This window comes from Salmo salar, chromosome 10 (assembly GCF_965601325.2).
Source record: "Salmo salar chromosome 10, fSalSal1, whole genome shotgun sequence".
Taxonomy (NCBI): Eukaryota; Metazoa; Chordata; class Actinopteri; order Salmoniformes; family Salmonidae; genus Salmo; species Salmo salar.
This window is the reverse complement of record NC_138300.1, coordinates 6,337,195-6,409,283: the sequence shown is the minus strand read 5'-3', so window position 1 is coordinate 6,409,283 and position 72,089 is coordinate 6,337,195. Positions and strand designations below refer to the sequence as shown.

Genomic DNA, 72,089 nt, shown 5'->3' with positions numbered 1-72,089 from the left:
CTGGCCCTTGGATGTACACAGAGAGTTAATATTATTCACATGCATGTCAATCTCTCCTGGTTCATAGTGGAGGAGAGATTGACTTCATCACTACTTGTATTTGTGAGAGGTATTGACATGTTGAATGCACGAGCTGTCTGTTTGAACTACTGGTGCACAGCTCGGACACCCATGCATACCCCACAAGACATGCCACAAAAGGTCTCTTCACAGTCCCCAGAACAGACTATGGGAGGTGCACAGTACCACATAATGCCATGACTACATGGAATTCTATACCACATCAAGTAACTGATACAAGCAGTAAAATTTGATTTAAAAAGCAGATAAAAAAACACCTTATGGAACAGCAGGGACTGTGAAGCAACACTAACATAGACACAGACACATGCATACACACACACGATAACAAATGCAGTGTACATAGACGTACACATAGATTATGTACTGTAGATAAGTGGTAGTAGTGAAGTAGGGGCCTGAAGGCACACTGTGTGTTGTGAAATCAGTAAATGTATTGTCATGTTTTAAAAATTGTATAAACTGCCTTAATTTTGCTGGACCACAAGAGGAGTAGCTGCTGCCTTGGCAAAAATACAAATACAAAACTAGCTAGCTAGCTAGCCCTATGGCTGCTGGCCAAATGTATTAACGTTCTTTATTCTAGTTGCTAAAATAAATGAAAAATCTCAAATTAGCTACTCATTTTAGCGTTAACTTCTTTGAGTTATTTTCTGAACATCTTCTCACTTCTTTGTTTCTCCAGTTGTCAGTTGTCGACCACACACCGTTTACACGCTCATTTGTGGCGCCCAAATTCTAAAATGACACAATTCTTGTTGTTAGGCTACCAGTTACAGTGCTTTTAGGGCGCCTTTGTGCAGAGGGACAGTTATAGCTAGTGTCTGAAAGAATGATATGGATTTAATACTGTATATTTCAAATTATTGAGCATGTCCTCAATACTCAAATAAGCATCTCACGATATCTAATGAGTCAATATCCGGCCATACTATGTATGATATCCTGAGGGAATCCAAAAATGATTTGTGCATGAAAGAAAAATATGGATTTCATATTTGTTAAATTATTGACCATGTGCTAAAAACTCATATCCAAATATGAACCTCAGCCAAGAAAACCTTCATATCTTGAATGTGCTGAGAAAACACAGATATGCGACTTATGCAGTGAGTATTTGTCAACATGAAGAGATAAAAAAATATATAGATGTCACATATCTCTGGATATTGAATAACTCCATATCCGGCCATAGTGTGTGTGATATGTGTGATATGTGGAGTAATCCCAATATCATATATGTCTAAAAGACACCTCTGCATTCAGAATTTGTATGGTGGTGCATTTCCACAAATATGGTGCATAGCCACAAAACAAAACATTTGGATTGGAAATGGTCTGAATTCTCTAGAATATCAAAAGCGTTTAATGTAAAGATATCCCTTAATATGGACCTTTTTCGCCCAGTGTGTCATAAGGGCAAAAGATTTGGTCATGTGGCAAATATATGCAAACGGGAATATTATCAAAAGCCAGTGGAGGTTATACGTACAGTGGCAAGAAAAAGTATGTGAACCCTTTGGAAATACCTGGATTTCTGCATAAATTGGTCATAAAATTTGGTCTGAACTTCATCTAGGTCACAACAATAGACATAGTCTGCTTAAACTAATAACACACAAACAACTATACTTTTTCATGTCTTTATTGAACACACCGTGTAAACATTCACAGTGCAGGGTGGGAAAAGTATGTAAACCCTTGGATTTTACTATTTGACCCTCTTTTGGCAGCATAACCTCAACCAAACGTTTTCTGTAGTTACGGATCAGACCTCCACAATGGTCAGGAGGGATTTTGGACCATTCCTCTTTGCAAAACTGGTTCAGTTCAGCAATATTCTTGGGATGTCTGGTGTGAACCGCTCTTGAGGTCATGCCACAGCATCTCAAACGGGTTGAAGTCAGGACTCTGACTGGGCCACTCCATAAGGCATATTTTCTTCTGTTTAAGCCATTCTGTTGTTGATTTACTTCTGTGTTTTGGGTCGTTCTCCTGTTGCATCACCCAACTTCTGTTGAGCTTCAATTTGTGGACAGATAGCCTGACATTCTCATGCAAAATGTCTTGATAAACTTTGGAATTCATTTTTCCATCGACGATAGCAAGGCAGCAAAGCAGCCCCAAACCATGGTGTTCCCTCCACCATTCTTAACAGTTTGGATGAGGTTGTCATGTTGGTGTGCTGTGCCTTTTTTTCTTCACACATAGTGTTGTGTGTTCCTTCCAAACAACTCAACTGTAGTTTCATCTGTCTGCAGAATATTTTGCCAGTAGCGCTGTGGAACATCCAGGTGCACTTGCAAACTTCAGACATGCAGCAATGTTTTTTTTTTTTGGAAAGCAGTGGTTTCTTTCGTGGTGTCCTCCCATGAACACCATTCTTGCTTAGTGTTTTACGTATCGTAGACTCGTCAACATAGATGTTAGCATGTACCAGAGATTTCTGTAAGTCTTTAGCTGACACTCTAGGATTCTTCTTGACTTCATTGAGCATTCTGCGCTGTGCTATTGCAGTCATCTTTGCAGGACGGCCACTCCTATGGAGAGTAGCAACAGTGCTGAACTTTCTCCATGTATAGACAATTTGTCTTACCGTGGACTGATGAACATCAAGGCTTTTAGAGATACTTTTGTTAACCTTTCCAGCTTTATGCAAGTCAACAATTCTTAATCTTGGGTCTTCTGAGATCTCTGTTGTTCGAGGCACGGTTCACATCAGGCAATGCTTCTTGTGAATAGCAAACTCAAATTTTGTGAGTGTTTTTTATAGGGCAAGGCAGCTCTAAACAACATCTCCAATCTCATCTCATTGATTGGGCTCCAGGTTAGCTGACTCCTAACTCCAATTAGCTTTTGGAGAAGTCATTAGCATAGGGGTTCACATCATTTTTCCAACCTACACTGTGAATGTTTAAATGATGTTTTCAATATAGACAAGAAAAATACAATCATTTGTGTGTTATTAGTTGAAGCACACTATGTTCGTCTATTATTGTGACTTGTGTTAGGGTTGAACTGGCTATTTATATGCATAACCTTTATAATATACTGGGGAAGCTATGCTAAGTACATAAACTACGAGTAAATCATCTGTTGAAGACAAGAACTACAACCGGCAACAGGAAGTGCGTCACGACGCTGGGATCAGCCAACACGCCGACGACAGGAGGAGCAAGTTTAAACCACGCTCCTCCTCCCTCGGACAGGTCGGCATTGAGCGGGAAATATCTCTCAGTATAAAAGAGAGAACAATAGAATGTGACGCCCTCTTCTCTGTTTTGCCCTGCAAGGTAAAACAGCGAGACCGTATATATACGAACCACACACATACCACACACGTGTTTGCATTAATTAAAGTATAGCTAAATCAGAAGTTACTATGTGATGACTATTTTGTTCTTTTACCAGAAACGAACTGTCGCAACATTAACACTTGGATGAAGATCAGATAACATTTTATGACCAATTTATGCAGAAATCCAGGTAATTCCAATTCTTGCCACTGTATGTTGCAATTGTGGTGGCGAACATGCACCTGAAATCCCGGATTGCCTTGTTGGTGAAGGATACAGAGGTGGCAAGAGTAATGGCTGGCCAGCAAGTCTCCTATCCGAAGGCGATGAGAAGCGTCAAAGGACTGAGCTGCGTTGAAGATGCAATGGTAGTAGAGCCTGCACCAGTGAATGTTTCTCGGCAACCAATGAATCATGATATAATGCATGTTAAAAATGTGGACTTTGTATCATTTATTGCAATTGTGAGAGTTCAGTTATCAGCCGGAGGATGACGATACAACAGCACCCTCCTCAGGGGATAGGTACTCAGTGTAAAATCAATTAGTACACAGCTGGGCCCACTAATTGCTTTGTGTCTTCCTCTATATAGGTGTGCCAGGAGAGGAGCTGGGGGAGGATTGGGAGTAGAGACGGGGACCTGTAAGGACGTCGGTTTTGCCTACCTCAGAGAAAGTGTCTGTGACTGGGCACCTTGTCTCTCTGTTAACCTAGGCAGGCTTTAGGCAGAGAGAAGTGTTCCTCCTGTTACTGTTATGGGTAGATGATTGTCTAAGACAGGAGTAGCCTTTGTTGTTTTGCTTTCCATTTCTGGCCATGGCCTTTAGGTCAACGGCTTAGTTTTGGTTTATTTGTTTTGTTACGCTGGTGTTTCAGCATTGGCTGTTCCCTGGACTGGAGTTATTTGTCTGCTGAAAGAAGACCCATTTAGTAAACGATACAAAAGAAAAGGAACCACAACCACTGCCTCTGGTCTGTTCATGTTAGGGTGTTTAAACTGAGATTTTTGGATATAAATATGAACTTTATTGAACAAAACATGCATGTATTGTGTAACATGAAGTCCTATGAGTGCCATTGTGAGTGGAAGAGTCAGTGGGGCAGGGGAAGGGTTGGGGGAGGGGGGGGTGATGAATGTTGTCTCGAAGTGTTGGGGGCTGCTTGTTGTGTGAGCTCCTGCTGGCTTTGGCTGGAAAATGGCTGTATGTTTTTTTGTGACTAGGCGCTGTCCTCAGATAATCGCAATGTATGCTTTCGCCGTAAAGCCTTTTTGAAATCGGACACTGTTTTGGATTAACAAGAAGTTTACCTTTAATGGTGTATAATACTTGTATGTTTGAGTAATTATAATTATGAGATTTCTGTTGTTTTGAATTTGGCGCCCTGCAATTTCACTGGCTGTTGTCGAGGTGGGACGCTAGCGTCCCACATATCCCAGAGAAGTTAAATTCAAAACAGAAATCTCATAATTAAAATTGGGCTTTTTCTTTATACATTTTTATTTGTGTATGAACATGTTCAATTGTAATCAGTGTAGTAAAATAATGTCAAACTTAGATATTTCAATGGTTGTTTGCATCTTGTTGCCAAGATATCTTCACATCAGTCCAGAACACATCACTATGTAAACAACTACAAAATAAGTGTTCAATAGATCCCATTTAGTTAAGATGCAATGCAGAAGGGAAAAAAATGCTTGCTCTGAAGACATCTACATGTATATCGTCCACTAATACAGGACTAGTAAAGTCCCAGTGAACTACTTTTGTGTATTTGTATTTCAGTGTGTACCAGCATTTGTAATTTGAGCCTGATAATTATCTATATAAAACACTTAATCTGAATAATAAAAATTATCTAGATTTAAATACTTGATTGATATGTTTTCCAGTTTATTGAAATACTTTGCAGATGCAACTTATATCTGTGTGGAAACTGAAATGGTCTATTCATTCCTTTCACATTTTAGTAGACACCCTTATCCAGAGCAACTTGCATTACTGTCTGCATACATTTTCAAACGTCTTTGTATTTGTCCCCCGTGGGAATCAAACCCACAACCCTAGTGTTGTAAGCGCCATTCTCTACCAAATGAGCGACATCGTCACATCACAAACCACTTGATGTCTCAATGTACTCAGTTACTGTATTGTCATTGTTTTTCATCATGGTGATGGAAAGTCTACAGGTACAAACCTAGATGACCAGCCTATGTACAATACAGTAATATACATTACATTAAGTGGTTTTTAAGGATAGTAAATTAATACTTCACAAAAAGTGGTTGTTTTCTGTCTTATTTGATCAAGAAAAATATTTAATTTGATGTGGATGTTTTGGGTCTTTGCCCGTAACTGCACCTTTTGATGTAAATGTTTGAGGACAGGGTATTGTTCTTTCTGGATTCCATTAGAATGATGATCGCAGAGAAAGGGACAGGGCAACAACTCTTACAATTCCCACTATTGAACCCTGCAAGATACTGTTCCTAATTATACAACTACCTTTTTTGCCAAAGCTGAGATGCTGAAAAAAATGTTGCCTGCGCTACAGACGTCGATAACGGTCTGCTAATACAGGACTGATAAAGGCCCAATCCACTACTTTTGTGCAAAACAAATCTTTTTATATATTTGTATTTCAGGGGGTGCAGCAACTCTCAGCACCCCTACTTACATGGCTATGCCTGTTGGTGATAACGTCTCTTTTTTATCTTATGTGGCTTGTTTTTCCATATGAAGTCGAAGGTAGGGCAAGTGGATTTGGGAATGTCAATAGATGAAAAAAATTGGATGTATGAGAGAGCCCCTCAGACTTGTTTAAAAGCACCATCCATTGAAGACTTAAATCCCTCCGTAACCATGAGGATAATTCATTTTTGATAGAATCAGTTAAAGGATTACAAACTACAAATACAATGGTGCCGTTTACGGGCTCCTAACCAACTGTGATATTTTGTGTTTTTCACATTGTATCTTATTTTGTACATAATGTTGCTGCTATGGTCTCTTATGACCGGAAAAAGCTTCTGGATATCAGATCAGCGATTACCTTCCTCGAACTGGACAAAGATTTTTTTCTTTAATGAATCCAATGAGAAGGATATACTGCTTCTCCGAGACCAAATCCCTGTCATTTACGTGAAGAAAAGACGAAAATGCAGTGGGAGGCGATCGGGTGCCTTTTAGAATTTGTCGGCGATTGGTTAACTCACCTCTACCATCTGTTCTATTGGCCAACCTGCAATCCCTGGAAAATAAACTGGATGATCTCCGTTCGAGACTATCCTACCAACGGGACATTAAAAACTGTAATATCTTATGTTTCACCGAGTCGTGGCTGAAAGACGACACGGATAATATACATTTGGCTGGGTTTTCCGTGCATCGGCAGGACAGAACAGCTACGTCTGGTAAGACGAGGAGTGGAGGTGTGGGTCTATTTGTCAATAACAGCTGGTGCACGATGTCTAATATTAAGGAAGTCTTGAGGTATTGCTCACCTGTGGTAGAGTACCTCATGATAAACTGTACCAAGAGTTTATCTATAGCCATCTATTTACAACACAAACCGATGCTGGCACTAAGACCGCACTCAATGAGCTGTATAAAACCATAAGGAAACAAGAAAATGCTCATGTAGAAGCAGCGCTCCTAGTGGCCGGGGACTTTAATGCAGGCAAACTTAAATCGGTTTTACCTCATTTCTACCAGCACTCTAGACCACCTTTACTCCACACACAGAGACTCATACAAAGCTCTCGCTCGCCCTCCATTTGGCAAATCTGACCATAATTATATCCTCCTGATTCCTGCTTAAAAGCAAAACTAAAGCAGGAAGTACCAGGGACTCGCTTTAATACGGAAGTGGTCAGATGACGCAGATGCAAAACAGAGGACTGTTTTGCTAACACAAACTGGAATGTTCCGGGATTCATCCAATGGCATTTAAACATTTGTATTTAACCTTTAACTAGGCAAGTCAGTTAAGAACAAATTGTTATTTTCAATGACGGCCTACCGGGGAACAGTGGGTTAACTTCCTTGTTCAGGGGCAGAACGGCAGATTTTTATCTTGTCAGCTCAGGGATTCATTTCCAGCAACCTTTCGGTTACTGGCCCAATGCTCTAACCACTAAGCTACCTGCCGCAGCATTGAGGAGTATACCACCACAGTCACCGGCTTCATCAATAAGTGCATCGACAACTTCGTCTCCACAGTGACCATACGTACATATCCCAACCAGAAGCCATGGAATACAGGCAACATCCGCACCAAGCTAAAGGCAAGGGCTGGAAAACTTTTAAGGAGCGGGACACTAATCCGGATGCTTATAAGAAATCCCACTATGCCCTCAGATGAACCATCGAACAAGCAAAGCATCAATACAGGACTAAGATTCCTACTACACCGGCTCTGATGCTTGTTGGATGTGGCAGAGCTTACAAACTTTTACGGACTACAAAAGGGAAACCCAGCCGCGAGCTGCCCAGTGACACGAGCCTACCATACAAGTCAAATGCCTTTTATGCTCGCTTTGAGGCATGCAACACTGAAGCATGCATGAGAGCACCAGCTGTTCTGTACGACTGTGTGATCACGCTCTCCGTAGCCGATATGAGCAAGACCTTTGAACAGGTTAGCATTCACAAGGCCGCGGGGCCAGACGGATTACCAGGACGTGTACTCCGAGCATGCGCAGACCAACTGGCAAGTGTCTTCACTGACATTTCCAACCTCTCCCTGACTGACCGTCTAATACCTACATGTTTCATGTAAACCATGCAAGAGCTTGTTAGCCACTCCCGATGCTTTGGGGCTATGCTTTGCCTCTTGAGTGTTCTGACTACTGTAAAATGGTTTACAATTTTATCGTCACTAGAACTCACTACTGTCAATGTGGGTTGAATAAGCTAGCTAGCTAACCAAGAACAACTGGAATGCCACACCCAGCTTTCAAGTGCCTTTAGCAGCACTGCAGTCAAGCAAACATACTCACAAATTGCTTCCTGATGTCTACAATAGGTGGACAAGAGGGCATTGAACCGATCATTGCTCTATTGACTACTATTACATACAAAACTAAAGACTATAGCTATTATTACTATCATGACACAAGGTGAGACCCAGATGCAGATGGTTGGAGTTTTACAATGTTTATTAATCCAAAGGGGTAGGCAAGAGAATGGTCGTGGACAGGCAAAGGGTAAAAACTAGATCAGAGTCCAGGAGGTACAGAGTGGCAGACAGATTCGTGGTCAAGGCTAACCGAATGGTCAGGCAGGTGGGTACAGAGTCCAGAAACAGGCAAGGGTCAAAACCGGGAGGACTAGAAAAAGGAGAATAGCAAAAAGCAGGAGAACGGGGAAAACCGCTGGTTGACTTGGAAAAACATACAAGATGAACTGGCAGAGAGAGACCGGAAACACGGGGATAAATACACTGGGGAAAATCAGTGACACCTGGAGGGGGTGGAGACAATCATAAGGACAGGTGAAACACATCAGGTGTGACAATTACAGACAAAACAAAAGACTAGAGCTCTGATCAGAATGACAATTTATTATGGGTGTATAGTTTATGGAACAGCGGCGACGACTTGGCATCAGAGGCTGGACAGAATCCGGTATAGAGCTTTAAGGATATGTATTGGTGCATTTAAATCAACACCTGTAAGTAGAGACCGGAAATAAAATTGTTGTTAGCCTGAATGGCTGTGAGGTTGGTCATCTCACTGCTGCTATTCTAGATGACTGTTGCGAATACAGTGGCAAGAAAAAGTATGTGAACCCTTTAGGATTACCTGGACTTCTGCATAAATTGGTCATACAATTGTATCTGATCTTCATCTATGTCACAATAATAGACAAACACAGTGTGATTAAACTAATAACACACAAATGATTGTATTTTTCTTGTCTATATTGAATACATAATTTAAACATTCACAATGTAGGTTGGAAAAATGATGTGAACCCCTAGGCTAATGACTTCTCCAAAAGCTAATTGGAGTTAGGAGTCAGCTAACCTGGAGCCCAATCAATGAGATGAGATTGGAGATGTTGGTTAGAGCTGCCTTGCCCTATAAAAAACACTCAGAAAATTTGAGTTTGCTATTCACAAGAAGCATTGCCTGATGTGAACCGTGCCTCGAACAAAAGAGATCTCAGAAGTCCCAAGATTAAGAATTGTTGACTTGCATAAAGCTGGAAAGGTTAACAAAATTATCTCTAAAAGCCTTGATGTTCATCAGTCCATGGTAAAACAAATTGTCTATAAGTTGATAGACAATTTGAGTGGCCGTCCTGCAAAGATGACTGCAAGAGCACAGCTTAATGAGGTTAAGAAGAAACCTAGACTGTCAGCTAAATATTCAGGTCCTCAGTGTCAACATTTCGTGACATAGAGAACAGTATGAGCTTGGTTTTACTTGTATTTAACACTAATTTAAGATCTGAAGTTAATACAACAGGTGTGTTAGGGGCTTACTTACAAGCCCCTAACCAACAATACAGTCTAAAAAATACGAATAAGAAATAAAAAGAACAAGTAATTAAAGAGCAGCAGTAAAATAACAATAGCGAGACTATATACAGGGGTTACCGGTACAGAGTCAATGTGCGGGGGCACCGGTTAGTCCGCTTGCCGTGTGGTAGCAGAAAGAACAGTCTATGACATGGGTGGCTGGAGTATTTGACAATTTTTAGGGCCTTCCTCTGAAACCGCCTGGTATAGAGGTCCTCAGTGATGTACTGGGCCGTACGGATAACCCTGAGCACGCACCCCTGAGGGGCCTCTGTGTTGAGGATCAGCATGGCAGATGTGTTGTTACCTACCCTTACCGCCTGGGGGCAGCCCGTCAGGAAGTCCAGGATCCAGTTGCAGAGGGAGGTGTTTAGTCCCAGGGTCCTTAGCTTATTGATGAGTTTTGAGGGCACTATGGTGTCGAACGCTGAGCTGTAGTCAATGAATAGCATTCTCACATAGGTGTTCCTTTTGTCTAGGTTGGAAAGGGCAGTGTGGAGTGCAATAGAGATTGCGTCATCTGTGGATCTGTTAGGGTGGTATGCAAATTGGAGTGGGTCTAGGGTTTCTGGGATAATGGTGTTGATGTGAGCCATGACCAGCGTTTCAAAGCACTTCATGGCTACAGATGTGAGTGCTACGGGTCGGTAGTCATTTAGGCAGGTTACCTTCGTGTTCTTGGGCACAGGGACAATGGTGGTCTACTTAAAACATGTTTGTAGTCCAGACTCAGACAGGGAGAGGTTGAAAATGTCAGTGAAGACACTTGCCAGTTGGTCAGCGCATGCTTGCCGTACACGTCCTGGTAATCCGTCTGGCCTTGTGAATGTTGACCTGTTTAGAGGTCTTACTCACATCGGAAGCAGAGAGTGTGATCACAGAGTCATCTGGAACAGCTGGTGCTCTCATGCATGTTTCAGTGTTATTTGCCTCGAAGCGAGCATAGAAGTAGTTTAGCTCATCTGGTAAGCTCGTGTCACTGGGCAGCTCTTGGGTGTGCTTCACTTTGTAGTCTGTAATGGTTTGCAAGCCCTGCCACATCCGATGAGCCTTGGATGTTAGAGTCCCACACCCCTGAAAGCGGCAGCTCCAGCCTTTAGCTCAGTGCGGATGTTGCCTGTAATCCATGGCTTCTGGTGGAGTATGATGGTCACTGTGGGGACGATGTCATCGACGCACTTATTGATGAACCTGTGACTGATGTGGTGTACTCCTCAATGCCATCGGAAGAATCCCAGAACATATTCCAGTCTGTGCTAGCAAAACAATCCTGTAGCTTAGCATCTGCTTCATCTGGCCACTTTTTTATTGACTGAGTCACTGGTGCATCCTGGTTTAATTTTTGCTTATAAGCAGGAGTCAGGAGGATAGAATTATGGTCAGATTTGCCAAATGGGGGGCGAGGGAGAGCTTTGTATACGTCTTTGTGTGTGGAGTAAAGGTGGTCTAGAGTTTTTTTCACTCTGGTTGCACATTTAACATGCTGATAGAAATTTGGTAAAACGGATTTAAGTTTCCCTGCATTAACATCCCCAGCCACTAGGAGCTCTGGATGAGCGTTTTCCTATTTGCTTATGGCGGAATACAGCTCATTGAGTGCGGTCTTAGTGCCAGCATCGGTCTGTGGTGATATGTAGACAGCTACAAAAAAATACAGATGAAAACTCTCTAGGTAGATAGTGTGGTCTACAGCTTATCATGAGATACTCTACCTCAGGTGAGCAAAACCTTGAGACTTCCTGAGATATCGTGCACCAGCTGTTGTTTACAAATATACATAGTCCCTCACCCCTTGTCTTACCAGACGCCGCTGTTCTATCCTGCCGACACAGCGTATAACCAGCCAGCTGTATGTTGATAATGTCATAGTTCAGCCACGACTCCGTGAAGCATAAGATATTACCGTTTTTAATGTCCTGTTGGTCATTTAATCTTCCTCGTAGGTCATCGATTTTATTTTCCAATGATTGCACATTAGCTAGTAGAACGGAAGGCAGTGGTTGGTTAATTCGATTGCCTAGGAATTCTCAGAAGGCATCCCAACTTCCACCCTCTTTTTCTCCTTATTCTCTTCACGCAAATGACGGGGATTTGGGCCTGTTCCCAGGAAAGCAGTATGTCCTTCACACCGGGCTCGTCGAACTTATTAATGGAAAAAAAGCTCCCGCCAGTTCGGGGCGAGTAATCGCTGTTCTGATGTCCAGAAGTTATTTTCATAAGAGATGGTAGCAGCAACATTATGTACAAAATAAGTTAAAAAAAAAAAAAGTTACAAAAAACGCAAAAAACCCCCCCAAAAAAACAGTTGGTTAGGAGCACGTAAAACGTCAGCCATCTTCTCCGGCGCCAATTATCTGTCGCTAAGATAATTCTGAAACCATAAACAGGCTGTATATTCCAGGCCTACTCTTGATAATTTCTTCAGCAAAACAGAATGATCAACAGTGTCAAACACCTTTGACAGGTCAATGAACAAGGCAGCACAGCTCTTTTTAGCATACATGGCATTGACAAGATCATTAACAACTAGCGTGGTTGCTGTGGTAGTACATGCCCAGGCCTAACCCCTGATTGGTTTATATTAAGAATACAATTATCAGATAGAAAGGAACAAATTCGTACATTAACCAAGGATTCAAGAATCTTAGCTAAACAAGGTAGTCTTGAAATGGGGCGATAGTTTTCAAGATCATTTCTATCCCCACCCTGATGGAGAGGCAGCACATATGCAGATTTTCATGCTTTTCGAATACTTCCTGATAACAATGTTAAATAAAAAATGTGGGCTACCGAGCCAGCAATAAGGGGTGCTGCACACTTAAGCAGACAGGATCCAAATTATCAGCCCCTGTGGATTTTTTTGGTCTAATGTTAACAAAGCATCCAGGACTAGTTTATCAGTGAATTTCCGAAAAGAAAACTCCCGACCTGCATTTTCAGTATCATTCAATAGATTTTCATCATTTACATCTAAACTACTCTTTTCAAGAGCTGGCTTTGAAATTCATTCAAATATAAAGCCAGCAGGGATAAAATGGTGATTAAATGCATTAATGATATACATTTTGTCAGTAATGGGGCCAGAATCTAAATTCATTTATTGGGGGAGAGAAGAGGAGACACAACCCTTCAGTGATTTAACAGCTTTCCAAAATGTAGTTGGGTTCCCTGTACATTCAGGTAATGTATTGTCATGTCTCTGACTGATTTAAATTATATGACATGCTATTTTATCAAATCGATTACCTAACGTTTAATTGATTACGTGATTGAATTAAACCATGCAACAATTAAACCATTAATAACCTGGGGCACCACGGAAGCATTCATTTATATAGAGCGGTTATCTCCCGAATCCACTCTCTTAAAGATCTGAAGCTCTTTTATATCAATAGCAGTCAATTATTAATCGTCACCTCGATCGGTCTCATTCTGATTGTCGTAAGTACTTGTTTATCTGCACGAACCCTAGCTAATAAGTTGAATCAGCAATACACAAATTGAAGTTTACATACATTTAGGTTGGAGTCATTAAAACTCGTTTTTCAACCACTCTACAAATTTCTTGTTAACAAACTATAGTTTTGGCAAGTCGGTTAGGACATCTATTTTGTGCATGACACAAGTAATTTTTCCAACAATTGTTTACAGACAGATGATTTTACTTATAATTCAATGTATCACAATTCCAGTGGGTCAGACGTTTACATACACTAAGTTGACTGTGCCTTTAAATTGCTTGGAAAAGTCCAGAAAATGATTTCATGGCTTTAGAAGCTTCTGATAGGCTAATTGACATCATTTGAGTCAATTGGAGGTGTACCTGTGGATGTATTTCAAGGCCTACCTTCAAACTCACTGCCCCTTTGCTTGACATCATGGGAAAATCAAAAGAAATAAGCCAAGACCTCAGAAAAGAAATTGTAGACCTCCACAAGTCTGGTTCCTCCTTGGAAGCAATTTCCAAATGTCTGAAGGTACTACGTTCATCTGTATAAACAATAGAATGCTATTGTAAACACCATGGGACCACGCAGCCGTTATACCACTCAGGAAGGAGACGCGTTCTGTCTCCTAGAGATGAACGTACTTTGGTGTGAAAAGTGCAAATCAATCCCAGAACAACAGTACAGGACCTTGTGAAGATGCTGGAGGAAACAGGTACAAAAGTATCTATATCCACAGTAAAACGAGTCCTTTGTCGACATAACCTGAAAGGCCGCTCAGCAAGAAAGAAGCCACTGTTCCAAAACTGCCATAAAAAAGCCAGGCTACGGTTTGCAACTCACATGTGGACAAAGATCGTACTTTTTGTAGAAATGTCCTCTGGTCTGATAAAACAAAAATAGAACTGTTTGGCCATAATGACCATTATGTTTGGAGGAAAAAGGAGGAGGCTTGCAAGCCGAAGAACACCATCTCAACCGTGAAGCACGGGGGTGGCCATCACAAAGCCCTGACTTCAATCCTATAGAAAATGTGTGGGCAGAACTGAAAAAGCATGTGCAAGCAAGGAGGCCTACAAACCTGACTCAGTTACACCAGCTCTGCCAGGAGGAATGGGACAAAATTCACCCAACTTATTGTGGGAAGCTTGTGGAAGGCTACCCAAAACATTTGACCAAAGTTAAATAATTTAAAGGCAATGCTACCAAATAATAGAGTGTATGTAAACTTCTGACCCACTGGGAATGTGATGAAAGAATAAAAGCTGAAATAAATCATTCTCCTTACTATTATTCTGACATTTTACATTCTTAAAATAAAGTGGTTATCTTAACTGACCTAAAACAGGGATTTTTTTTCTAGGATTAAATGTCAGGAATTATGAAAAACTGAGTTTAAATGTATTTGGCTAAGGTGTATGTAAACTTCCGACTTCAACTGTATATTTACTCTGAGCTGCGCTTTGATAGATGGGTCGAAGATGGAAGACTGGTTTACCCAGCAGAGATCGCCATTGTCCTTTGAAGAATCTTTCTGGGGTAGAGTGGATACGTTAAAGTACCCTGTTGTTCTTCTGAAATTGTCTGTCCTTTCCTAGGCCACATACGTTTACAGCTGCAGCTGATAACTCAACGTCTAGGAGGTATCACTTCTTCTTTAGTGAATAATCATTCAAAGTTCATACCAAGTTGCCATAATCAGCTTTCGCTGTATTCTAGCTGGTCTATTCGAAATTCATCATTCCACTTTGATGTTTGGACGAGTGGGCTTTGTGATCAGCTGGGTCAAATTTAGATTAGTACAAAAATCATTTAAATAGTCAGCATCCTGCGTTCCCCATGCAAGATTAAAATCTCCGGTGATCAACACCTCTGGGGTAGTAAAAATGGCAATTAAATCGGTGAGTTTGTTTAGTACACACTTCTTGGCGGAGGGTGGATGACAGATTCCTATAACTGTTATTTTTGAGTTTCAACCCAACTGAAGATTAAAAGCCAACAATTCAAATTGTTTAGGACTGGAGGTAGCATTTAACAGAGACACAGAAAGAATATTCCTTGTGTAAATAGCAACACTAACTTTGCCTTTCCTATCCGCCCTAAACACATTGTAACCATCCATAGAATCCTCAGAGTCCAGTGTTTTATCATTTAACCATGTCTCAAAATCAATAAAAATATAAGGGTAGCCTGAGAGGCCCAGATCTTGACATGATCCATTTCAGGTAATAAACTACACATTTTTTAAAGTAAAAATGGCAAACCTTTTCTGCATTTAAAATCATATGGAGTTTCAATACAAGTCAGATTACTTTGAGATTTCAGAACAACAGGAAAGATTGGATTATACCTATTAGGAAAATAAAACAAAGTAGGAATAACAATTACATTTCTCCAGTTAGCACCATTTGCCATGTCACCACTTTCAGATACAACATGTGGAACTCTCATAGAGACCAAAGAGGAGATGGTAAAAACTGACTTACATGTAATGCTAATATTGTCCTCGCATCAATTTAGTTGACCAACAGCCTTTCCAATGTTTGATGACATCAGCCGGGAGCCATTTTCACCCAGGTGAATTCCGTCTTCCACAAAGTAGCCAGGCCTATTCCAGAAGGAGTCAAAATTGTCGACGTAGGAATTGTAGTATGCTCAGATTCTGTATTGAATAGTTTGTCATCTGGCAAATGTAATAGACGTGACCTACTATTGGAGGCAGTATTGTTATTATGGAGAATCGAGAGACAGGGTGTAGTGCATTCGGGTGTGGGCCAAATGAGCTTTAAAAAGATATACAATTTATATTCGTACTCCACTGGGTAGAAGTGAAGCCAAATGTAAGATTAGAGCCATTATGATAGCTGTATGGCAAAAGAGGTAGGACTCAGAGCCCAAGGGTGGCATTTTTATGCCCTCCAAAGAAAGGTTGGTGGACTTAGATTCAAGGGTCAGATTAGGAAGGAAGAGGTAGTGTTTGCTCGGAAATTGTACATTGAATGTATTATATCCTTATATCTGGTTGGCGAGCATGCAAATGGTTTATGTATGGTTGATGAAACAGTAAAGCATGTGTTGATGTATTGTTGTAAGTACCGGTATGTAGAAGAGAGGGAAAGATTGATGTGTAGGGATTTGGGGGGTGAGGTAGGGTTTGAAGTTAGTAGGGCTCTTTTTTTATTTTGTTGGTAGTACAGGATTAGATAGTAGGGTGTAGTTTCTCAATGTTTCTTTATTCATTTAGTCTAAACTGTGATTAACTACACACTCCAGTACAGTAGGTGGCGGCATTCACCTCTAACGTTTGTTTGCGGGCCGTCATAATATTATAGAAGAAGATTAAGTTTTCGTAATTTCCGGTGTTAGCAAAAATATATTTCTATTTTTTTTTTTGCGCTGGTGGAACGACAGGCTGAGGTGAAAAGCCTGACTATGTCTTTGTCAGTGACATAGAGGTGTTACACTAATTTGCATCTAACGATAAAGTAAACTGCAAAAAAAGGTAAAAGGGGTTGGCAGAGTCCCATTCGGTAGTGCAACTAACGGAGTAAATGTTAGTTAGCCATCCAGCTACAGTAACGTTGGCTAATAAGCAGAACATTAAGTATCTGTCTGAAGACTAATAGCTTGTTAGCTACGGACCCATCAACACCACCATCGTTTCAAATATATCGCCGTGTCTTCATTTTAGTACGATGGGAAATGCTGCTACAGCTAAGAAAGGCAACGAACAAGAGAGCGGTAAGTGATTATTGCTATCTTGCCTGCAAAGCTAGCTAACTAATGATGTTCGTTATTTCAATAACCAAGTTGATAAAGGATTGCAGTCTAACGTTTGGGGACGAACTGGCTTAGTTAAGTAACGTAACAGACGTTAGCAACAGTGCGTTAACGAGCTAACTAGCTAACTACCACTGACAGTTGGGTAGATGATGCTGCGGTTGTACTACCAGCGGTGCAACAGGGTGGGGGAGGGAGGGAGGGTATACTAATTCATTTGTGTTTGAGTAACGTTAGTTAGCTAAACATTTTTGCAAAGTGTCAGACAAATAACAATTTACATTTTTAATGTTGATATTCACGAAGACACTGGCGGTCCAGTTACTGTAGTTGGCTAACCAGCTACCTAATTTAGTAGCGACGTAAGTAAAGTAATTTAACGTTACTATAGCTAGGTAACTTTAACTCTTCGCTAACGTTTTTATTTTATTTCAGATAACAGCTGACATTAAAGTGGAACTGGCAGCGTTTTAACTACTTTGCAGATATGAAACAGACAATCATCATTTCATAGTTTCAGTAAAAAATATAACATTCCCAGTTTATAATACAAAACCAACTTTGAAGTTTTAAAAATAGGTTATTTAATTCAACATTCCATGATGTAAGTTACTGCTACACTAAGGCATTAGTCTAGTGGCAGAATAAATGGATGCAGTTCAGTGCATGATTCATATTCACCAATACATTTTCAGGGTGTAAATCACAGCTGGCCTGGTGTGTTGTTTAATGCCTCCATTCGGGATGCACTGTTAAAGTTTCAATGACTTAATAACATGGACAAAGGTAACTAAGGCAGGGAATGTCAATGTATCAAACTAGCAAGGGCAATGATCCCAAGTCAGTCATAACTAATATGCTAATATATATTTATGTAGCAAGCTAAAAACAGAGCCTAATGTTAGCTATCTAGCTAGCTGCTAGCAGGGTGTAATGTCATTGGAGGAGTGGATGACTGACTGGCTTTTTCCTCCTTGTATCGTTTTTCAGTAGCTACACAGCTAGAGATGCACGTGTCATTTTGTTAACTAGCATGAAATGTGAATAACTTTGCTCGCAAGCTATACTGAACGACTGTTGTCCAGTTAGCATATCGCTTGTGTTCGCAAATTCACTCTGGCAAGCTATGTACTCCGATTTCAGAGCACTCTTGTCTGAAGGTGCCAGAGCGCAGAATAAGAAGACTTACCTTGCCATGGTTGTTTGATCTATAGGCAATTTGGCAATTTGACTGTAAAGTTCCCAAATAGAAGAGGACTCCCACCCAGGTTGTTGACATATGTGACCGACTGCCTCGATTTGGTCTTATGTCGCAACACTTGAAATTGTTATAAAAGTAGAGACTCATAGCTAGAAAATGGTTTATCATACATTGCATGCTTTGAAAGTTGATAAACTTGTAACCCCACTTTTGAGAAAATGGCGCTTGAATGTTTTGGTACACCAACTGGAGAGCTCTTCTTTGTCTACACCAGTGGTTCCCAAACTTGTTATAGTCTCGTACCACTTCAAACATTCAACCTCCAGTTGCGTACCCCCTCTAGCACCAGGGTCAGCGCACTCTCAAATTTAGTTATGTGCTGTCATTGTAAGCCAGCCACACACACTATACAATATATTTATTTAACATAAGAATGAGAGAGTTTTTATCACAACCCGGCTCTTGGGAAGTGACAAAGAGCTCTTATAGGACCAGGGCACAAATAATAATCAATAATGTTGCTCTTTATTTAGCCATCTTACATATAAAACTTTATTTGTTCATAAATTGTGAATAACTCACCACGGGTTAATGAGAAGGGTATGCTTGAAAGGATGCAAATAACTCTGCAATGTTGGGTTGTATTGGAGAGTCTGTCTTAAATAATTTTCCACACAGTCTGTGCCTGTATTTAGTTTTCATGCTAGTGAGGGCCGAGAATCCACTCACATAGGTACGTGGTTGAAAAGGGCATCAGTGTCTTAATAGCGTGATTTGCCAAGGCAAGAAGCTCTGAGCGCAGCCCTGTCCAGAAATCTGGCAGTGGCTTCTGATTTAAATTCAATTTTCACAGAACTGCTTGTTGCAATTTGATGAGGCTTTTTTGTTCAGATATCGGTAAGTGGACTGAATCCAGTTGTTTGTGTCGTCCGTTTCGGCAAAGTACCTGCGTAATTGCGCACCCAGCTCACTCAGGTGCTTCGCTATGTCACATTTGACATTGTCCATAAGCTTGAGTTAATTTGCACATAGAAAATCATACAATGATGGAAAGACCTGTGTGTTGTCCTTGTTAATACAGACACAAAAGAGCTCCAATTTCTTAATCATAGCCTCAATTTTGTCCCGCACATTGAATATAGTTGTGACGCGTCCCTGTAATCCTAGATTCAGATCATTCAGGCGAGAAAAAACATCACCCAGATAGGCCAGTCATGTGAGAAACTCGTTATCATGCAAGCGGTCAGACAAGTGAACATTATGGTCAGTAAAGAAAACTTTAAGCTTGTCTCTCAATTAAAAAAAAAAACGTGTCAATACTTTGCCCCTTGATAACCAGTGCACTTCTGTATGTTGTGAAAGTGTTACATGGTCACTGTCCATATCATTGCATAGTGCAGAAAATACACGAGAGTTCAGGGGCCTTGCTTTAACAGTTAACCATTTTCATTGTAGTGTCCAAAATGTCTTTCAAGCTGTCAGGCATTCCCTTTGCAGCAAGAGCCTCTCGGTGGATGCTGCAGTGTACCCAAGTGGCGTCGGGAGCAACTGCTTGCACGCGTGTTACCACTCCACTATGTCTCCCTGTCATGGCTTTTACGCCATCAGCACAGATGCCAACATGAGCAGCAGCTATGTTTGGCTACATACAGACCTTTAGTGGAATACCTGCGAGAAAGTAATGAGTAATGTGATTGGGTTTCAATTATTTGACTAGGCTACCTGTATTTGTCACTCTGTTATTTAGCTTAACCTCTCTAGGCTAGGCGGGACGAATTCGTCCCACCTACGTAACAGCCACGGCTATCCTGTGGCGCGATTTTCAAAACCTTAAAAATCCTATTACTTCAATTTCTCAAACATATGACTATTTTACAGCCATTTAAAGATAAGACTCTCGTTAATCTAACCACACTGTCCGATTTCAAAAAGGCTTTACAACGAAAGCAAAACATTCGATTATGTCAGCAGAGTACCAAGCCAGAAATAATCAGACACCCATTTTTCAAGCTAGCATATAATGTCACAAAAACCCAGAAGACAGCTAAATGCAGCACTCACCTTTGATGATCTTCATCAGATGACAACCCTAGGACATTATGTTATACAATACATGCATGTTTTGTTCAATCAAGTTCATATTTATATCAAAAACCAGCTTTTTACATTAGCATGTGACGTTCAGAACTAGCATACCCCCCGCAAACTTCCGGGGAATTCGCTAACATTTTACTAAATTACTCACGATAAACGTTCACAAAAAGCATAACAATTATTTTAAGAATTATAGATACAGACCTCCTCTATGCACTCGATATGTCCGATTTTAAAATAGCTTTTTGGTGAAAGCACATTTTGCAATATTCTAAGTACATAGCCCAGGCATCACGGGCTCGCTATTTAGACACCCGGCAAGTTTAGCACTCAACATAATCATATTTACTATTATAAAAATGTCATTACCTTTTGTTGTCTTCGTCAGAATGCACACCCAGGACAGCTACTTCAATAACAAATGTTGGTTTGGTCCAAAATAATCCATCGTTATATCCGAATAGCGGCGTTTTGTTCGTGCGTTCCAGACACTATCCGAAATAGTAAAGAAGTGTCACGCGCTTGGCGCAATTCCTGACAATAAAATTCAAAGTATTCCATTACCGTACGTCGAAGCATGTCAACCGCTGTTTAAAATCAATTTTTACGTCATTTTTCTCGTAGAAAAGCGATAATATTCCGACAGGGAATCTCCTTTTCGGCAAACAGAGGAAAAAATCCCAAAGGCGGGGGCGGTCGGGGTCACGCGCATAAGCTAGTGTCTCTTGATGGGCCACTTGAGAAAGGCGATAATGTGTTTCAGCCTGGGGCTGGAATGACGACATTCTGTTTTTTCCCGGGCTCTGAGAGCCTATGGAAGACGTGGGAAGTGTCACGTTAGAGCAGAGATCCTTAGTAAATGATAGAGATGGAAAAGAAGTTCAACAAATGGTCAGACAGGCCACTTCCTGTAAAGGAATCTCTCAGGTTTTGACCTGCCATTTGAGTTCTGTTATACTCACAGACACCATTCAAACAGTTTTAGAAAATTTAGGGTGTTTTCTATCCATATGTAATAAGTATATGCATATTCTAGTTACTGAGTAGGAGTGGTAACCAGATTAAATCGGGTATGTTTTTTATCCAGCCGTGTCAATGCTGCCCCCTAGCCCTAACAGGTTAACCTCTATGGGCTAGGCGGGACGAATTCGTCCCACCTACGTAACAGCCACTTGAAGCCTGTGGCGCGATTGTCAAAACCTTAAAAATCCTATTACTTCAATTTCTCAAACATATGACTATTTTACAGCTATTTAAAGACAAGACTCTCGTTAATCTAACCACACTGTCTGATTTCAAAAAGGCTTTACAACGAAAGCAAAACATTAGATTATGTCAGCAGAGTACCAAGCCAGAAATAATCAGACACCCATTTTTCAAGCTAGCATATAATGTCACAAAAACCCAGAAGACAGCTAAATGCAACACTAACCTTTGATGATCTTCATCAGATGACAACCCTAGGACATTATGTTATACAATACATGCATGTTTTGTTCAATCAAGTTCATATTTATATCAAAAACCAGCTTTTTACATTAGCATGTGACGTTCAGAACTAGCATACCCCCCGCAAACTTCCGGGGAATTCGCTAACATTTTACTAAATTACTCACGATAAACGTTCACAAAAAGCATAACAATTATTGTACGAATTATAGATACAGACCTCTATGCACTCGATATGTCCGATTTTAAAATAGCTTTTTGGTGAAAGCACATTTTGCAATATTCTAAGTACATAGCCCAGGCATCACGGGCTAGCTATTTAGACACCCGGCAAGTTTAGCACTCACCATAATCATATTTACTATTATAAAAGTTTGATTACCTTTTGTTGTCTTCGTCAGAATGCACTCCCAGGACTGCTACTTCAATAACAAATGTTGGTTTGGTCCCAAATAATCCATTGTTATATCCAAATAGCGGCATTTTGTTCGTGCGTTCAAGACACTATCCGAAAGGGTAAATAAGGGTGACGAGCATGGCGCATTTCGTGACAAATGTCTAAATATTCCATTACCGTACTTCGAAGCATGTCAACCGCTGTTTAAAATCAATTTTTATGCCATTTTTCTCGTAAAAAAGCGATAATATTCCGACCGGGAAATCGTTTTTTATTACAAAGAGAGTGAAAGTAAAAGCATGCTATCCCCTCATGCACGAGCCTCAGTCTAATGGCCCTCTGATAGAGCACTTGCCAAACGCGCTAATGTGTTTCAGCCTGGGGATGGAATTACATCGTTCAGCTTTTTCCCGCCTTCTGAGAGCCCATGGGAGCCGTAGGAAGTGTCACGTCATGCCAGAGATCCCCTGTATTTGTTAGAGATGATCAAGGAGGGCAAGAAATGGTCAGACAGGCCACTTCCTGTAAGGAATCTTCTCAGGTTTTGGCCTGCCAAATGAGTTCTGTTATACTCACAGACACCATTCAAACAGTTTTAGAAACTTTACGGTGTTTTCTATCCAAAGCCAATAATTATATGCATATTCTAGTTACTGGGCAGGAGTAGTAACCAGATTAAATCGGGTACGTTTTTTTATCCGGCCGTGCAAATACGGCCCCCTAGCCCCAACAGGTTAATTCATTCAGGTGTCTTTTGTGGCTTTCGCAAATGCGTTCTAATGATCTAAAGTTGCGCTGTTGCAACTGCCTATAAACACACAGTCCAGTTCAAAATGAATGATGGCATGCCTGTGGCAATGACTTGTTTGCAAAAATAACTACTATAGCTCTGATTGGCTATGGTGCACCGGTCTGCGTAGACGCCGGTCTTGTACGTGACGGATGTTTAATTTACTGCAGTGTCTATTCTGGCGCAGGCGACCCACCTCTACAACATCCGGTGAAATTGCAGAGCGCGAAATTCAAATTATAGAAAATACAATTGTCATACATCAAAATAAAGCTTAACTTCTTGTTAATCCAGCGGCTGTGTCAGATTTCAAAAAGGCTTTAAGGCGAAAGCACACCATGCGATTATCTGAGGACAGTGCCCCGCAAACAAAAGCATGAAAAACGTTTTTCAACCAGGCAGGTGCACCACGAAAGTCAGAAATAGCAATGTAATAAATGCCTTACCTTTGAAGATCTTCTGTTGGCACTCCGAAAGGTCCCAGCTACATCACAAATGGTCCTTTTGTTCGATAAATTCCTCCTTTATATCCCCCAAAACTCAGTTTAGCTGGCGCGCTTCATTCAATAATCCACCGGTTCCCCTCCTTCAAAATGCATACAAAATGAATCCCAAACGTTACCAATAAACTTCTCCAAAAAAGGTTTATAATCAAACCTCAGGTACCCTAATATGTAAATAAACAATAAAATTTAAGATGGAGAATTGTTGTCTTTACTGGAGATAAACAACAAAGAACGCGCACTCATCCACGCATGATAACACTACGGCCAAAATGGGAGCCACTTAGAAAAACTACAAATTCTAGCTCATTTTTCCATAAACAAGCCTGAAACTCTTTCTAAAGACTGTTGACATCTAGTGGAAGCCCTAAGAACTGCAATCTGGGAGGATTTCGCGCTATTAGAAACAGTGATTGGCTGAAAATATATATTTTTTTGGTTGGTTTGTCCTCGGGGTTTCGGCTGCCATATCAGTTCTGTTATACTCACAGACATTATTTTAACAGTTTTTGAAATTTAGACAGTTTTCTTTATCCAAATCTACCAATTATATGCATATCCTAGCTTCTGGGCCTGAGTAACAGGCTTTGGGCATGCTTTTCATCCGGACGTCAAAATACTGCCCCTTTGCCCAAAGAGGTTTTAATTCAATCATATCACCTCCACCTTACCTGCCACCCTAGACCCAATTCAATTTGCTTACCGCCCCAATAGATCCACAGACGATGCAATCGCCTGCACACTGCCCTGTCCATCTGGACAAGAGGCATACCTATGTAAGAATGCTGTTCATTGACTATAGCTCAGCATTCAACACCATAGTACCCCCAACTCATTAAGCTTGAGGCCCTGGTCTGAACCCCACCCTGTGAAACTGGGTCCTGGACTTCCTGAGGGGGTCGCCCCCAGGTGGTGAAGGTAGGAAACACCTCTTCGCTGATCCTCAACACTGGGGCCTCACAAGGGTGTGTGCTCAGCCCCCTCCGATACTCCCTGTTCACCCATGACTGCATGGCCAACCACGCCTCTAACTCAATCATCAAGTTTGCAGATGACATAACAGTAGTAGGCTTGATTACCAACAACAATGAGACAGCTGACAGGGAGGAGGTGAGGCCTCTGGGAGTGTGGTGCCAGGAAAACAACCTCTCATGCAACGCCAACGAAACTAAGGAGATGATCGTGGACTTCAGGAAACAGCCGTGGGACCGCAGTGAAGGTTCCTTGGTGTACACATCACTGACAAACTGAAATGGTCCACCCACAAAGACAGTGTGGTGAAGGAGGCACAACAGCGCCCCTTCAACCTCAGGAGGCTAAAGGAATTTGGCTTAACACCTAAAATGCTCACAAACTTTTACAGATGGACAATTGAGAGCATCCTGTCAGGCTGTATCACAGCCTGGTACGGCAACTGCACTGCCCACAACCGCAAAGCTCTCCAGAGGGTGGTGCAGTCTGCCCAACGCATTACCGGGGGCAAACTTCTCTCCCTCCTGGACACCTACAGCACCCAATGCCATAGGAAGGCCAAAAAGATCATCCATGACGTCAACCACCGGAGCCACTGCCTGTTAACACCGCTATCATCCAGAAGGCGAGGTCAGTACAGGTGTGTCAAAGCTGGGACTACGAGACTGAAAAACAGTTCCTGTCTCAAGGCCATCAGACTGCTAAACAGCCATCATTAGCACTTCAGAGGCGGCTGCATATAGACATCGATTAGGAATCACTGGCCACTTTTAGAAATGGATCACTAGCCACTTTAATGTTTCCGTGTCTAGCATTACTCATCTCATATGTATAAACTGCACTTCAGACTATTTTACTGTATCGTAGTCACTTTAATTGTGTGTAAATATTGCATCACCCATATATGTATATACTGTATTGTATTCTATGCCACTGTATCTTAGTCTAATGCCGCTCTGGTGCGTGTGTGTGTACTTAATTCATTCCTTCCTTAGATTTCTGTGTATTTTGGGATATGTTGTGAAACTGTTAGATATTACTTGTTAGATATTACTGCACTGTTGGAGCTAGAAGCACAAGCATTTCGCTACACTAGCAATAACACCTGCTAAACACGTGTATGTGACCAATAAAATGTATTTTGAAATGCTCGGCCGCTTTTCCACTCTATATTGCTATAGAATTTATCCAAATGCCTTAGAATGTTTGGGAATTACATATACTAAGAATTTATGAAAATGTGAAAATGACCATATGTAAGTGATCACTTTTCAGAAAATGATTTAGAGAATATTACAAATCTGGGTGTGTATTTGAACAGATTTTAATTTGATTTCATAGTGCTAAAATGTTATCAGTTCCACTTTAACTGGTAGACAAGCCAGTAACAGCAAGCTAACCTAGCAGTTGTCCACTAGCTGCTAATGTCAGAGATGGGAACAGTGTTTATTTAGCTAATGTTAGCTAGCTATGTAGCTCATGGTTTTAAGTTCTAGCTGACTTTTGGACTGCTAGCTTTAGGTGGGGCCATCATACATTAGCCAGCAGATTCTGACCCTACCCTTACGCTTTTTTACACTGTGCTGCATTGGGTTCAGAAAGCAATCATGGTTACATAAGGGACAGTTCAATAAATTGCCCACCCTCCCCCTCATAGAATTGACTCTAAATAATGTTACGACCCTGTTTTTCTAAACATGGATATGGACTCTGCCTCTTCAGCATGCTTTTGTGGCATAGTCGATGCCACACAGGGTTACGACCAGAGGTTTGAGGGTTGCCTGACCAAGGATGAGCACGCTCTCTCCATGCTTGTTTGATTACACTACGATCAGAGAAGACAATGATCAGCTAGGGGCAAATCAGAGTTTAAACGTGTTGATGCCATATTTCTAATTATATAAAATATATTCAACACATTTTCCACCAATACGTTTCTGTGCCAAAGCACCACACAACCAATAAACAAAGCATACTGACTTCAGGCACTTCAATATCATGGTTGCATTTTCAACACCACAATAAATAGTGGCAATCTCAACAAATAGAAAATACATCCGTCTCTACCTTGTAGGCCTACCCAGTATCAAAGGCTTGGCTTGACATTCTCCGAATGTCATACATTTTTGGTGTTTGTTTTGTAACAGATGTCCCTTTCCATTCCTCAAAAGGCCGCTGCACAGTTAGGTTTGATTTTATTTGTCAGTTATAAAAAATACTGACAGTACAGAATTTAAGTGACCTGGATTACACAGTCAGGCTTACTTCCATTGTGTCCCTATTTTTTTTACATAAATACATATACAATTACATAGACACGTTAGATACAGATTACCAAAAATGCTCAACCTCCAGATGAGTATAGAGGGGCTTAAGTACAATTCTTAAGCCTGTTTTAGCTGGTGTAACTTATTCTTTAGATCTTTCAGGCTGCTGGTGAACCATGATGTGTAGGCATAATTAAAGTGAGACTGGACTAGCGCACTTGCCAGAGTTTTAGGGTGTCTATAGCTAGGTTTCCATCCACTTGGCGACAGATTTTCATGTAACTATTTTAAAATCTGCATAAAAACAAAATGCGCATTTAACCATCAGATTTGTTTCCATCGTATTTACTTGTCGCTTATAAAAGTCTTTGGGTAAATACATAGTGCACATAAAATGTACTTTTGCGCTTCAATTTCCAAGTAAATCCAAAATAAACTCAGCAAAAAAAGATATGTCCCTTTTTCAGGACCCTGTCTTTCAAAGATAATTAGTAAAAATCCAAATAACTTCAAAGATCTTCATTGTAAAGGGTTTAAACACTGTTTCCCATGCTTGATCAATGAACCATAAACAATTAATGAACATGCACCTGTGGAATGGTCGTTAAGACACTAACAGCTTACAGATGGTAGGCAATTAAGGTCACAGTTATGAAAACTTAGGACACTAAAGAGGCCTTTCTACGGACTCTGAAAAGCACCAAAAGAAAGATGCACAGGGTCCCTGCTCCTCTGCGTGAACGTGCCTTAGGCATGCTGCAAGAAGGCATGAGGACTGCAGTTGTGGCAAGGGCAATAAATTGCAATGTCCGTACCGAGACGCCTAAGACATCGCTACAGGGAGACAGGACGGACAGCTGATAGTCCGCGCGGTGGCAGACCACATGTAACAACACCTGCACAGGATCGGTACATCCAAACATCACACCTGCGGGATAGGTACAGTATGGCAACAACAACTGCCCGAGTTACACCAGGAACGCACAATCCCTCCATCAGTACTCAGTCTGCAATAGGCTGAGAGAGGCTGGACTGAGGGCGCGTAGGCATGTTGTAAGGCAGGTCCTCACCAGATATCACCGGGAACAACGTCGCCTATGGGCACAAACTAGAGGTCAACCGATTTATGATTTTTCAACGCCGATACCGATTATTGGAGGACCAAAAAAAACCCGATGTTTTATATATTTATTTGTAATAATGAAAATTACAACAATACTGAATGAACAATGAACACTTATTTTAACTTAATATCAATAAAATCTATTTAGTCTCAAATAAATAATGAAACATGTTCAATTTGGTTTAAATAATGCAAAAACAAAGTGTTGGAGAAGAAAGTAAAAGTGCAATATGTGCCATTTAAAAAGCTAACGTTTAAGTTCCATGCTCAGAACATGAGAACATATGAATGCCGGTGGTTCCTTTTAACATGAGTCTTCAATATTCCCAGGTAAGAAGTTTTAGTTATTATAGGACTATTTCTTTCTATACCATTGGTATTTCATATACCTTTGACTATTGATGTTCTAATAGGTACTTTAGTATTGCCAGCCTAATCTCGGGAGTTGATAGGCTTGACGTTATAAACAGCACAATGCTTGAAGCATTGCGAAGAGCTGCTGGCAAACGCAGTAAAGTGCTGTTTGAATGAATGCTTACGAGCGTGCTGTTGCCTACCACCGCTCAGACTGCTCTATCAAATCATAGACTTAATTATAATTTAATAAAACACAGAAATACGAGCCTTAGGTCATTAATATGGTCAAATCCGGAAACTATCATTTCGAAAAGAAAAAGTTTATTCTTTCAGTGAAATACGGAACCGTTCCGTATTTTATCTAACGGGTAGCATCCATAAGTCTAAATATTGCTGTTAGATTGCACAACCTTCAATGTTATGTCATAATTACGTAAAATTCTGGCAAATTAGTTTGCAACGAGCCAGGTGGCCCAAACTGCTGCATATACCCTGACTCTGCGTGCAATGAACGCAAGAGAAGTGACACAATTTCCCTAGTTTAATATTGCCTGCTAACCTGAATTTCTTTTAACTAAATATGCAGGTTTAAAAATATATACTTCTGTGTATTGATTTTAAGAAATGCGTTGATGTTTATGGTTAGGTACACATTGGTGCAACAAGTGCTTTTTTTGCGAATGCGCTTGTTAAATCATCCCCCGTTTGGCGAAGTAGGCTATGATTCAATAAAAAATTAACAGGCACCGCATCGATTATATGCAACGCAGGACAAGCTTGATAAACTATTAATATCATCAACCATTTGTAATTAACTAGTGATTATGTTAAGATTTTTTTTTATATATATATATATAAGATACGTTTAATGCTCGCTAGCACCTTACCTTGGCTCCTTGCTGCACTCGCATAACAGGTAGTCAGCCTGCCACGCAGGCTCCTCGTGGAGTGCAATGTAATCGGCCATGATCGGTGTCCAAAAATGCCTATTACTGATTGTTATGAAAACTTGAAATCGGACGACCTCTAGCACAAACCAACTGTCGCTGGACCAGACAGGACTGGCAAGAAGTGCCCTTCACTGACGAGTCGCGGTTTTGTCTCACCAGGGGTGATGGTCGGATTCGCGTTTATTGTCGAAAGAATGAGCGTTACACCGAGGCCTGTACTCTGGAGCGGGATCGATTTGAACGTGGAGGGTCCGTCATGGTCAGGGGCGGAGTGTCACAGCATCATCGGACTGAGCTTGTTGTCATTGCAGGCAGGCAATCTCAATGCTGTGCGTTACAGGGAAGACATCCTCTTATCTCATGTGTTACCCTTCCTGCAGGCTCATCCTGACATGACCCTCCAGCATGACAATTCCACCAGCCATACTGCTCGTTCTGTGCCTGATTTCCTGCAAGACAGGAATGTCCGTGTTCTGCCATGGCCAGCGAAGAGCCCGGATCTCAATCCCATTGAGCACGTCTGGGACTTGTTGGATCGGGGTGTGAGGGCTAGGACCATTCCCCCCCAGAAATGTCTGGGAACTTGGTGGAATAGTGGGGTAACATCTCACAGCAAGAACTGGCAAATCTGATGCAGTCCATGAGGCGACGCACTGCAGTATTTAATGCAGCTGGTGGTCACACCAGATGCTGGCTGACTTTTGATTTTGTCCCCCCACCCCTGTTCATGGACACATTATTCAATTTCTGTTAGTCACATGTCTGTGGAACTTGTTCAGTTTGTCTCAGGTGTTGAATCTTATGTTCATACAAATATTTACACTTGTTAAGTTTGCTAAATATTAACGCAGTTGACAGTGAGCGGACATTTCTTTTTTTGCTGAGTTTAGTTAGAAACCCATATATCGCATTTTCAACTCTAGGCCTACTGATGGTTTTGTCACCAAAAATGTTAAGTAGGGTATGTCAAATATTCCCACTCTGGCACATGCATTCTAGCCAACAGCTCGCAGATACAGTGTGGGTATAGCCTACTACATGAGATTTATATGGACAAAAGTGCATGATTATTTAGATTTGTCAAACGGCAGCCAAGCATCAATCATGTCACCAGAGTAAGTTCATCACCCGGCACTTTCACCACCTTGTGAAGTCCATCATACATTTTTTTAATCTGTAGCCTAATAAACGGCATGCTTTCCCATGATGTCGTGACATTTTTTTTAATCCAGTATGTACTTTACTCTCATAAAAAGGTTAGATGGAAACCTGGTTGATGTCAATCCATTTTGAGGATGCTGGAATTTATATTTTGGACTAATGTGCACGTGCCTACAGGAGACTTTTGAAGTAACCTAATCCAAATAAAACATTGTGACTTGTTCATGCCACATATAACAAATAATACATTTAAAAAGTTAAATTGTACACATTTTGGCAATTTTGAAGCATTATGGTCTAGGTGCGCAAGGAATAACCAATGATTGGAGTGGAGGCAGAGCATGTGTTATGCTCCTGGCTGGTCCAGTTATTCAGGAAAGCTTATCTGGCCACATGTATTATAGGACGACTTGTGAGTGATCTGAAAGAGACGTCACATCTCAGTATCAGAAGTAAAAATGTAAAAGAAAGTTACGAATTTGAAGTTAGCTTGAACATGAGAAAGTTGGTTTGGTGTCTGTAGCTTGAAACGGTTCAAGAGTTGGTGCTATAATAATAGTTGTAAGAAGTTAAGTATTTTATGTTAGGATAGCCTGAAAGGTTTAAAGTTGGTTTTGTAACTTAACTGTCCAAGGAGCAGGGCTATTTTAAATAGCTACCACTGTATTACTGTGGTTCTAATTCAAACCATGTTAATAATTTTACATTTGCATAAATTAAGTATAAATAGTATCAAATCTGAATGCAATCAATTTAAGTTGTCAGTCTGAACATCTCAACATTAGTTTAGCGTTATTGTGACTCGTTTCAGGAAACTAGGCGTATGTCGCACGTCACTACTTCACAAGAGAGCCATTTGAACTTTTTTGGCAGAAATGCCTTCTGGAACATGAACTTTCATGTGTCTTAATAACAAACTTGTATTCCATATGTAAATACGAATACAATTGTTAAATTACGAGCCTAGTTGGTTGAGCCATGGAAAAAGACAGCAACCGTCCCGCTAGCCGTGATTGGCTGAGATAATAAGTGGGCTGGACATGCCGAGAGATGAGTTTGGATTGGTCTGCCATGTAGCATGCTTCTGTCTATAATATGAGTTGGTCAGTATATGTAGGTAATCCTTTCTAACGCTTCTTTTTTGAAAGCTATGACGTAGTAGAATTGCATAAGTGTTGCTCTCTACTTTCTGGAGGACTGAGTTTTGATATCAGTGGAATTAGAGTATGATGGCTAAGGAGAGGGAGAAAATTCTGCCGTTAGATTGCAATCTATTCAGACTGAGTCGAAAGAGAACCCAGAAGTCTCCAGATTACATCTTCAAACTAAGGGCAACCATGGCATCCGTGACAGAGAGGGAGAAGCGTCCATCCATGTAAATGGGTGCGAGTCGAGCTAGCTACATTTTCAGATATTACACATTTTTAATTTTGTAAAAGTCGTTTTCATTTCAAGTTAGTGTACTGTTAGCTAGCTTGTAAACGTTGTGTATGATCTGTGTAGTAATATTATTCGTAACTCAGTCATTTACATTGCTAGTTATAGTCTAATGTTAGCTAGCTAACATTGACCTGGTTGGTTAGCTACCTGCAGATTCATGCAGGGTAGTAACATTATGAGTTGGGATTATGGTTCATTGTTTAGCTAGCTAGCTACATGTATAAACAAAAGACTCCACTATGCAAGTAACTATTTCAATAGAATGTTTGATGTCACTGCGGCAACTATCGATAGATGTAGCTGGTAAATTTGCTCTGGCTATCTACTCTGATTTCAGAGCACTCTCATCCTAGTATGCAAGAGTGCAGACTAACTGACAAATTTATGAACGCTCAACACCCGTTGAGTATGGCCGGGGTCAGTAAGCGTTGGCAACAAAAGCGTAGTTCAATTGCTGCCAGCAGCACAGTTGCAGTCGCCAACGCTCTGGATAATATAAAAACAGCCTAACCAGCTCTGCTAGGTTGAGTAAAATGGTCAGAGTGAGCTGTTCTCTCATTTGTGTCTGGAAGTAGCAAGCAAGCTAGCCAACATTATCCAGTTAGCTTGGGTGCTTGACTGCTGCTGTTAAGCCAGAACGCTCGGATCAACACTAGTTTTCGGCCAGAGTGTCCTGTGTGCGCTCCGAGAGCAAAACGCTCTTGAGTTTACGAACGCCCAGAGCACTCTCTGGCACTCCAGATTTAAATTTAAGAACACACCCGTAGTGTAAACCAGCCTTTAGTCTTAATCATTGGTTGTTTAGTACATAGCCTCACATTTGAATCCTTAAAGAGATGGGTGGCGCTAAGGCTTAAGAGTGTGTGAACGATGCTGAATAGGTGTAGACAAAGATGAGCTCTTCACTAAGTACCAAAATATTCAAGGACCATTTTCTCAAAAGTGAGGTTGCAAGTTTATCAACTTTCAAAGCAGAATAACTTTCCCATTGTTCCTCATCTGTAGTGTATGATATACCATTTTCTACCTTGGAGTCTCTAATTTTATCCAATGTAGAAAACACAATTTCAAATTTTGCTACGTAAGACCTGATGGTCACAAATGGTGTAGGAGATACTCGCCCAGTCTATGGCATTTCCATTGCCATTTGAAATGCATTGGAAGCTCATTGAAATGTTGTGGTACAAAAAGTATAAATGCGATAAAAAAAAAAAACATTTTCTCAAGCAATCTAAGTTTGGTCAGTCAGCCCATTTTGGAAGTTTGTTTCGTATTAACTTAAGTTGTTTTAAGTGTTGGAGTAAACGGAATAAGTCAAATAATATGAGTATGTAAGAAATCTAGAGTTGAGCTGAGCTGCTTGTCTCATGTCTTCACTGTTCTTTCATGCACAATGATGCACCTGGCCTCCACTGCCGATGAGCTGTTCCTATTTGTTGTGGATTCATATTAAAAATTGATGCAGCTTTGAATGCTTTTGTGTGGCATGATTGCTACTTAGCCTGTTGCAGATCTGGACAAACAATCCACCTACCACTATTGTCACTATGAATGTTGGATGGCGGGCAGAATAGACAGTCTGGTAGACTGTAAGGACTGTTTATACGCATGACGCAACGTGGAGTGTCTGGACACAGCCCTTAGCCGTGGTATATTGGCAATATACCACAGACCCCTGAGGTTCCTTATTGCTATTATGAAACTGGTTACCAACGTAATTAGAGCAGTAAAAATACATGTTTTGTCATACTGGTGGTATACGGTCTGATATACCACGGTTGTCAGCCAATCAGCATTCGGGGCTCGAAACACCCAATTTATAAAAAAAAAGTTAATGTGGGGAAATGCGTAGTGCATAAGGAAAGTACCATAACACCTTGATATAGGGAAGGCGTATACAATCGGATGTGGGAATTTGGCTAGGATGGAAGAAATTAAATAGTAAACCTGCAAAAGAGTGAATGTAAACCAGGGAAAAATGCACTACCTTTGTTTGTGCCGAATTAAAAAAAAAAATAGAAAAAAAGCACAACCCTCCCAAAGCAAAAAAAAAAAACATTTTTTTTTTTTAAAAGCACAACCCTCTCATAGTTTGAACCAAATTTTGATCTGGACCCGGTTGCATAAAACATTGTTTCTGTTAAGGGGTTTACCTTAAGGAATAATTTCCCTTACCTAAGGGAATTGTTTAAGGGCGTTGCATAGAGCCCCTCAAATATTTCCTTAGGTAAAGCCGTACTTAAGGGGTTTTAAGGCAGTTTGAAGGCATGTATTGCAGAAAGAGTATCTGGTTACCATGGAGACTGCCTGATTCACTGACTAAAGGTCTCGTCAGATTTCTTTCATTTTGTAAGATAGCAAAATAGAACTTCTACAATCACGACAGAATAACCAAATTGCTTCAGAAGAAAATAAATCACAATTCTTGTAGTAACTTTTTTCGCAACTAGTTTTATATTACTTTCTAGTATGTCAAGCTAGTTTAGAGTACCTATAGTTAACTAGCCATCTAGCTTTGTAGTAGAGGTCGACCGATTATGATTTTCCAACGCCGATACCGATTATTGGATGACCCCCCCCCCCCAAAAAAAAAGCCGATACCGATTAATCGGCCATTTTTTTTATTTTATTATTTTTTATTTATTTATTTGTAATAATGACAATTACAACAATACTGAATTAACACTTATTTTAACTTAATATAATACATAAATAAAATCAATTTAGCCTCAAATAAATAATGAAACATGTTCAATTTGGTTTAAATAATGCAAAAACAAAGTGTTGGAGAAGAAAGTAAAAGTGCAATATGTGCCATGTAAAAAAACTAACGTTTAAGTGAGAACATCTGAAAGCTGGTGGTTCCTTTTAACATGAGTCTTCAATATTCCCAGGTAAGATGTTTTAGGTTGTAGTTATTATAGGACTATTTCTCTCTATACGATTTGTATTTCATATACCTTTGACTATTGAATGTTCTTATAGGCACTTTAGTATTGCCAGTGTAACAGTATAGCTTCCATCCCTCTCCTCGCTCCTACTTGGGCTTGAACCAGGAACACATCGACAAAAGCCACCCTCGAAGCAGCGTTACCCATGCAGAGCAAGGGGCAACAACTACTCCCAGTCTCAGAGCGAGTGACGTTTGAAACGCTATTAGCGCGCACCCCGCTAACTAGCTAGCCATTTCACATCGGTTACACAGCCTCATTTTGGCAGTTGATAGGCTTGAAGTCATAAACAGCGCAATGCATTGCGAAGGGCTGCTGGCAAAACGCACGAAAGTGCTATTTTGAATGAATGCTTACGAGCCTGCTGCTGCCTACTATCGCTCAGTCAGACTGCTCTATCAAATCATAGACTTAATTATAACATAACGCACAGAAATACGAGCCTTAGGTCATTAATATGGTCCAATCCGGAAACTATCATCTCGAAACGTTATTCCTGTTACATTGCACAACCTTCAATGATATGTCATAATTACGTAAAATCCTGGCAAATTAGGTCGCAACGAGCCAAGCGGCCCAAACTGTTGCATATACCCTGATTGCGTGCAATGAACGCAAAATGACACAATTTCACCTGGTTAATATTGCCTGCTAACCTGGATTTCTTTTAGCTAGATATGCAGGTTTAAAAATATATACTTCTTTGTATTGATTTTAAGAAAGGCATTGATGTTTATGGTTAGGTACAGTCGTGCAACGATTGTGCTTTTTTCGTAAATGCGCTTTTGTTAAATGATCTCCCGTTTGGCGAAGTCGGCTGTCTTTGTTAGGAAGAAATAGTCTTCACAGTTCGCAACGAGCCAGGCGGCCCAAACTGCTGCCTATACCCTGACTCTGTTTGCAAGAGAAGTGACACATTTTCCCTAGTTAAATGAAATTCATGTTAGCAGGCAATATTAACTAAATATGCAGGTTTAAAAATATAGACTTGTGGTATTGATGTTTATGGTTGGAGCAACGTGTACCTAAGCGACTATATGCAACGCAGGACGTTGATGATATTACTAGTTTAACTTGTGATTATGATTGATTGTTTTTTATAAGATAAGTTTAATGCTAGTTAGCAACTTTTACCTTGGCTTCTTACTGCATTCGCATAACCTCGGAGTGCAATGTAAACCAGGTGGTTAGAGCGTTGGACTAGTTAACCGTAAGGTTGCAAGATTGAATCCCTGAGCTGACAAGGTAAAAATCTGTCGTTCTGCCCCTGAACAAGGCAGTTAACCCACCGTTCCTAGGCCGTCATTGAAAATAGGAATGTGTTCTTAACTGACTTGCCTAGTTAAATAAAGGTCTAAATAAAATTTTTAAAATTAAAAATCGGCGTCCAAAAATACCGATTTCCGATTATGAAAACTTGAAATCGGCCCTAATTAGTCGGCCATTCCGATTATTCGGTCGACCTCTACTTTGTAGCCATGGATTGTGCAACTTCCATTGTTTAGCTAAGTACAGTAGCTAGCTGGTTGATGTTTTCCTTTTGTAACCAGAGCAGATGAAAGCAACATTCACCTCCACAAATGCTGTTTACATTGATATCCATACTGAATTAAGCACTTATATAACTTCTATGGACTACGTGGGCCACCTGCGGGACACATCCAGTGAAATATCAGGGCGGCAAATTCAAAACAACAAAATGTCATAATTCAACTTTCTCAAACATACAACTATTTTACACCATTTTAAAGATACACTTCTCCTTTATGTAACCACATTGTCCGATTTCAAAAAGGCTTTACAGCGAAAGCAAAACATTCGATTATGTTAGGAGAGTACATTGACAAAAATAATCACACAGCCATTTTCCAAGCAAGGACATGTGTCAATAAAACCCAAAACACAGCTAAATGAAGCACTAACCTTTGACGATCTTCATCAGATGGCACTCCTAGGACATTATGTTACACAATACATGTATGTTTTGTTCGATAAAGTTAATATTTATATCCAAAAACAGCATTTTACATTGGCGCGTGATGTTCAGAAAATGTATTCCCACCAAAACATCCGGTGAATGTGCACATCAATTTACAAAAATACTCATCATAAACGTTGACAAAATATATAACAAAGACTACTCCTGGATGCAACCGCTGTGTCAGATTTTAAAATAGCTTTACGGAGAAAGCACATTTTTCAATATTCTGAGTACATAGCTCAGCCATCACAGCGAGCTATACAGACACCCGCCAAGTTCGGGGCAACCTAAACTCAGAATTAGTATTCGAAATATTGTCTTACCTTTGCTGATCTTTGTCAGAATGCACTCCAAGGACTGCTACTTCCACAAGAAATGTTTTTGTTCGAAATAATCCATATTTTTGTCCAAATACCTCCGTTTTGTTTGTGCGTTCAGGTCACTATCCAAAGGCATACCGCGCGAGCGCGGTACCAGAGACGAAAAGTCAATGTTCCATTACCGTACTTAGAAGCATGTCAAACGCTGTTTAAAATCAATCTTTATGGTATTTTTAATGTAAAATTGCGATAATATTCCAACCGGACAATAGCATATTAATTCAAGAAGAAAAAGAAGGAACGACGCGCTCGTGTGACCGCGCATATCCAATCCCTTTGTCCACAGGCAGTCCACTCAGTAACTGAGCTCCTATTATCTGCCCAGTGACAGGAGAATGCTCAAACCACTTTCTGAATGCTGTTGACAGCCAATGGAAGCCTTAGGAAGTGCAACGTCACCCCACAGACACTGTAGTTTCGATAGAGAATCAAAAGAACTACAATTCTCAGACTTTCCACTTCCTGCTTGGATTTTTCTCAGGTTTTTGCCTGCCATATGAGTTCTGTTATACTCAGACACCATTCAAACAGTTTTAGAAACTTCAGTGTTTTCTATCAAAATCTACTAATAATATGCATATTCTAGTTTCTGGGCCAGAGTAGTAACCTATTTAAATTGGGTACGTTTTTCATCCGGCTGTGAAAATACTGCCCCCTACACCCCAACAGGTTATTAAGGGACGTCATTGGCACCCCTAATTTTTTCACTTAATTTAAGGGGGAAATTAACCTTAACATGTTTTGTGCAACTGACTTAAAGTTAAGGAAACTTTAAGGGAAAAGATGAGGGGGAAATTAACTTTAGATGTTTTGTCAAATCGGGCCCTGGCCCTTAAGACACTATGGAGCTGGCACAAGATTTGTCAGAAAATGTACCTCAATGAAGGGATTGGATATGCCACTGTACTCCATTACCCATATATGGCGCCGGGTCCACGGTGTCTTAACGTACCCGTGATTGCGTTCCGACCCCAGTGCAGCTCAGTGTAAACAAGCGTAACGGTAGGGTTTGAATCTGCCCAAAAGCATAGGGACGGCTCTGTTTTCTGTAAGTGCCGGTCACTGGTCAAGTAGCCTGTACGACTCATTTTCAGCCGGCAACTTTTTCCACAGTCAAACTGTGTTCCTTCCTAGTGCAGCCTGAGTGCCATAAAAACTGGGCACAGCTTCGTCACTGGCATGGTTTCACCATTACTTTACTGAAAACCGTGTGTCTCTAGCCCAAATGGTTCAGAAGGTATGAATGTGCCCACATGGCGGTACGCGCGAATGTTCCAAAATGTAATTTGTGGGAAAGTGCCATTCTAAAATGCGCATGCGATTGGTTTCATGGACAAAGATGGAAATATCTGTTCGAAATTTAGAAAGAGGGGATATCTGAAGATGCAAACAACTATCATTGCTTGGTTATATGACTAGAATATTGCCTTTGACTGCTTGACAATAAAAGAAAGTTGATTTTGAAAACCAAGTTCCACACAAAAGCGTTATGACTGGGGGACAGTGCCAAGAGTGTGGAAAGCTGTCATCAAGGGAAAGGGTGGCTCCTTTTGAAGAATCTCAAATATAAAATATATTTAGATTTTTAACACTTTTGGTTACTACATGATTCCTTATGTGTTATTTCATAGTTTTGATGTCTTCACTATTATTTCACAATGTAGAAAATAGTAAAAATAAAGAAACCCTGGAATGAGTAGGTGTCCAAACTTTTGACTGGTACTGTATTTTTTCTATATATTCTACAGGTTCCAGATTTATTTGTCCATTCTGCAATGTAATCTAATAAAAATAAGGTTATCAAGTTGTAGTGATGGGCATGCAACAGACTATAAAACTCTGGAGAACTTTTATGCATTACCACTAGAGAGCAATATCACCTTTGTTAGAATAGCCTATATCATAGACCTAGATCTGTTGTTTACAAAATATTGAACGTTCTTGAACACAGTACATCGTTTTGCGATGCAATGTTTTTGTACGTTTTTGTTTTTACTAATTAAAAAAAACCATGAGTGCTGTAAATGTCAAGTATGAAAGTGAAAATAGTTTAGACAGTGGTCTAGAGTTCTGAAGCGTCTTTCTTTTACAAGAACTGAAGTACACTTGAACAGGAAGCCCATACCATTTTAGTATGTGGTTAGCCAAGCATCGCAGTTTGCAATTTATCACAAACAGGAAGTGTATATCACTCTGTATGGCCTCCAGTTGAAAAACGGTTTGGTTACCTTTTAGCTGTAAGTTTGATCTAGTCGTTGGGAAGGGAAAAACGCCATTTAATTTCTAAATGGCCCAGGGAAAGGATCATTCCTTCCTAAAGCTGGACGACCTTGCCAGCCGATTCTTCAACAGGTATCGCAAAGGCAACCAAGAGCAAAAAGCCCAGGAGAGTGAGGGGCCTCATGTCTCAGAGTTCACCATCATTTGGGATAAATTGAGTAAGTTACTGTGTACTCTTCATGCTGTAGCTATCGAAATAGCCAGGTGTGACCAAGTGAGTCTAATTATTAGACGAGCTCAAACTCTCAACTTGTGTAACTGCTTTTATTTGATAATTGCTGACGTCAACGTTGGCAAAACCCTATCCAGTAAATATTACGTTTCTAGTGAATACACCCCTGGTATCTCTATGGCTACATGGACACAGAAACACTTGACTTTTTGGTGCTTTTTCTAAATGAGTCTATACCCTTTAACTGAGCCTTGTGTTTCCTTCAAACTTGTCAGGGCTGATAATTAAACCAGAGTGAGACCAGACTGGTGGTTTAGGCTAAACTAAAGGGACACAGGGTCTGAAAAACCAAGAGATTAATCTTAAAACGCACTAAAGTTTTATCAGAAGCAAATGGTATGAAACCAGGAGGGACCTACTTGAAACTTGTTTTCATTGGGGTTTTTTTCTTTCATATGACAACCATGGAACTTTCTTGATTCCTCAATGTTACTAACTATAGAAGTGTTCGGTTGAGCTTCACCATGGATCTAAAATGGCATGGAGAGTTAGGCTAGGTCTTACACGGAGTCAGTCCCATAAAACACTACCTAATGCTATGTGCCCTGGAATCCAGTGCCCAAAGTCAGGAGATTATTAGATAATGTATTAAATTCACCAGGAAGAAAACACACCAGTAACTAGGTCTATGCAACTATTTGTTCTTCTTAAAACCTTCTTTGTAACTTCGAAGATGCATAATATACAAACTGCACTGTCATCAACAACGTGTAATGAATAGTGTAAATGCACAGCAACATTGTGGCATTGTCTGTCGCCTCGTCTGAATGAGATCTCTCTGTCCTGTCATTTTCTTTGTGCCACTTCTTGGCCGGGGAGGGTGCATGGTTTGTATTCTATTCTGATTGTAATTTTTTTTAAACATTTTTTTTCTCTTCTTGTCTCTAATGACCTGGCCTTAACAGTCCAATGTTACGTTCAATGTCAGTTAGAGGGGTCAGTGAGCTTTCGAACAGCTAGTGAGAGACGTAGTCTCCCTTACCAGTTAGGCCTACTATCATGTCAGACATGAGGCTCATGGAAATAGACGCCCCTATTATCGTGTAGTTACAGCAGTGAGCTACAACTCCTGCTACAGACAGACAGGAAGTTCTCCAATGACATGGCTTAGGCTGCATGCAGAAACCCTGTCAGCTCAACAGCTAGCTCAGTCTTAACGTATTGCCTTTTAGAGACATAATCGAGATTTAGAAAAATCTGATATGTAGACATAGTTAGGTTCAAATCCAGTCAAGTTAGGGAATGAACTGAAGTTTCATTCATTTAATGAGAGTTGATTTTGTGAAGATTGGGACTTTCAATTCAATAATTAAATCCACGTTTATTTATTAAACTGAGATTCCCCCCAAGTCCAGTGGTTTCAGGCTGATCCATTTGAGTTAGGCTATTTGAAATTGCACAGTCTTAAGTTGTCTTCTCCAATGTAATTTTGTTGTTACATCTAACCCACTTAAGTATCTAGCTAATGTTCTTGTTTTTACATAAAAATGTCTTCCCTTTTTCTCCTCTTCATCATTTCCATCCATGTGGGTGAATGTTCCTGAAAAACCCTTCGTGAACTAGAGACTTTTGGTATGCGCATTCTCTTCCATAAGCTGTCCTAAGTCACAGAGAGAGCAGACAGCCAATAGCCTAGATATCACCCAACAAATAGTCTAGGACTACAACCTGGCTGCTGCTAAAACAGTAGAAAATGTTGCAAATGGTTAGCATTTGTGGATTTTCTTCAGTAGTAACATCATGACTAACTCATGGATTTAGCCAATTACTTTGTCATTCCTCGGTGACTATGGACTGCTCATGTCTGCTGTGGTTTCCGCAAAGCACTTTCTATGTCTGCACTGTAGTTAGTTTGCTGTGGCTTTTAAAACTTTAGCTGAATTTTGTAAATTTTTTTATTTAATTTTTTTCCCCCTTGAATAGTGTTAACCCTCTGAAAGGAATGTACCGTTGTTGCTCTTTGAATTGGCTATCTATAAAGCCTGTGAGTGCTCTTTGCATCTCTTCGTTGTAAATTGCTAGCTAATAAAGATGTTTTAAGTACAGTACCTCTACTTTGGCCTGACCTTACTATCGGTTTATGTAGTTAGTGTGATCCCCTGAACATGTTGACTGTTAAATACCCAGCAAATCTGATCTAAGTAGAAAGACAATAGGTCTATAGACCTGTCTAACCTGTGTTTATTCTGTGCTAATTGTCTTCTTTCTTCAACTTTCAGTGAAAGAGTTCTTAGCCAAAGCCAAAGAAGATTTTTTACGAAAATGGGAGTGCCCACCACAGGTAAGAGACTAATAACAAAATACTTCTTTCCCATAGGTAACAAAATACCACACTGAACAAAAATATAAAATGCAACATGGAACAACTTCAAAGTTTTTATGGAGTTACAGTTCATATAAGGAAATCAAATCAATTTAAATAAATAAATTAGGCCCTAATCTATGGATTTTTACATGACTGGGAATACAGATATGCATCTGTTCAGATGGCTTAAAAAGAAATAAAAAAGTAGGGGTGTGGATCATAAAACCAGTCAGTATCAGGTGTGACCTCCATTTGCGTCATGCAGCGTGACACATCTCCTTCGCATAAGAGTTGATATGGCTGTTGATTGTAGCCTGTGAAATGTTGTCCCACTCTGCTTCAATGGCTGTCTGAAGTTGCTGGATATTGGCGGGAACTGGAACACGTCGATCCAGAGCATCCCATAAGTTCTCAATGGTTAACATGTCTGGTGAGTATGCAGGCCATGGAAGAACTGGGACATGTGTACAGATCCTTGCGACATGGAGTCGTGCATTATCATGCTGAAACATGAGATGATGGCAGCAAATGAATGGCATGACAATGGGTCTCAGGATCTCGTCACGGTATCTCTGTCCATTCAAATTGCCATCGATAAAATGCAATTGGGTTTGTTGTCCGTAGCTTATGCCTGCCCATACCGTAACTCCACTGCCACCATGGGTCACTCTTCACAATGTTGACATCAGCAAACTGCTCTACCTCACAACGCCATACACGCGATCTGCCATCTGCCCGGTACAGTTGAAACCGGGATTTAGCCGTGAAGGTACACTTCAAGCGTGCCAGTGGCTATCTAAGGTGAGCTTTTGCCCACTGAAGTTGGTTGTGACGCCAAACATTGGTCAGGTTAAGACCCTGGTAAGGACAAAAGGGCTTCCCTGAGAATGTTTCTAAATCAAAATAAGCCCGCCTCCAGTGATCCTCACAGCCTTCATTTTACCCAGCACTCTCTCCACCATTTTGGTTAACTCCGCACACTCCACTGGCTTCCAGTTGAAGCTCGCATCTGCTACAAGACCATGGTGCTTGCCTACGGAGCTGTGAGGGGAACTGCACCTCCGTACCTTCAGGCTCTGATCAGTCCCTACACCCAAAGAAGGGCGCTGCGTCCATCCACCTCTGGCCTGCTCGCCTCCCTACCTCTGCGGAAGCGCAGTTCCCGCTCAGCCCAGTCAAAACTGTTCGCTGCTCTGGCACCCCAATGGTGGAACAAGCTCCCTCACGACGCCAGGACAGCGGAGGATTACCTGGGATAGGATAAAGTAATCCTTCTAACCCCCCCCCCCCCCCCCCCCAAAAAAAAGATCTAGATGTACTATTGTAAAGTGGTTGTTCCACTGGATATCATAAGGTGAATGCACCCAATCTGTAAGTCGCTCTGGATAAGAGCGTCTGCTAAATGAAGTAAATGTAACTCCAATGGTTTCTTCAAGATTGGGATTCTGCTCAGCTGCTCCTCATTAACAAACTGTACTCCTACTAGATACAAAGGGTCATTCTCATCACTGTTCACTACTTTGCTCTGTTTTCCATTCTTTTGGACAATACTCCAATTCTGCTTGATTCTACCGCCATTGTATTCAGAATCCACTTCATCCGCTTCTGCTATATTTCGTTCCCTGCCAGAGTGGACTCTAACATTTGCAACGGCACATACTTTTAAGGAGATAGGGAAACGGTGCCCACACTACGTCAATGTGCCGCGCGGTGCATTCTGGGTGATTTTTGCAACAAAGAGCGCACTCCATGGAGTGAAAAACATTAGCACGAATCTCGTCAACAAGAAGTACAAAATTACCAGTACTTTCCGAAATGTGAGATAATCAACTTGCTATCTGTTGAATCGTATAGCTTTGAAATCGTGACATTACGTGCTTTTGAGGAAAATAGGCAGGTTTCTCGACATATACACTGACTTTGAGAAAGGATTGTGTGACGATTAGCTTAGCAACTGCATGACAACGTGAACGTGATTGGTCGACAGTCTGCTGGGTGGGGCGTTGTACGTTCCTTCATTCATTAGATTCCTATTTCCTTTCTATAATACAGTTGAAGTCGCAAGTTTACATAAACCTTAGCCAAATACATTTAAACTCAGTTTTTCACAATTCCTGACATTTAATCCTAGTAAAAATTCCCTTAGGTCAGTTAGGATCACCGCTTTTATTTTAAGAATGTGAAATGTCAGAATAATAGTAGAGTGATTTATTTCAACTTGTATTTCTTTCATCACATTCCCAGTGGTTCAGAAGTTTACATGCACTCAATTAGTATTTGGTAGCATTGCCTTTAAATAGTTTAACTTGGGTCAAACGTTTTGGGTAGCCTTCCACAAGCTTCCCACAATAAGTTGGGTGAATTTTGTCCCATTCCTCCTGACAGAGCTGGTGTAACTGAGTCAGGTTTGTAGGCCTCCTTGCTTGCACATGCTTTTTCAGTTCTGCCCACACATTTTCTGTGGGATTGAGGTCAGGGCTTTGTGATGGCCACTCCAATACCTTGACTTTGTTGTCCTTAAGCCATTTTCCACAACTTTAGAAGTATGCTTGGGGTCATTGTCCATTTGGAAGACCAATTTGCGACCAAGCTTTAACTTCCTGACTGATGTTTTGAGTTGTTGCTTCAATATATCCAGATAATTTTCCTTCCTCATGAGACCATCTATTTTGTGAAGTGTACCAGTCCCTCCTGCAGCAATGCACCCCCACAACATGATGCTGCCACCCCCGTACTTCACGGTTGGGATGGTGTTCTTCAGCTTGCAAGCCTCCCCCTCTTTCCTCCAAACATAACAATGGTCTTTATGGCCAAGCAAACAGTTGTATTTTTGTTTCATCTGTCCAGAGGACATTTCTCCAAAAAGTACAATCTTTGTCCCCATGTGCAGTTGCAAACCTTAGTCTGGCTTTTTTATGGCGGTTTTGGAGCAGTGGCTTCTTCCTTGCTGAGCTGCTTTTCAGGTTATGTCGATATAGGACTCGTTTTTTTACTGTGGATATAGATACTTTTGAACCTGTTTCCTCCAGCATCTTCACAAGGTCCTTTTGCTGTTCTGGGATTGACTTGCACTTTTCGCACCAAAGTATGTTCATCTCTAGGAGACAGAACGCGTCTTTTTCCTGAGTGGTATGACCGCTGCGTTGTCCCATGGTGTTTATACTCGCATACTATTGTTTGTACAGATGAACGCGGTACCTTCAGGCATTTGGAAATTGCTCCCAAGGATGAACCAGACTTGTGGAGGTCTACAATTATTTTTCTGAGGTCTTGGCTTATTTCTTTTGATTTTCCCATGATGTCAAGCAAAGGGGCAGTGAGTTTGAAGGTAGGCCTTGAAATACATCCACAGGTACACCTCCAATTGACTCAAATGATGTCAATTAGCCTATCAGAAGCTTCTAAAGCCAAAGACATCATTTTCTGGAATTTTTCCAAGCTGTTTAAAGGCACAGTCAACTTAGTGTATGTCAACTTCTGACCCACTGGATTTGTGATAGTGAATTATAAGTGAAATAATCTGTCTGTTAACAATTGTTGGAATAATTACTTGTCATGCACAAAGTAGATGTCCTAACCGACTTGCCAAAACTATAGTTTGTTAACAAGAAATTTGTGGAGTGGTTGAAAAACAAATTTGAATGACTCCAACCTAAGTGTATATAAACTTCCGACTTCAACTGTATCTCTGGCAACTGTACCATGCAATGCATCCTGGACTGAAGAGGCTGACAAATAGGAAAAATGTGTTAGACCCTCCGTTAAATGACACATTTCTCGATGTAGGAATATCGCAAAAATATGTTCAATGGCTCATTCTCCCGAGTTATGACATCGGTCAGCATTCAAATCTGACATGCTCTCACAACTTTGTAAGTTGACTGACTTACGGTGCTACGTAATACCGGCCGTATTTCTGCCTGCTTGAACACCAATAACTCACATAAACATGAAATGACCCAGAGAATCGATAGAACAGAGATGCACAAAAACAATAGAACATTCAAAATGGCTGAGCCTTAACTTTAAGGATATAATTAGTGGTTAATTACAAAATACAATTACTAATACAAAATTGCAGTTACAGGTGTTTACGAAAATCTCTGGCCTTTGTACTCAGCAGCACCACCTTGTTAAAAAAATCATTGGAAGAACCCTGAACATCACTTCCTAGAGTAGCTCAAACTGTGCATGCAATGTTCCAAAAACTTTCATGAAGCAAGATGGCAACACACTAAAACGACACTTCCTGATCTTCAAATGTGCCACTGAGACATCACAAAGTAAATGATGGGGTGTCCTCATCGATGGCTCTGTCCATTCTTTCTACAGTCTATGAGCAGCCTACAATGTGCCTTTTTAATTAAAGGCAAATTACCCATTCTTTGCGGAAATCGCATAGACAGTAAACGCTACACAATTACCTTTATTAAAGTGTTCTGCCCTGTATTGAATTTCGGCTTTAATGTCGGCTCACTGTTTGCTGTCACATTTTAAGGATGTGTTTTCCTCCTCAGAGCACAACTGGACTGGATGACTTTGACAGGCTGAAGACTCTGGGCACAGGCTCGTTCGGTAGAGTTATGTTGGTGAAACATAAAGGAACAGAACAGTTCTACGCAATGAAGATCCTGGACAAACAGAAAGTGGGTACCATGCATTAACATGCACTGGGTTGTGTTAATTAGGTTAGGCAACGGAAAAAGAAAATGAGCTTTCCTTATTGGGTAAGTCCAGATAGTCCTTCCCTGTTTCAGTTTGCTTTCTTCTGTTTAGTGCCTAATGAACATGACCCTGTTTTGTTTTGAATGAAGTTGAACAAAACCTAGGCCGGTTAAATCACCTAGCACAGTAAAGTTGGCTGGCGTCAGAGAAAGCCTGGCTTTATCTAGCATGGGTTTACACTAGTTCTAATGGAAATGCATCTTCTCAGGTACTGTGAGGCTTGGTTAACCACAAAATACATTTCGTATTTTTTTGCCTGACATTTTTAAAGTGAAACTTAATGAGACACAGTATGAGAGATCCTGTACCTTGTTAAAAGTTGAACATCTGAATGAAAAAATGTAAACCAGTCATTGAGGCAACAATATTCTGTTAGCTACAAAGTAACTGTTTTGCGTCTCCCTTTTTTCAGTTGACTGCTTTTGGTCTGTTAACTTGAAGGATATTTTAGGAAATGTCAATCCCATGCAGGTTTCAAACAGTGACTGACGTGCCTTTTGAACCTATGACCATTGACATTTTGAAAATGACCTCTGACAGTTTGGCTTTAAACCTACACTGTGGTATTTTTACCACATGCTGTATTCTAAAGCTGTTGAAGATTAGCAATTGGACTGGCCTATTGATATTTAATTGCCCTGATCATCGTAAATGGTGCTGCCTTGTGGTGACTAGATCGCATTGGCTGCCACCAAATGTAGTAGGGATGTTCCCTTGAAATTGTCTCTTACATTATTATTTTCCTGTGTATCAAATTAATTAAAGTGGAAAGGCAAACACTTTGTTTTCTTTATTCTCGCGTGTAGATTTGTAAGCATCACACATTCCCACTACTAGCATCCTGATAACAAATATGCTACAGATGTCCAGTTGCACGTTCAATGCATGTAAAAAAAAAAAAAAAAATGGACTGAAGTACTACAAACATTGCCTATTGCCCAGGCACTCATTCCCTCATTCCTCCAAAGTTAGCCACCACCATAAATTATTCTTTGGGATACGGTCATATTCTTCATTAGCGGTACGGTCACATCCATTAGTTTTATCAGATGACTGGTGACTTTTCTCTGTACTATTGTGCTCCTCTCCTCATCGTTATGCCTCCTCTCTCATTGCTCTCACAGGTGGTGAAGCTGAAGCAGATAGAACACACGCTAAACGAAAAGAGAATACTGCAGGCGGTGTCCTTCCCCTTTCTCGTGAGACTAGAGTATTCCTTCAAGGTATGTCAGCAGCAGTAGGATGTCCTAAAATCTGCACCATACGATTGGTGAAAAAGATAAGCAGTGTTACCCTGCAAATTGAGTTTGGATGATAAACCAAAAATGGCCTTCCTTGGTACGTCGGTAATTTTCCGTTATTTTGCTACACAATGTTACTGTAAATCAGGGGTCTCAAAGAGAACCTGCAGATACCCGGCCCTCCGTGGAATGATTTGGACACGTGCTGTAGATTGTTCTAAACCGTTATTTGGTCGACAGTAATAGCCTATGCATTATGTTGATTCCTTGTTCTCCCAAATTTCATGACATCCAATTTGTAGTTAGTCTTGTCCCATCGCTGCAACTCCTGTACGGACTCGGGAGAGGCGAAGGTCGAGAGCAATTCTTCCTCCGAAACACGACCCTGCCAAGCCGCACTGCTTCTTAACACACTGCTCGCTTAACCCGGATGCCAGCCGCACCAATGTGTCGGAGGAAACACCGTACAACTGGCGACCAAGTCAGCTTGCAGGTGCCTGGCCTGCCACGTGGAGTCGCTAGAGCGCGATGTGACAAGGAAATCCTGGCCGGCCTAACCCGGACAACGCTGGGCCGATTGTGCGCTGCCTCATGGGTCTCCCGGTCACAGCCAGCTGTGACACAGCCTGGGATTGAAACCGGGGGAGAGTATGTTGATCCCTGCTATAAAAGTATCTGCTTGTCCCTGTTTTCCTGTTGGCTGCTGTGTTAGCGAGCCTCTTTCACTCCCCACTGTGCGCCTGGAGGAGGGAGAGATGCTTTCTGCAAAACACAAGCATAGGACCGTTGTTCAAAATGCAATTGCTGGAAAAATATAAATGCAGTTTTCAAAGCAACTACTGTTACAGTTAGAGGAGCTTTCTGTGAGTATTTTATTTCTCAACTCTTAATATTGAATTCATGGCACCACTTTACAACTGGAGTAAGTTGTAGTATGGCTTGGTTTTGATGCGCCCGCGGAGTGCGCCATTTGCTGTGAATAGGCCCACATCAAGTAGCCTAAGCCTAGCGCTGGATTTTTTTTGTACGATAGATGAATCAATTAGCCTACATGGCTATATAGCAACAATATCATGTTTAGAGTTAGTCTAGCTAAGTGTTTTGAGTTCCCAATTCCTCAGGTGCTGAATAATATAGCCTATAGGCCAATATTCACAAAGAGCCAAAAAGAAATCTGATAATAATGGATTCTATTTTAACCAGTTGCACAATCATGCTTTCCTTGGAAATGTTAGATGAAATGGCTTACTTTTTTAATCATAGGCTACCATCTCACCTGTCTTACTTGGTACTGGAAAATTGTCTATAGCCCTCATGCGAATGTTAAGTAACTGTCTATTGAAATAAATACAAATATTGTTGTATTTATTGTTATCCAGCAAAATAGTTACATTTATCACAATATTACTTTTTGTCCATAACGCTCTGCTCTAGCAACTCCCCCCCCAAAATAATTTAGCGTAAAAAAGTTGGTGACCAACTTTATTTTGTTCTTTTTTTTCAGAGGGGGGTTTACAGGTCCAAAAACAATCAAATAAATGCATACAAAGATAACCCTGACCCACCTCCCAAAAGAAAGCATGCCTCCCATCCCACCTAGCAACAGAGGTTGCTTATCTGTCAGTGCTGTGAAATTAGTGATGCATTAACATCTCTCCTTTGTGAACGGCTGTGTTAATTATTTAGAGAAATACCTAATTAATTCCAATATTTATTTATTGTAATTTATCGCTCTACTTGCAAATATGTTGGAAAAGACCTTGTACATTTTGACAAATAATATTGTATCAATTTCAACCCAAGGTACGTGTGTGTGTGTGTGTGTGTGTGTGTGTGTGTGTGTGTGTGTGTTCTAACTTTATTTGAAACATAGGATAACTCCAACCTCTACATGGTGATGGAGTACGTTCCAGGAGGAGAAATGTTCTCGCATCTGAGACGCATCGGGAGGTTCAGGTGAATCGAAAAAGTTTTGACACCATGTTCATAGCCTGGTATGTCTGTATACTTGAGATACAAAAAATGGGCACCATCTATGAATTATAAGGTATGTGCTGTGTTGTCTTTGGTTAAAAAAAATTCTGCCCGTTTGACATCACGTCAACTTAAATTCTTCTTCTGTCTTCAGTGAACATCACGCACGATTTTATGCAGCTCAGATAGTACTCACTTTTGAGTACCTCCACTCGCTAGACCTTATCTACAGAGACCTGAAGCCTGAAAACCTTCTCATTGATCACCAAGGGTACATCCAGGTACGGATGCAGCGATATCCAAACCAAAGCATATTCTCATTTGTTGTCTATGAACTCTCATCTAAGACTTCTGTCTTGAGATTGAATAGCAAATAATGAGAGGTTAGACATCACGTTAACGTTGACAGTCCATGCAAATGTGGACTGCTATTATTACATAGTTCTAATGCCCTTGTTGGTCCGTTTCAGGTCACAGACTTTGGCTTTGCCAAAAGAGTCAAAGGCAGGACCTGGACATTGTGTGGAACTCCAGAGTACCTGGCTCCAGAGATCATCCTCAGCAAGGTGGGCCATTGTGTCCAATATAGTGTGCTGTACATAGTGTGTGTGACTGTTTGCAACCTACCTGTAGATTTGAATTAGTTGCCAGTGTTTGCACAGTATGTGCAAAGAAAGTCGCTGAACTTTGTTTTCGCTGCTGTACTCTGCTAGGGCTACAACAAAGCTGTGGACTGGTGGGCACTGGGAGTCCTGATCTACGAGATGGCCGCTGGGTACCCCCCATTCTTCGCTGATCAGCCAATCCAGATCTACGAGAAGATCGTGTCTGGCAAGGTATCCAGGAATTGATGTTATGTGTAGTCTGGACTGACATGTTACTGGACACCATGCGTTCTTGAATGTTATGCAAAACTAATGCATACGTATTAGTGTCCTACAAAACTTTCTTCACGGGTGATTTGCCTATAGATTTTGCAGCGGCCCCTACTGTCAAGAATGACAGAGCTATTAGCCTATATGGTGTCCCTTGATGTTCTGGTTATTTGCCAACATTGCTGTGCATGTTTCTATCGTCCCAGTGACTTTTATCCATATTTTAACAATAAGCTCCACAGTTAAAGCCCAACTCCTCTCCTGTGTTCCAGGTACGATTCCCCTCCCACTTCAGCTCAGACTTGAAAGACCTGCTGAGGAACCTGCTCCAGGTGGACCTGACGAAGCGCTACGGCAACCTGAAGAATGGGGTGAATGACATCAAGAACCACAAGTGGTTCGCCACAACAGACTGGATCGCAATCTACGAGAGGAAGGTACGTCCCGATCGTTAGTTTTTTTTAAGTGTGAAATAACCACTGTTAGTTTGGAACAGTAAAAAAAACAGGTAACACATTATGTATCCCCAGAAAGATTGACATTCCAGGTGTAATTAAATATGAACTTTACCGTCATAAAAACACTGCCAGATATAACACATTTGCACTATAAAGGCTTTGCAAGGCTTGTAGGCAAGGATGTTGGGAGTTCAGTACTTTCCCCTCTAACCCCAATCACCAAAATAGGTTGATTGCCTTTGCCACATAAACAATGTGTAGCTGTTGTGATTGTATTGTGGTCTTTAGAGCCACTCCCACACTTGTCCTGTTGCCTTTCAGGTGGAAGCTCCCTTCATACCAAAGTGCAGAGGACCAGGAGACACAAGCAACTTTGACGACTACGAAGAGGAGGATGTCCGTGTGTCCGACACAGAAAAGTGTGCGAAGGAGTTTTCCGAATTCTAGCAAGGGGGGGCATGTGTTCCATCAGGTCTCTCACATGTATTGGGATTTTTGCAGTCTGTTGAGGGTGGAGCTGAGACATGATGCATTCAAAACAATTGCCTAGTTCCTTCATTCCACAAGGTTGAATGAGGTCCTTCTTGCCATTATCCTCCTCGCGTGCAGTTAGCACTAAACGTATACACAGGCACATTATGCAGACACCCCTCGTGCTGCGACACAAAAATACTAGGAACGCCATGTTTTTTGTCTTTTGTTTCCTGTTTAGTTTTTAAACATATGTTGCTTTAAAGAATCCCCCCCCCCCCCTTCCCTCCATTTTAAACCAAGTGATTATTTGCAAAGCAAGACTAAAACCAATGAAATGCCCATTTTACAGTGGCACAAAGAGTTACTGACTATAGTAGGTGGTATTACACATTTTAGTGATTTTTACATTGCTCTAGTTCTTGCCAGTGACTCTTGCCAGTTCTTGTGTGTTAGGCCTACATGTCAGTGTTTTTTTAGGTTTAATTAAACTTTCTTGGCCCAGTCTATAATCCTAAACATTTTGCTGTCCTTAAGAAGTAGACTGTCTTTCTGCATAATATAAATATACAGCATCTTTTTACAAAGAAATGGATGTCAGAAAAGGAAAATACTCATTACAATACCACAGTCACATGGGCATGCAGTCATTGATGAGGGGTACAGTAGTAGCAAAGCAAACCTAATTACAAAGCAAAAACCTGTGATATGTTTAATTTATCATTTGTAGCAATGTTTTACTTGTCAGGTCATGGGGCATTTATTTATTTATTTTTAATTACCGCCGAGTAGGTATTGTATTCAAATTAAGATGAAGTGAGATTATATATTTTAAGGTACAACAACCCCAAGAGGGGTAGGAAACTTATGGGCTTTAACTACACTGAACAAAAATATAAACGAAACATGCAACAATTTCAAAGATTTTACTAAGTTACAGTTCATATAAGGAAATCAGGCTATTTAAATAAATTCATTAGGCTCTAATCTATTGATTGCACATGACTGGGAATACAGATATGCATCTGGTCACAAATATCTTTAAAAAAGTAGTGGTGTGGGTCAGAAACCAGTCTGGTGTATCTGGTGTGAATGTTGTCCCACTCCTCTTCAATGGCTGTGCAAAGTTGATGGATATTGGCAGGAACTGGAACACGCTCTCGTACAAATCGATCCAGTGCATCCCAAACATGCTCAATGAGTGACATGTCTGGTGAGTATGCAGGCCATGGAAGAACTGGGACATTTCAAGCGTCCAGAAATTGTGTACAGATCCTTGTGACATGGGGTTGTGCATTATCATGCTGAAACATGAGGTGATGGCGGCAGATGAATGGCACAATAATGGATCTTGTCATGATATCTCTCTGCATTCAAATTGCCATCGATAAAATGTAATTGTGTTCGTTGTTCGTAGCTTATGCCTTCCCATACATAACCCCACCGCCAACAAACCACTCACCCACACGACACCGTACACGCTGTCTGCCATCTGCCCGGTATAGTTGAAACCTGGATTTAGCTGTGAAGAGCAGACTTCTCCAGCGTGCCAGTGGCCATCTAAGGTGAGCATTTGACCACTGAAGTCGGTCACGACGCCGAACTGCAGTCAGGTCAAGACCCTGGTGAGGACGACGAGCATGCAGATGAGCTTCTCTAAAACGATTTCTGACAGTTTGTGCAGAAATTATTTTGTTGTGCAAACCCAGTTTCGTCAGCTGTCTGGGTGGATGGTCTCGGACGATCCCGCATGTGAAGTAGGGAAATTAATATTCAATTCTCTGGCAACAACTCTGATGGACATTCCTGCAGTCAGTATGCAAATTGCACGCTCCCTAAACTTGAGATATCTGTGGCATTGTGTTGTGACAAGTGGTGTTTTATTGTCCCCAGCACAAGGTGCACCTGTGTAATGATCATACTGTTTAATTGGCTTCTTGATATGCCACACCTGTCAGGTGGATAGATTATCTTGGCAAAGGAGAAATGCTCACTAACAGTGATGTAAACAAATTTCTGCACAAAATGTAAAATACACTTTTTGTGCATATGGAAAACTTCTGGGAACTTTTATTTCAGCACATGAAACATGTGACAAACACTTTACATGTTGCGTTTTATCTTCTTGTTCAGTATAGAATTACTGTATACCACGGGTTCTCAAGGTGGGGTACTGCAGGGGATCCGTAGCCAGATTTTATAAACATATACAGTACCGGTCAAAAGTTTGTAGACACCTACTCATTCAAGGGTTTTTCTTTATAATTACTATTTTCTACATTGTAGAATAACAGTGAAGACATCAAAACTATGGAATCATGTACAGTAGTAGCCCAAAGTGTTAAACAAATATATTTTATATTTGAGGTTCTTCAAAGTAGCCACCCTTTGCCTTGATGACAGCTTTGCACACTATTGGCATTCTCTCAACCAGCTTCATGAGGAATGCTTTTCCAACATTCTTGAAGGAGTTCCCATATATGCTGGGCTGCTTTTCCTTCCCTCTGCAGTCCAACTCATCCCAAACCATCTCAATTGTGTTGTCAGGTGATTGTGGAGGCCAGGTCATCTGATGCTGCACTCCATCACTCGCTTTCTTGGTCAAATAGCCCTTACACAGCCTGGAGGTGTGTTGGGTCATTGTCCTGTTGAAAACAAATGATAGACCCACTAAGCGCAAATCAGATGGGATGGCTTATCACTGCAGAATGCTGTGGTAGCCATGCTGGTTAAGTTTGCCTTGAATTCTAAATAAAACAGTGTCATCAGCAAAGCACCATCACACCTCCTCCATGCTTCACGGTGGGAACCACACATGCAGAGATCATCCATTCAACATCACTGCGTCTCACAAGAATTTTCAAATTTGGAGTAATCAGACCAAAGGACAGATTTCCATCAGTCTAATGTTCAATGCTCATGTTTCTTGGCTCAAGCAAGTCTCTTCTTATTGGTGTCCTTTAGTAGTGGTTTCTTTGCAGCAATTCGACCATGAAGGCCTGATTTCATGCAGTCTCCTTTGAACAGTTGATGTTGATGTGTCTGTTGAATTGTGAAGCATTTATTTGGGCTGCAAGCTGAGGTGCAGTTAACTCTAATGAACTTATCCTCTGCAGTAGAGTTAACTCTGGGTCTTCCTTTCCTGTGGCTGTACTCATGAGCCAATTTAATCATAGCACTTGATAAAACTGTCAAAGTTTTTGAAATGTTCCGCATTGACTGACTCATGTCTTATAGTAGTGATGGACTGTTGTTTCTCTTTGCTTATTTGCACTGTTCTTGGACTTGGTCCTTAGCCATATTTGGTAATCTTCTGTATACCACCCCTACCTTATCACATCACAACTGATGGGCTCAAATGCATTAAGAAGGAAGGAAATTCCACAAATGAACTTAACAAGGCACACCTGTTAATGGAAATCCATTCCGGCTGACTACCTCATGAAGCTGGTTGAGAAAAGGGCTAGAGTGTACAAAGCTGTCAAGGCAAAGGGTGACTACTTTGAAGAATCTCATATCAAATATATTTTGATTGAACACTTCTTGGTTACATGATTCCATATGTGTTATTTTATAGTTTGATGTCATCACTATTATTCTACAATGTAGAAAATAGTAAAAATAAGAGAAACCCTGGAATGAGTACGTGTGTCCAAACTTTTGACTGGTAGTGTGTGGATATATATCTGCACACACAGTGCATTTGAAAAGTATTCAAACCCCTTGATTTTTTCCCCCACATTTTGTTACGTTACAGCCTTCTTCTAAAATGTATTCAATTGTTTTCCCTCATCAATTTACACACAATACCCCATAATGACAAAGCAAAAATAGGTTGACATTTGTGCAACTGTATTAAATATAAAAAACTGTCAAAATTACATAATTATTCAGACCCTTTACTCAGTACTTTGTTGAATCGGCTTCGGCAGCGATTACATCCTTGAGTCGTCTTGGGTGTGACACCACAAGCTTGGCACAACTGTATTTGGGGAGGGGGAGCGTCGCTGCACAGCTACTTTCAAGTCTCTCCAGAGAAGTTCGATCGGGTTCAAGTCCAGGCTCAGCCTGGGCCACTCAAGGACATTCAGAAGCTTGTCCCAAAGCCACTCCTGTGTTTTCTTGGCTGTGTGCTTAGGGTCGTAGTCCAGTTGGAAGGTGAACCTTCTCCCCAGTCTGAAGTCCTGAGTGCTCTGGAGCTAGTTTTCGTCAAGGATCAATGTACTTTGCTCCTTTCAGCTTTCCCTCGATACTGACTAGTCTCCCAGTCCCTGCCGCTGAAAAACATCCCCACAGTATGATGCTGCCACCTCCGTACTTCACCGTAGGGATGGTGCCAGGTTTCCTCCAGACGTGATGCTTGGCATTCAGGCCAAGGAGTTTCATCAGACCAGAGAATCTTGTTTCTCATGGTCTGAGATTCCTTTAGGTGCCTTTTGGCAAACTCCAAGCTGGCTGTCGTGCCTTTTACTGAGGAGTGGCTTCCGTCTGGCCACTCTAGCATAAAGGCCTGATTTGGTTGGGTGCTGCAGAGATGGTTGCCCTTCTGGAAGGTTCTCCCATCTCCACGGAGGATCTCTGGAGCTCAGTCACAGTCACCATCGGGTTCTTGGTCACCTCCTGGACCAAGGCTCTTCTCCCCCGATGGCTCAGTTTTGCCGGGCTGCCAGCTCTAGGAAAAGTCTTGGTTGTTCCAAACTTCTTCAATTTAAGAATGGAGGCCACTGTGTTCTTGGGGACCTTAATTTTTTTGGTACCCTTCCCCAGATCTGTGCCTCGACACAATCCTGTCTCGGAGCTCTACGGACAATTCCTTCGGCTTCGTGGCTTGGTTTTTGCTCTGACATGCACTGTCAACTGTGGGACCTTATATAGATAGGTGTGTGCCTTTCCAAATCATGTCCAATCAATTGAATTGACTACATGTGGACTCCAAGTTGTAGAAACATCTCAAGGATGATCAATAGAAACAGGATGAACCTGAGCTCAATTTCAAGTGTCATAGCAAAGGGTATGAATACTTATGTAAATACATTTGCTAAAATTTCTTAACCTGTTTTTACTTTGTAATTATGGGGTTTTGTGTGTAGATTTATGATTTTTTATTTAATTAATTTTAGAATAGGGCTGTAATGTAGCAAAATGTGGAAAAAGTAGTCTGAATATTTTCCGAATGCACTGTACACACTACATATCTGAAAGTATGTGGAAACCCCAAATTAGAGTCACACAGTTGCTGACAGGTGTTTTTAAAATTGAGCACACAGCCATACAATCTCCATAGACAAACATTGGCAGTCGAATTGCCCGTACTGAAGTGCTCAGTGACTTTTAATATGGCACCGTCGTAGGATGCCACCTTTCCAAAAAGTCAGTTTGTAAAATTTCTGCATTGCTGGAGCTGCCCTGGTCAACTGTAAGTGCTGTGAAGTGGAAATGTCTAGGAGCAACAACGGCTCATCCTCTGAAGTGGTAGGCCACACAAGCTCACAGAACGGGACCACCGAGTGCTGAAGCGTGTAAAAATGGTCTGTTCTCGGTTGCAACACTCACTACCTGGGTTTGGCAGATGCCAGGAGAACACTACCTGCCCGAATGCATAGTGCCAACTGTAAAGTTTGGAAGAGCAATAATGGTCTGGGGCTGTTTTTTCATGGTTCGGGCTAGACCCCTTAGTTCCAGTAGAGCGAAATGCTTAATTCTACAGTATCAATGACATTCTAGACGATTCTGTGCTTCCATCTTTGAGGCAACAGTTTGGGGAAGGCCCTTTCCTGTTTCTGCACGACAATGCCCCCGTGCACAAAGCAAGAGCCGTACAGAAATGGGTTGTCGAGATCAGTGTGGAAGAACTTGACTGGCCTGCACAGAGCCCTGACCTCAACTCCATCAAACACCTTTGGGATGAATTGGAAGGCTGACTGCGAGCCAGGCCTAATCGCCCAACATCAGTTCCCTACCTTACTAATGCTTTTGTGGCTGAATGGAAGCAAGTCTCCGCAGCAATGTTATGATCTAGTGGAAAGCCTTCCCAGAAGAGTGAAGGCTGTTGTAGCAGCAAAGGGGGGTCCAACTACATATTAATATGTGGTTTTCAAATGAGATGTTCGAAGTTTTTTTGTACGTAAATGCAGTGTAAGTTAAGCTTTAAAACTGCAACGTTTTCTCTCTGCCTCATGGCAAAATGTGTACAATTGCAGAATATTAGATTTAAAGCTGCTACAACAAATTGCTCTGCCCCATGACAAAATGTGGGAATTGCAAGAAATTAGCCTAAACTGATAATTTTCTTTCCAATGCCAAGAGGCAGACTTTTTTAACATTTACGGGCTTTGCAAGAAGAATGATTTTGCTGTTTACATGGACACATCTGGACTTTTGATAAATGCAGAAAATCGCCATTCACAAACATTCTACCACACTGACCATGTTATTTTTGCAAAGACAATTTGATTCTGAGTTCGGACATGTGTATGGTAAATTTGAATGTGAAAACTTTAAGATGCATACTTTCAGTTTTTCCGAACTCACTTCACACGCGCATAAGAGGGAAGCTTACACTACCCAGTACTTGCTCATGTCAGATCAAATACACCTCTGGAACGTCAATTAAGATGTTTAAATGTCCTAATTATTTGAAAGATTGCTCTGAAAATCAGGTTTTATTCTGCGTGTGCTTACTTCGATTATGACCTTACACAGATAAGCAGAGTAAAGTGTTTATTTACATGACTAATGCCATACTCGGCCTTCTGTCATAAGCAGTTTAATTTCAAATTATTAGTGTGCATGTAAACATACTCCACGTAAAACTCATTTTAGGCTATTTTTATCGTACTCAAGTTGTTCTGATTTGAGGTTGATTTTAATTTGCTGCCACAAAACGGGTCCCTGGACCCAAAAAGCTTGAGAATCCCTGCTCTATACAATAGGTCGTCTTTTTGGTAGCACATCCGAAAACTGCAGAAGCTTTTAGTTGTTTTGAATTAGGAAAAGGAAAAACTATATTTTGGTATTTGTTTCATAAGTCCATTGTTAATACAGTCCCAAAATGTTTTCCATGTCAGCAGAAATATAGCCGGTATGATGCAAAGCGCAACATATGATGCAAAATGCAGCATACTGGCAGTATTTCTGTATTTTGAAAGTTACTTATTTTGAAAACTTCATTGCTGACATGCAAAACATTTTGGGACTATATTAACAATGGAGTAATGAAATGGAATTTTCCTTTAATACATTTTTTCCTTTAACTGTTCAAATGTTAATGGTTTAGTTGCTATAATTTTGTCAGATGTTACATAGCTGTGTCTGTGAAGCAGTGTTGGTTACATGGGCAGATTCAGTCTCACCTTTTGTTTGAAATGATCATTTAGCAAAGCACTCAGAAGACATTGTGAAACTGCCATTTATATGTATTTTTTTTACTCCTGCATGTCTGTCTCCATTTGTTACCCCCATACAACAGTGTACTGTTGCGACTCCCTTGTATGGGGTATTGAAGATGATGTATTCTCACAAATTAAAACCTGATTTCACATACAATTTTTTTCTTGAGTTTCAGCTCCTTTCATATGGCATTTTGTTCAGCTCATTTCAGAGGAACAATTGTTTTCTTATGTAGGCTATTTTTTTAAATATACTTATTAGAGATACATTTATTAGATATCTTTTTATGTTTAAACTTGCATAGTTCCCGGTATGTTTGAAGGTTCTGTCTGTTTTATTTACCGGAAAATGTTTAGACAAACAATTTTATATAGGTGTATGTATATATAGATAGATAGATAGATTTCATGAAATAGGCTACTTTGCAATCTTATGCCTTGTTAACATCCTGGGTATTAAGCATGTGTCAATCCATTTTCCAAAACTGTATGGTAAATTTACAGCAACTTGTAAGTTTGAATGATGTGTGTAATGTTTGTTGCAAAGTTACTTGTAAATTAAGGCACTATTTCCTAAGAGCTACCAGACACTCCTTGCAGATGAAAATTGTTTCAATGTATAACTAATTTATAGTCACACGCATACCAGTATAGGACATATGAAAAATCACTGTATTTAGTTTTTTGGATATGTTGCACAATGTCACTTAGAAGGCCACTTTTTCACACCCATATTTACTTGTTTGCTAGAGAAGTATAACATAATTTGCTGTAGCAGATTTTATGGAACAAAAGATGTCACTGTAATACATTTATTTCTTAATAGTATAATATTTTGTATATAATTTGACTGAAGAGATGCTGTATGCAATAAATGCTGCAGTGACATTCATGGACAATAAGGTTTTAATAAAGGCTGGATGTCATGTTTTTTGTTGTTGAATATCACATTACTCTTACTGATATGTTTGGAAATAACATTGTGAAATGTATTTTTTTTTTTGGTTTCACCTTGAAGTTGTGCACAACTTTGAGATGATTTTATTGTTTTAATATGAAACCAGATTTTATGCAAATAATTCATGTTTAATTAAGGTTGTATAGATAATTCACAGGCTACCTGTTTTCTTCCAATCTTTCACCAAAAGGAATTGTCCACTGATTTGACATTTGAGGTGTATTTTCATGAAAATCCTGACATTTATTAACCTTAAAGTGTAAGGGTCATGTGATTGTTACATTGTTTTTAACAAAAATATAAATGCCACATGTAAAATGTTGGTCCCATCTTTCATGAACTGAAACAAAAGATATGTTACAAAGATTGTTTCTCTTATTTTGTGCACACATTTGTTTATATCCCTGTTAGTGAGCATTTCTCCTTTTCCAAAATAATCCATCCACCTAACAGGTATGGCATATCAAGATGCTGATTAAACAGCATTACATAAGTGCACTTTGTGCTGGGGACAATAAAAGGCCATTCTAAAATGTGCAGTTTAGTCACGCAACACAATGCCACAGATGTAAAGTTTTGAGGGAGCCTGAAATTGGCATGGTGGTTACATGCAGGAATATCCAACAGAGCTATTACCAGAGAATTGAATGTTCATTGCTCTACCATAAGCCCCTTCGAACATTTTAGAGAATTTGGCAGTATGTCCAATTGGCCTCACAACCACATGTAACCACGCCAACCCAGGACCTCCACATTCGGCTTCTTCACCTGTGGGATTGTCTGAGACCGGCTACCCTGACAGTTGATGAAATTGTGGGTTTGCACAACCAAAGAATTTCTGCACAAACTGTTGGAAACAGTCTCAGGAAAGCTCATCTGCGTGCTCGTTGTCCTCATCAGGGTCTTGACCTGACTGCAGTTTGGCATCATTTTTTATTTAACTTTTTATTTAACTAGGAAAGTCAGTTTATGAACAAATTCTTATTTACAATGACGTCCTACCCCATCCAAACCCTAACCCGGATGATGCTGGGCCAACTGTGCGCTGCCCTATAGGACTCCCAATCATGGCCGGCTGTGATACAGCCTGGAATCGAACCAGGGTCTGTAGTGACGCCTCTAGCGCTGAGATGCAGTGCCGTACATGCTGACCAGACCGGACACGTCGTGTGCACGAGCGTCGCAAAATAAATGTAGAAATACATGTTATTAAATTATTGCACGCACACTGCTTGCGCACGCCAACGAGCGGCTGCGATGCCAAGGGCTAAAATAGAAGTCATTCCTATTTCTGACGCAGATCACGCTGCAAGTCCTGCCTCTCCCATCTCCTCATTGGTTTATAGAAGCAGGTACCCACGTGCCATCTCCTCATTGGTTATACCCACGTGGGTGATTGAAAGATGAACTGTTTTGCCGGTTGTCGTGGTAATACTATGAAAGTTTAGATACGATCACCATATAAGTTCAAAGATGAAAAAGCCTGGAAGGAGGAGAGATGACTAGAAACGATTCGGTTGGCCGTTTTATGTGTGGATTAATTGTTAATTGTCGGAGTAGAGGACCTAGTGCATTTCAGGTAAAATAACAACTCAACTTATATCCAGGACAAATTAGCTAGCAAAAGCAAGCTAGCTAAATAGGACAAATTAGCTAGCAAGTGCAAGCTAACTAGCTAAATTGCCATACATGTTTAATGCTTTTCGACCTGTCCCCAGAGTTTGTTTTGATATTTTAACCTGCGTCTCGTGATCGCGTTTGGTGTAGGGGGACAAAATACATTTAGGCACGATGGCACACGGGTTGACGTGTACGACAGCGTGTTCCAGTTCCTGCCAAAATCCAGCAACTTTGCACAGCCATTGAAGAGTGGGACAACATTCCACAGGCCACAACCAACAGCCTGATCAACTCTGCGAAGGAGATGCGTCTGTTGCACCTCATGAGGAAAATGGTGGTCACACCAGATACTGACTGGTTTTCTGATCCACACCCCTACCTTTAAACAAAACACACAAAAAAACGGTGTCTGTAACCACTAAATCCATATCTGTATTCCCAGTCGTAAAATCCATCGATTAGGACCTAATGAACTTGTTTCAATTGACTTTTTTTTTTTTTTTATATGTATTGTAAGTTTTTGTTCAGTGTTTCTCAAAGTAGAGGGAGAAATCTTCCCCAATTCAATTTCCTTAGGTTTTTCTCTAGGGTCAGCAGTTGTCCAGGTTCAGTGACACTTGACATCTCTAACATTAAATCATTGTCCCTGGCCATTTTGTTTCTGTTACAACCTGTGTTTACACTTTGCTACTTACAACCAAGTCATCCTTACATGATGACCAAACCGGCTCCACGTGGTCACCCACGACTGCGTGGCCAAGCACGCCTCCAACTCAATTGCAGATAACACAACAGTAGTAGGCTTGATTACCAACGATGATGAGACAGCCTACAGGGAGGAGGTGAGGGCTCTGGGAGTGTGGTGCCTGGAAAAAAACCTCTCACTCAATGTCAACAAAACATAGGAGATTTTTGTGGACTAAAGGAAACAGCAGAGGGTGCACCCCCTATCTACATCGACGGGACCGCAGTGGAGAAGGTGGAAAGCTTTAAGTTCCTTGGCATACACATCACTGACAAACTGAAATTGACCACCCACACAGACAGTGTTGTGAAGAAGGCACAACAGAGCCTCTTCAACCTCAGGAAGCTAAAGAAATTTGGCTTGACACCTAAAACCCTCCATTTGTTTTACAGATACACAATTGAAAGCATCCTGTCGGGCTGTACGGCAACTGCACCGCCCGCAACCGCAAGGCTCTCCAGAAGGTGGTGCGGTCTGGTGGTGCGGTCTGCCCAACACATTACCGGGGTCAAACTACCCGCCCTCCAGGCCACCAGCAGCACCTGATGTCACAGGAAAGCCAAAAAGCTCATGAAGGACATCAACCACCCGAGCGAGATCAGTACACGTGCATCAAAGCTGGGACGGAAAGACTGAAAAGCAGCGTCTATCTCAAGGCCATCAGACTGTTAAACAGCCATCACTTGCACATTAGAGGCTGCTGCTCCAATAGGCATAGACTAGGAATCACTGGCCACTTTAAGGAATCGAACACTAGTCACTTTAATAATGTTTGCATATCTGGCATTACTATTTTCTTTACTATTCTACGGTATCTCATTCACTTAATGCTTTACATATATTGCATTACTCATCTCGTATGTATATACTGTTTTTTTCCTATACTATTCTACTGCATCTTAATCCGTTCCGCTCTGACCTCGCTCGTCCATATGTATAGTTGAAGTTGGAAGTTTACATACACTTAGGTTGGAGTCATTAAAACTCGTTTTTCAACCACTCCACAAATGTATTGTTAACAAACTATAGTTTTGGCAAGTCGGTGAAGATATTTACTTCGTGCATGACACAAATATTTTTTCCAAATATTTTTTACAGACAGATTATTTCACTTATTATTCACTGTATCACAAATCTAGTGGGTCAGAAGTTTACATACACTAAGTTGACCGTGCCTTTAAACAGCTTGGAAAATTCCAGAAAATGATGTCTTTGGCTTTAGAAGCTTCTGATAGGCTAATTGACATCATTTGAGTCAATTAGAGGTGTACCTGTGGATATATTTCAAGGCCTACCTTCAAACTCAGTGCCTCTTTGCTTGACATCATGGGAAAATCTAAAGAAATCAGCCAAGTCTGGTTCATCCTTGGGCGCAAGTTCCAAACGCTAGAAGGTACCACGTTCATCTGTACAAACAATAGTACGCAAGTATAAACGCCATGGGACCACGCAGCTGTCATACCGCTCAGGAAGAAGATGTGTTCTGTCTCCTAGAGGTGAACACACTTTGGTGTGAAAAGTGCAAATCAATCCCAGAATAACAGCAAAGGATCTTGTGAAGATGCTGGAGGAAACTGGTACAAAAGTATCTATATCCACAGTAAAACAAGTCCTATATCGACATAACCTGAAAGGCCACTCAGCAAGGAATAAGCCACATCTCCAAAACCACCATAAAAAGCCAGACTACGGTTTGCAACTGCACATGGGGACAAAGATCGTACTTTTTGGAGAAATGTCCTCTGGTCAGATGAAATAAAAATGGAACTGTTTGGCCATAAGGCCGGGGCGGCAGGTAGCCTAGTGGTTAGAGCATTGGACGTGTAACCGGAAAGTTACAAATCTGTCGTTCTGCCCCTGAACAAGGCAGATAACCCACTGTTCCTTTGCCATCATTGAAAATAAGAATTTGTTCTTAACTGACTTGCCTAGTTAAATAAAGGTAAAAAAAATAATGACCATCGTTATGTTTGGAGGAAAAAGGGGGAGGCTTGCAAGCCGGAGAACACCATCCCAACTGTGAAGGACAGGGTTGGCAGCATCATGTGTGGGGGAGCTTTGCTGCAGGAGGGACTGGTGCGCTTCACAAAATAGATGGCATCATGAGAAAGAAAAATGATGTGGCTATATTGAAGCTACATTTCAAGACATCAGTCAGGAAGTTAAAGCTTGGTCGCAAATGGGACTTCCAAATGGACAATGACCCCAAGCATACTTCCAAAGTTGCGGCAAAATGAGGACAACAAAGTCAAGGTTTGGAGTGGTCATCACAAAGCCCTGACCTCAATCTAATAGAACATTTGTGGGCAGAACTGAAAAAGCATGTGCGAGCAAGGAGGCCTATAAACCTGACTCAGTTACACCAGCTCTGTCAGGAGGAATGGGCCAAAATTTACTCAACTTATTGTGCGAAGCTTGTGGAAGGCTACCCAAAATGTTTGACCCAAGTTAAACAATTTAAAGGCAATGCTACCAAATACTAATTGAGTGTATGTAAACTTCTGACCCACTGGGAATGTGATGAAAGAAATAAAATCTGAAATAAATCATTCTCTCTACTATTATTCTGACATTTCACATTCTTAAAATAAAGTGGTGATCCTAACTGACCAAAGACAGGGAACTTTTACTAGGGTTAAATGTCAGGAATTGTGAAAAACGGAGTCGAAATGTAGTTGGCTAATTTGTATGTAAACTTCCGACTTCAACTGCCTCACTCAATGTGGTATGGATCTGCTATTTTCTATACTTTAGAACCGGAACCCTCAGTAGAAGCTAGCCAGCTAATTAGCTAGTAGTCAGTTAGTCACTGCTAGCGGTCATCAGCTAACCTTAACCCGGTAAACTCCTGTCAGTCTGCACAGCGCGATTCAACCCAGAGTGTACGGACTGCTTTTTCTTCACATCTCCGGACTCCTACCGCAAGCTCTGAACCTTTTCACCTGGATCGTTGCAGCTAGCTAGCTGCTATCCGAATGGCTACTCCTGGCTAACATCTCTGTCCTGAAGCAAGCACCAGTTAGGCCTAGCATGAGGCTAGTTCCAGGCTATCTCCCGACTCGCAGAAGAGGTCCATCAGTGCTCAATATGCCTTAGCTATCCCTTTTGTTCCACCTCCCACACATGCGGTGACCTCACCTGGTTTAAATGGTGTCTCTAGAGACATAACCTCTCTCATCGTCACTCAATGCTTAGGTTTACCGCCACTGTATTCACATCCTACCATACCGTTGTCTGTACATTATGCCTTGAATCTGTTCTTCCGCGCCCAGAAACCTGCTCCTTTTACTCTCTGTTCCGAACGCACTAGATGACCAGTTCTTATAGCCTCTAGCAGTACCCTTATCCTACTCCTCCTCTGTTCCTCTGGTGATGTAGAGGTTTATCCAGGCCCTGCAGCACCAAACTCCACTCCCATTCCCCAGGCGCTCTCATTTGTTGACTTCTGTAACATGCATGAAACCAAGGCTTTTACAGTTAACATCAGAAGCCTCCTCCCTAAGTTTGTTTTATTCACTGCTTTAGCACACTCTGCCAACCCGGATGTCCTAGCCGTGTCTGACTCCTGGCTTAGGAAGGCCACCAAAAATCCTGAAATTTCGAACTATAACATTTTCCGACAAGATAGAACAGCCAAAGGGGGCGGAGTTGCAATCTACTGCAGAGATAGCCTGCAGAGTTCTGTCATACTATCCCGGTCTGTACCCAAACAATTCAAGCTTCTACTTTTAAAAATCCACCTTTCCAGAAACAAGTCTCACCATTGCCGCTTGTTATAGACCACTTTCAGCCCCCAGCTGTGCCCTGGACACCATTTGTGAATTGATTGCCCCCCATCTATCTTCAGAGCTCATACTGTTAGGTGACCTAAACTGGGACATGCTTAACACCCCGGCCATCCTACAATCTAAACTAGATGCCCTCAATCTCACACAAATTATCAATGAACCTACCAAGTACAACCCCAAATCCGTAAACACGGGTACCCTCATAGATATCATCCTGACCAACCTGCCCTCTAAATACACCTCTGCTGTCTTCAACCAGGATCTCAGCGACCACTGCCTCATTGCCTGCGTCCGTAATGGGTCTGCGGTCAAACGACCACTCCTCATCACTGTCAAACGCTCCCTAAAACACTTCCTGGTTCTAAAAACAATTTTTAGAACCAGGAATAGATATAGCCCTTGGTTCACTCCAGACCTGACTGCCCTTGACCAGCACAAAAACATCCTGTGACATACTGCATTAGCATCGAATAGCCCCCGAGATATGCAACTTTTCTGGGAAGTTAGGAACCAATATACACAGACAGTTAGGAAAGAAAAGGCTAGCTTTTTCAAACAGAAATTTGCATCCTGTAGCACAAACTCCAAAAAGTTCTGGGACACTGTTAAGTCCATGGAGAATAAGAGCACCTCCTCCCAGCTGCCCACTGCACTGAGGCTAGGAAACATTGTCACCACCGATAAATCCATGATAATTGAGAATTTCAATAAGCCTTTTTCTACGGCTTGCCATGCTTTCCACCTGGCTACCCCTTCCCCGGTCAAAAGCTCTGCACCCCCCACAGCAACTTGCCCAAGCCTCTCCTGTTTCTCCTTCACCCAAATCCAGATAGCTGATGTTCTGAAAGAGTTGCAAAATCTGGACCCCTACAAATCAGCTGGCCTAGACAATCTGGACCCTCTCTTTCTAAAATGATCGTCCACAATTGTTGAAACCCCTAGTACTAGCCTGTTCAACCTCTCTTTCGTATTGTCTGAGAACCTCAAAGATTGGAAAGCTGCCGCGGTCATCCCCCTCTTCAAAGGGGGAGATAATCCGGACCCAAACTGTCACAGACCTATATCTATCCTACCCTGCCTTTCTAAGGTATTCGAAAGCCAAGTTAACAAACAGATCACTGACCATTTTGAGTCACACCAAACCTTCTCCGCTATGCAATCTGGTTTCCGAGCTGGTCATGGGTGCACCTCAGTCACGCTCAAGGTCCTAAACGATATCATAACCACCATCGATAAAAGACAATACTGTGCAGCCGTATTCATTGACCTGGCCAAGGCTTTTGACTCTGTCAATCACCGCATTCTTATCGGCAGACTCAACAGCCTTGGTTTCTCAAATGATTGCCTCGCCTGGTTCACCAACTACTTCTCAGACAGAGTTTAGTGTGTCAAATCTGAGGGCCTGTTGTCCGGACCTCTGGCAGTCTCTATGGTTGTGCCACAGGGTTCAATTCTCGGGCCGACTCTTTTCTCTGTATACATCAATGATGTCGCTCTTGTTGCTGGTGATTCTCTGATCCACCTCTACACAGATGACACCATTCTGTATACTTCTGGTCCTTCTTTGGACACTGTGTTAACTAACCTCCAGATGAGCTTCAATGCCATACAACTTCCGTGGCCTCCAACTGCTCTTAAATGCAAGTAAAACTAAATGCACGTTCTTCAACCGATCGCTGCCCACCCGTCCGGCATCACTACTCTGGGCGGTTCTGACTTAGAATATGTGGACAACTACAAATACTTAGGTGTCTGGTTAGACTGTTAACTCTCCTTCCAGACTCACATTAAGCATTGCCAATCCCAAATTAAATCTAGAATCGGCTTCCTATTTCACAACAAAGCATCCTTAACTCATGCTGCCAAACATACCCTCGTAAAACTGACTATCCTACCGATCCTTGACTTCGGCGATGTCATTTACAAAATAGCCTCCAACACTCTACTCAGCAAATTAGATGCAGTCTATCACAGTGCCATACATTTTGTCACCAAAGCCCCGTATACTACCCACCACTGCGACCTGTATGCTCTCGTTGGTTGGCCCTCGCTTCATATTCGTCGCCAAACCCACTGGCTCCAGGTCATCTATAAGTCTTTGCTAGGTAAAGCCCCGTGCTAGGTAAAGCACAGTACACTGTGGCCTGAGCCAGGTATCACTTTGTTTTCTATTCTATGTGCTCACTGGTCACCATAACAGCACCCACCCATAGCACGCGCTCCAGCAGGTACATTTCACTGGTCACCACAAAGCCAATTCCTCTTTGGCTGCCTTTCCTTCCAGTTCTCTGCTGCCAATGACTGGAACGAATTGCAAAAATCACTGAAGTTGGAGACTCACAACTCCCTCACTAACTTTAAGCATCAGCTGTCAGAGCAGCTCACAGATCATTGCACCTGTACATAGCCCATCTGTAAATAGCCCATCCAACTACCTCATCCCCATATAGTTATTATTTTTTTTGCTCCTTTGCACCCCAGTATCTCTACTTGCACATTCATCTTCTGCACATCTATCACTCCAGTGTAATTGCTAAATTGTAATGACTTCGCCACTATGGCCTATTTATTGCCTTACATCCCTAATCTTACCTCATTTGCACACACTGTATATATTTTTTTTCAATTGTATTATTGACTGTACATTTGTTTATTCCATGTGTAACTCTGTGTTGCTTTTTGTGTCGCACTGCTTTATCTTGGCCAGGTCGCAGTTGTAAATGGGAACTTGTTCTCAACTGACTTACCTGGTTAAATAAAGGTGAAATTAAATAAAAATAGTCTTAATTCATCACTACTTAGATTTGTGTGTATTGGGTATACAGTGGGGGGAAAAGTATTTGATCCCCTGCTGATTTTGTACGTTTGCCCACTTACAAAGAAATGATCAGTCTATAATTTAAATGGTAGGTTTATTTGAACAGTGAGAGACAGAATAACAACAAAAAAATCCAGAAAAACGCATGTCAAAAATGTTATAAATTGATTTGCATTTTAATGAGGGAAATAAGTATTTGACCCCTCTGCAAAACATGACTTAGTACTTGGTGGCAAAACCCTTGTTGGCAATCAGAGGTCAGACGTTTCTTGTAGTTGGCCACTAGGTTTGCACACATCTCAGGAGGGATTTTGTCCCACTCCTCTTTGCAGATCTTCTCCAAGTCATTAAGGTTTCGAGGCTGGCGTTTGGCAACTCGAACCTTCAGCTCCCTCCACAGATTTTCTATGGGATTAAGGTCTGAAGACTGGCTAGGCCACTCCAAAACCTTAATGTGCTTCTTCTTGAGCCACTCCTTTGTTGCCTTGGCTGTGTGTTTTGGGCCATTGTCATGCTGGAATACCCATCCACGACCCATTTTCAATGCCCTGGCTGAGGGAAGGATGTTCTCACCCAAGATTTGACGGTACATAGCCCCATCCATCGTCCCTTTGATGCGGTGAAGGTGTCCTGTCCCCTTAGCAGAAAAACACCCCCAAAGCATAATGTTTCCACCTCCATGTTTGACGGTGAAGATGGTGTTCTTGGGGTCATAGGCAGCATTCCTCCTCCTCCAAACACGGCGAGTTGAGTTGATGCCAAAGAGCTCTATTTTGGTCTCATCTGACCACAACACTTTCACCAGTTGTCCTCTGAATCATTCAGATGTTCATTGGCAAACTTCAGACGGGCATGTATATGTATTCTTGAGCAGGGGGACCTTGCGGGCACTGCAGGATTTCCGTCCTTCAAGGCGTAGTGTGTTACCAATTGTTTTCTTGGTCACTATGGTCCCAGCTTCCTTGAGATCATTGACAAAATCCTCCCGTGTAGTTCTGGGCTGATCCCTCACCGTTCTCATGATCATTGCAACCCCACGAGGTGAGATCTTGCATGGAGCCCCAGGCCGAGGGATATTGACAGTTCTTTTGTGTTTCTTCCATTTGCGAATAATCGCACCAAATGTTGTCACCTTCTCACCAGGCTGCTTGGCGATGGTCTTGTAGCCCATTCCAGCCTTGTGTAGGTCTACAATCTTGTCCCTGACATCCTTGGAGAGCTCTTTGTTCTTTTCCATGGTGGAGAGTTTGGAATCTGATTGATTGCTTCTGTGGACAGGTGTCTTTTTTACAGGTAACAAGCTGCGGTTAGGAGCACTCCCTTTAAGAGTATGTTTCTAAACACCTGGGAGCCAGAAATCTTTCTGATTGAGAGGGGGTCAAATACTTATTTCTCTCATTAAAATGCAAATCAATTTATACAATTTTTGACATGCGTTTTTCTGTATATTGTTGTTGTTATTCTGTCTCTCACTGTTCAAATAAACCTACCATTAAAATTATAGACTGATCCTTTCTTTATCAGTGGGCAAACGTACAAAATCAGCAGGGGATCAAATACTTTTTTACCCCACTGTATGTTGTGTAATTTGTTAGATATTACTGAAGCACAAGCATTTCGCTACACCCGCAATAACATATGCTAATCATGTGTGTGTGACCAATTAAAATTTGATTTGTCATTGTGCACATGTTGATTTTGTCTATCCCCACCAGATTTTGTCAATCAACCACTTGGGTATATGCTCGTAAAAACCAGTGAGTAGAGGTGAGCTTTGCAGCAAGTCAAGTGTCTAAAATAGAACCAAGTTCTATTTTAGTCCCTTGCAAAGCAAATGCCCGTGAGCAGTTTGGATGAAATTATTGAATAACATGTATGTGTTTGTTTATTTTGCAGCGCTCGCCAACGCAACATGACTGGTTTGGTCAGCATGTAACTTGGTTCTATTTTAGAAGCTTGACGTGCTGCAAGTCCCACCTCTTGTTTTTTACCAAAGATTGTGTCTGTGCCTATGTTTGGGTTGCTTCACAGTCCCCGCTCTTCCATAAGGTATATTTTTTATCTATTTTTTTAAATCTAATTTTTCTGCTTACATGAGTTACTTGATGTGGAATAGAGTTCCATGTTTTCATGGATCTATGTAGTACTGTGCACCTCCCATAGTCTGTTCTGGACTTGGGCACTGTGAAGAGACCTCTGGTAGCATGTCTTGTGGGGTATGCATGTGTGTCCAAGCTGTGTGTCAGTAGTTCAAACAGAGAGCTCGTGCATTCCACATGTCAAATACAAGTAGTGATGATGTCAATCTCTCCTCCACTTTGAACCAGGAGAGATTTACATGCATATTATTAATGTAAGCTCTCTGTGTACATCCAAGGGCCAGCCGTGCTGCCCTGTTCTGAGCCAATTGCAATTGTCCCTCTTTGTGGCACCTGACCACACGACTGAACAGTAGTCCAGGTGTGACAAAACTAGGGCCTGTAGGACCTGCCTTGTTGATAGTGCTGTTAAGAAGGTAGAGAAGCACTTTATTATGGACAGAATTCTCCCCATCCTAGCTACTGTTGTATCAATATGTTTTGACCATGACCGTTTACAATCCAGGGTTACTCCAAGCAGTTTAGTCTCCTCAACTTGCTCAATTGCCACATTATTCATTACACTATTTAGTTGGGGTTTAGGGTTTAGTGAATGATTTGTCCCAAATACAATGCTTTTAGTTTTTGAGATATTTAGGACTAACTTATTCCTTGCCACCCATTCTGAAACTAACTCCCTTGTGTCCTCCTCCCAGAGTGCTAAGAGCCTTGGCGTGACCCTGGACAACACCCTGTCGTTCTCCACCAACATCAAGGCGGTGACCCGATCCTGTAGGTTCATGCTCTACAACATTCGCAGAGTACGACCCTGCCTCACACAGGAAGCGGCGCAGGTCCTAATCCAGGCACTTGTCATCTCCCGTCTGGATTACTGCAACTCGCTGTTGGCTGGGCTCCCTGCCTGTGCCATTAAACCCCTACAACTCATCCAGAACGCCGCAGCCCGTCTGGTGTTCAACCTTCCCAAG

The 72,089-nt window shown here is 41.2% G+C and overlaps 1 protein-coding gene across 2 annotated transcripts; it reads left to right on the top strand.

Annotated features, from left to right (window-relative positions):
• The first annotated feature begins 16,752 nt into the window (after positions 1-16,752).
• On the top strand, positions 16,753-52,692 carry prkacba (protein kinase, cAMP-dependent, catalytic, beta a). 2 transcript variants are annotated; one of them, XM_014215646.3, is made up of 10 exons: positions 16,753-17,089; positions 41,876-41,937; positions 46,479-46,607; positions 47,811-47,909; positions 49,801-49,883; positions 50,056-50,182; positions 50,372-50,467; positions 50,615-50,737; positions 51,049-51,213; positions 51,556-52,224. In XM_014215646.3, the coding sequence occupies exons 1-10, from the start codon at positions 17,044-17,046 to the stop codon at positions 51,679-51,681; spliced, it is 1,056 nt and encodes a 351-aa protein (XP_014071121.1). In that variant the 5' UTR covers positions 16,753-17,043; the 3' UTR covers positions 51,682-52,224. The 2 variants fall into 2 exon arrangements, with proteins under 2 accessions (XP_014071121.1, XP_014071119.1); XM_014215644.3 differs by lacking the exon at positions 16,753-17,089 and adding an exon at positions 39,295-39,582 and having other exon boundaries at positions 51,556-52,692.
• Positions 52,693-72,089: the final 19,397 nt, after the last annotated feature.

Bases quoted from the DNA above. Each gene is read 5' to 3' on its own strand.
- prkacba (XM_014215644.3), top strand. From the start codon at position 39,432: ATGGCCCAGGGAAAGGATCATTCCTTCCTAAAGCTGGACGACCTTGCC. The intron at 47,910-49,800 runs GTATGTCAGCAG...TTTGAAACATAG, and splicing joins GACTAGAGTATTCCTTCAAG to GATAACTCCAACCTCTACAT. The intron at 50,183-50,371 runs GTACGGATGCAG...GGTCCGTTTCAG, and splicing joins ATCACCAAGGGTACATCCAG to GTCACAGACTTTGGCTTTGC.